This window comes from Salmo trutta, unplaced genomic scaffold (assembly GCF_901001165.1).
Source record: "Salmo trutta unplaced genomic scaffold, fSalTru1.1, whole genome shotgun sequence".
In the NCBI taxonomy this organism is placed as follows: domain Eukaryota; kingdom Metazoa; phylum Chordata; class Actinopteri; order Salmoniformes; family Salmonidae; genus Salmo; species Salmo trutta.
In genome coordinates, this window is record NW_021822930.1 from 5,075 (window position 1) to 77,163 (window position 72,089).

The 72,089-nt window shown below is 43.8% G+C and overlaps 2 long non-coding RNA genes and 2 gene segments (V, D, J or C); all 4 read left to right on the top strand.

Annotated features, from left to right (window-relative positions):
• The first annotated feature begins 3,148 nt into the window (after positions 1 to 3,148).
• Positions 3,149 to 3,959, top strand: LOC115187310 (T cell receptor alpha variable 21-like). The segment is given in 2 exon segments: positions 3,149 to 3,456; positions 3,646 to 3,959. Coding segments are annotated over 2 exon segments (363 nt in total).
• An 11,012-nt stretch (positions 3,960 to 14,971) lies between these two features.
• LOC115187308 (uncharacterized) lies at positions 14,972 to 15,321 on the top strand. The gene is made up of 2 exons (XR_003876018.1): positions 14,972 to 15,169; positions 15,271 to 15,321. It is a non-coding gene; the product is annotated as an uncharacterized LOC115187308 (long non-coding RNA).
• A 15,500-nt stretch (positions 15,322 to 30,821) lies between these two features.
• Positions 30,822 to 31,147, top strand: LOC115187309 (uncharacterized). The gene is made up of 2 exons (XR_003876019.1): positions 30,822 to 30,996; positions 31,098 to 31,147. It is a non-coding gene; the product is annotated as an uncharacterized LOC115187309 (long non-coding RNA).
• A 7,111-nt stretch (positions 31,148 to 38,258) lies between these two features.
• Positions 38,259 to 39,198, top strand: LOC115187307 (T cell receptor beta variable 7-2-like; the record flags this gene model as incomplete). The annotated part of the segment is given in 2 exon segments: positions 38,259 to 38,699; positions 38,888 to 39,198. Coding segments are annotated over 2 exon segments (360 nt in total), but the record flags the coding sequence as incomplete, so codon positions are not given.
• Between the last annotated feature and the right edge of the window lie 32,891 nt (positions 39,199 to 72,089).

The window sequence follows — 72,089 nt, forward strand, 5'->3', positions numbered from 1 at the left end:
TTCACCAGAGACCTGAATCCCTGTACAAGAACCAGGGAGAGTTGGCTAAGATGGAGTGTTCACATAGTATATCAGGGTATAATGTCATCCTCTGGTACAAGCAATCCAACTACAGAGAATTGGTGCTATTAGGATACCTGTATGGGAAAACTGGATATCCTGAGGCTGGATTTGATATAGAAGGAGATGGTAATGCAGGTGGTACCAGCACCTTAACCATCAATCAACTAACTCCAAATAGCAGTGCTGTGTATTACTGTGCTGCTAGTTTACACAGTGCATCAGATCTCCCTCTCTGCTCTACAAAAACCTCCTCCCTGGTGTACTGTAGACTAATCACACCTGTATTAACATCACACTGTATCTGACTCTGATTCAATGCCAAAACACTCACCAGCTGGTCTAACAGAAAGGGGAGGTTCCCTCTGATATACAGGAGACCATGATACAGTATGGTATGATATCATGTCTTTCCTGTAGATGGAGTTACAGCTCAACAAATCCATGTGGACTCACCAGACACAGTACCACAGTAAACTATGGTGTGTAGTAAGGATTCTGAGAGTTGAAGATCCATGTCCTTTTGAATGTTCATCTTGACTCAGTGTTGAACTAAGAATCTTTCACTGTTGGATATACTCCTGCGCCCGGCACACCACAGGAGTCTCTAAAGCATGACGGGACAAGGACATCCCTTCCAGCCAAACCCTCCCCTAACTCGGACAACGCTGAGCCAATTGTGCGTCGCCTCATGGGTCTCCCGGTGGCGTCCGGCACGGGTCTCGAAGCAGCATCTGTAGCAACACAGTTTGCACTACGATGCAGTGTCTTAGACCGCTGCACCACTCAGGAGGCTCCATCCACAAAGTTCTAAATGCTTATCAATTGCCTTGCACAATGTATCAAAATACTAAAATACTACACAGGACTCTTAAAGAATTTCATTTAAATGTTAAATGTATTTTTTGATCACAGAAACATTGATAAAATATGGATAAATAAATAATGAAATGTTAATTATATAAAGCAGCCCATGTAATCATCTGTCAGAGAGTAGCCACATTGGCCCGTGCCCCAAGTAGTACATTTGTCCAGATAACTCACACCGGAATCTGCCCGAGTTCAATCCCCGCATCCTCGCCATAAGTAATACTGCTGAAGGCGGCCCAGACTCGGGCCACATGATGTCGGCCGAGTCTGACTCTCAGCTGGAATCGGCCCAGATCAACTGGCATAGCTGGGATATCTACCATGATGGGGTATACATAAGCATGGATTTCATCAACAAGAAGTAGAACATTACGGATAATAAACTTGATATCTCTAATATTTTTTAGCTTTGGAATCGTGACATTACATACTTTCGAGGAAAATAGAAAAGTTTCTCGACTCATATCCTGACTTTGAGAAGGGATTGCGTGATGGTTAGTTTAGCAACCGCGTGACGCAACATGACAACATGAACTTGATTGGTTGATAGTCTGCTAGGTGGGGCATTTTGAACACCAATGGGATTCCTATCTCCTTTCTCTAATGTCTTTGGCAACGCTGTTTCAGCTGTTATGCTTGTTATAGATAATGATTTAAATTGCATAGATCATAAAAATCATTGTGCTGCCATATTTCAAGACCTTTCCAAGGCATTCAACACCATTGAACATTCCTTACTCATTCAAAAACTATCTGAAATGAGTCTGGACAATAAGTCTTGCAAATGTTTAAGAGCTTTCTGACAGACAGGACACAATGTGTGCGTTCTGATGGTGTTTAGTCTAGTTTCCTCGATAGTAGGTGTACCACAGGGGTCAGTATTGGGACCAGTTCTCTTTACTCTTCATATAAATAATATTGGCCTTTGTATTAAATCCCTTCATATTAATCTGTATGCCGATGGTATGGTTATGTATGCCATAGCACCGATTGTTGATTAGGGCTAGGTGTCCCGCTAGCGGGACAAAGCCGACAACATCCGGTGAAATTGGAGGGTGCCCAATTCAAATAAATATTCATAATATTAAACATTCATGGACATACAAGTGTCTTATATAATTTAAAAGCTTAACTTACTGTTAATCTAACTGCGTTGTCAGATTCCAAAAAGGCTTTATTGCAAAAGCATACCATGCGATTGTCTGAGGATGGCACCCTACATCCTACATCAACATATTTTTTAACCAGCACAGGCGTCACAAAATCACAAATAGCGATAAAATAAATCACTTACCTTTGAAGATATTCCTCTGTTTGCAATCCCAAGGGTCTCAGCTACAACATGAATGGTCGTTTTGTTCAATAAAATCCTTCTTTATATCCCAAAAAGTCAGTTTAGTTGGTGCCATTGATTTCAGTAATCCACTCGTTCAACAGGCAGACAAAGGGGTCCAAAAAGCAACCGCTAAATTACGTCGAAACAAGTCAAACGATGTTTCTATTTAATCCTCAGGTACTCTAAAATGTAAATAAACTATAATATTTCACACGGAAAGAAGTATGTTCAATAGGAAATGCAAATTCATAAGCGTTCGCCATCTGCCTCGCACGCCGAAAGACTGATTTGCTACAGGTGGTAACCTAAGAAAAACTCCAAATACTTGTTCGTTTTTCAAAAAAGAATCCTGAAACCTTGAAAAAGACTATTGACATATAGTGGAAGCCATTGGAATTGCAATCTGGGTGACGGACATGCGTAGAAACAATAGGTTTACATAATAAGAGCATGGGAGCTCAAAGGAATAATTTCTGGTCGGATTTTCTTCAGATTTTCGCCTGCCATATCAATTCTGTTATAGTCTCAGACATCATTTTAACAGTTTTATGAACTTCAAAGTGTTTTCTATTCAAGGTTACCAATTATATGCAAATCCTGGCTTCTGGGCCTGAGAAACAGGCAGATTACTTTGGGCACGTCAGTCAGGCATAAATTCAGGAAACTAGACCCTAGCCCAGAGAGGTTTTAAGTTTTTGCACAGAACAAAACGTATAACATCTCCAAAGCCTGTGTTAACTTCAGACCTTATATCCCAAAACCCCATTATTTTCCCCTTCATTTCTCCCATAGCAATGGTCAATGAACCAGAGGTAGAAAATGCTGACTCATTGCCGTGTTTTAGGACTACAAGCTGGCGAGCTCTATAGGATAGAATATAATATGTAAAGAGCTGATGGTCTCATCATGGACTGTAGGGGGACCTCTAACTTTAATAATGTGAATGTCTCTACAGTCTGAACTACTAATTAGCATGATGTATTCAGATCATCAGTCCCTCCCACTTCACTGACATGTTGAATATGGTGGAACCTGCCGTGGTCTACTGATTGTCATCTATTCATCTATGTGACACTCCTCTTGTTTTATATACATTGATACCAGACTCTTTCCAGCACTCTCACATATAACGTGATCAAACATGTTCACATTTCTCTTCACTGTTACTGTCTCACTGCTCTGTGCTGCAGGTACAGTTTCATTATGTTTAATTTATTTAACCAGGAAAGTTAAGAACAAAATTCTTATTTACAATGACGGTCTTCTCTAGTTATATATACTGATGTTTCCAAGCATATGTTCACTTCAACTGAGTCTTGATGTATTCAGGTCTAACTGTACCTAACTCTATTGATTTCTTTCTCACTGTTTTCTTACAGGTCTTGTTGAGGGGAGTGAAGTCACTCAGATACCCACCATACTGTGGGGACTGAAAGACAGCGATGCTCCAATGAACTGCAGTCACACTAAGGATGTAACCTACTTCCAGATGTACTGGTACAGACAGCTTCCAGGAGAGGGAATGAAGCAGGTAGTTTACACTACTTCCAGTTCCAAACCTGAGTATTCAGGGGATTTCAGTGAAGACAAATTCTCAGCCAAGAAGACTGTAGTTGAGAGTGGATCTTTCACAGTGAAGAAGTTGGAGACAGGAGACAGCGGCATGTACTTCTGTGCTGTGAGTGAACACTGATACAGACAACAAGTACAGCTGCACAAAAACCCCGTATTTCAACAGGATGTAATATAATATGTAAAGAGATGGTCTCATCACATACTGTAGGGGGACCTCTAACTCTAGTTATTCTAATGTCTCCAGTTATTTCCCCTCTAGACTGCCCCCCCCCCTCTCTTTATACTCTCTCCTCTCTCTCTCTCTGTCTCTCTACCCACCCCACCCCCCTCTCTTTATACTCTCTCCTCTCTCTCCTGTCTCTCTCTACCCCACCCCCCCCTCTTTATTCTCTCTCCTCTCTCTCCTGTCTCTCTCTACCCCACCCCCCCCCCTCTCTCTCTCTCTCCCCCTCTCCTCCTCTCTCCCTCCCTCTCTCTCTCTCTCTTCTCCCTCTCTCCTCTCTCTCTCCTCTCTCTCCCTCTCTCTCTCTCTCTCTCTCTGTCCAGTAGAGAGTCAGTCATCATGACTTTCATCACGTTCACACACTCACTGTTCAGGATAACAGCTAATAATAACATGTCTGTAGAATGTATGTAAATCCTGAAAACATTAGCAACTAACAGACATGTCTAAATAATGATTCTTTCTGTTTTAAATATTGTTTTCTTCACAGGACATTCTCTCGGCAGTAAAGTCCACCAGGTTCCCTCTACACTATTGGGAAGTCCCAATGTTACAGTGATACTGGTATGCAGCCATACTACTAGTTAATACAATACTATATTATAGTGTCAGTAGATGATACTAGTCTGAAACTGATTGGATATGTGTATTATAAAAGTCAGACAGTTGAAGGTTCATTAAAAAGAGCATTTTGAAATCCTTGGAAATGGATCGAAAGAAGCATCTCCTCAGCTTCTGTTCTGACCTAAAGTCAGTGCAGTGTATTACTGTTCTGTACCTGAAGTCAGTGCAGTGTATTACTGTTCTGTCCTGAAGTCAGGCAGTGTATTACTGTTCTGACCTGAAGTCAGTGCAGTGTATTGTCCTGAAGTCAGTGCAGTGTATTACTGTTCTGACCTGAAGTCAGTGCAGTGTATTACTGTTCTGACCTGAAGTCAACACAGTGATGTAGATACCCTTCTCTCTTCTACAAAACCCCCTTCTGATCCTTTACTCCATAACTGCAGTGTACATCAACACCCAGCACACCTGCTATCCACCACTGTAGATGTCTGAGCACATGGAGGAAGTTGATATCAAACCTCTATACCAAATAATCTGGTTGATTTTGTTGTCTTGAAGAAACAGTTCCGGTATTTCTTCAAATTACATCCTATTTCTAGTGTGATGACTGGGATCTGCTTGAATATCAACACAAGTTCTGACGTCAAAGTGATGTCATTTCCTTCCCCTCCGGCAGCTCAGTTCAGCTCCCCTTCTCTATTGACTTATTCTCCTCTCCCCCCTATGGGCTCTGGTCTAAAGTAGTGCACTAGAAAGGGAATAGGGTGCCATTTGGGACGCTGACATACATTTGACACTCCCACTAGATGACATCACATCTCTGACTATCTGAAAACCCTTTCTCCTTGTCCATGTGACTCTTCTCTCCAGAACCATCAACATGATCAAGCTTCTCATACATGTAGCAACTCTACCACTATGGGTGACAGGTACTAAATCCCTCATGAAAGATAGATTTACTGCTAAAATATATTGCTGTCAATATGCTGAGTAATACTGTATATTTCATATTGTCTGTTTTCATCCACAGGGCTGTTACAAACAAACAAAGTTCACCAGACTCCTACTGCAATACTAAAAGGACCTGAAGATAAAGTTAATCTCACCTGCAGACACACTGATCCAAATTACGACATGATACTGTGGTACCAACAATCAGCCCAAAACACTGCTCTGAAACTCATTGGGTATGTGTGGAACACCAGTCCAATGGTGGAAGATTCCTTTAAAGGGCGTTTTAATGTCAGTGGAGATGCTGCAGCTAACAAAATGGCGTATCTACATTTTCCAAAACTGACAGAAGCTGAAGACAGTGCAGTGTATTTCTGTGCTGCTTGGAAAGCACAGTGTTTCGCTATACCCTCTCTGCTCTACAAAAACCCTCTCTGATCCTCTCATATAATACTGACTACAGCTCTATACATCTGCACCTGTCTTCAACCACTTCAACAACACTTTGCTATGAACCATTTGATATCAAACAGATGGTAATGATACTGTTATAAGTGGCTAGTTTAGATGGTTTAGGTGCACTTCATCAGTTCTCCACCAGGAGGGAGTGTTTCTCAACACACATTTAGAAGATGCTGTACAGTGGCACTTTATGGCCCTGGTCATTTGGGATTCAGATGTTTCTAAATGTGTGTGGGACAGTATGGGTGCCTGGGCCAGGGAATGTGGTATGGGAGGGCCCTTGGGGGCCTTGGGCCAGGAAATGTGGTACGGCAGAGCCTCTGGGGGTCTGGGCCAGGAAATGTGGTACGGCAGAGCCTCTGGGGGTCTGGGACAGGGAATGCGGTACGGGGAGAGCCCTTGGGGGCCTGGTGACCCTCTGTCTCCATATGTGTAGACCATGTATCTGATGCTGTGTGGACAAAAAGAGTACGGAGTGTCATACTTTTTCTGTCCAGACATCATCAAATACAAGGGCTACATACTGTATTGAGTGACTGATTATGGGTGAATGAGTGTGTGTGTGTGTATATGTATATGTGTGTATGTGAAGAGTGTCAGTATCAGTGTGTCTGGCTGAGTGGTAGAGACCTGAGGATGGCTGAGAGGTGGAGACCTGAGAATGGCTGAGTGGTGGAGACCTGAGGATGGCTGAGTGGTGGAGACCTGAGGATGGCTGAGTGGTAGAGACCTGAGGATGGCTGAGTGGTGGAGACCTGAGGATGGCTGAGTGGTAGAGACCTGAGGATGGCTGAGTGGTGGAGACCTGAGGATGGCTGAGTGGTAGAGACCTGAGGATGGCTGAGTGGTAGAGACCTGAGGATGGCTGAGTGGTAGAGACCTGGGGATGGCTGAGTGGTGGAGACTTGGGGATGGCTGAGTGGTAGAGACTTGGGGATGGCTGAGTGGTGGAGACTTGGGGATGGCTGAGTGGTAGAGACTTGGGGATGGCTGAGTGGTAGAGACATGAGGATGGCTGATTGGTGAAGACCTGAGGACGGCTGATTGGTAGACACATGAGGATGGCTGATTGGTAAAGACCTGAGGACGGCTGATTGGTAGACACATGAGGACGGCTGATTGGTAGAGACCTGAGGATGGCTGATTGGTAGAGACCTGAGGATGGCTGAGTGGTGGAGACCTGAGGATGGCTGGGAGTTGGGACAAATGAGGTATCAGAGGCATGTTGAGTGGGACTAGGGGCTCCGCAGTAAACTAAAACAATGATAACTATCCTAAACAACAATATACAAGGCATATTGACATTTGAGAGAGACATAATGCGAGGCATAAAGCAATCACAGCTGTTGATTGGGAGAGCTAGCTAAGACAACAACGGGTAAGACAACAACAGCTAATCAGCTAAGACAACAACAACAGGTAAAATGGCGATGAATGGGCAGAGAGGGTCAGTTAACTACACAGAGGGCCTGAGTTCGGGGCTGGGGCCGACAGATAAACAAAAAATTAAACAAAACGGAGTACCGAGACTAATGAACAGTCCAGCAGGCATCAGCTATGTAGCCAAGTGATCATAGGGTCCAGTGAACAGCAATAGATGAAACAGGGAAGCCGCTGGGTAGTCGTTACTACCTAGCAAGCGGGAAACACAGCGTTTAAAGTTAGCAGGCCGGGGCTAGTAGAAGCGCCTTCTCCGACGTCCGGCAAAGGTAGCACATTTTTTTTGCTAGCCAGGAGATGCGCCTGGCTCACGGCTAACTGGTGCTAGGTTCGGGACAAGGGCGATAGCCACTATAGCCACTCGGCAGCAGCTAGCTAGCTGCGATGATCCGATGCAAAGGTCCAGAGCTTACGGCAGGAATCCAGTGATGTAGTGACTTCTAGCCATTTTGGGGAAGAGTCCAGGAGGCATCAGATGTGGAGACTAGTGATCATAGGGTCCACTGAGAGGGCCGGGAGGTTGGCCACTCTTTATCACTTTATCACAGTACTACGTCATACCAGACGAATGTCTGACTGCTTGACTGCGAATAACTAAGATACACATTAAAACATGTAATGACCCATGGCATTGTTAAGACCTCACTCAGAGATCCACAAAAATAATATAACATTCAAAATGGGTGAATATTTCCTTTAACCATCAATCAACTAACTCCAGATAACAGTGCATCAGATCTCCCTCTCTGCTCTACTAAACCCTGCTTCCTGTCCCACATAGACTCCTCCTGCAGGGTTCATCTCAGGTCTCTGATTTTTTAGATGTTCTCATAAGGAGGCAGCATCCCTCTATAAGATCACTGAGATGAGTTCATGAGAAGCCATCTCTAATTCATGTGGAGTGGTTTGTCTGTCTCATTCTTTCTGTCTCCTTAACAGTGAGTCAACATGATCAGAATTCTTATCTCCATCACCATGGGTTACACAGCCTGGGCTGCAGGTATTCAGATCATTGATTTCATCAACTGCTACTTTCCTCAGTTGATTGGTTTTATGTTTCAGGTGAATATGTTTCTTTATATGTTGTTTCACCTCTTTCTGTCTCTCTCTCCAGGTTCTTCTCTCAGTAGCCAGGTTCACCAGAGACCTGCATCCCTGTACAAGAACCAGGGAGAGTCGGCTAAGATGGAGTGTTCACATAGTATATCAGGCTACAATCGTATCCTCTGGTACAAGCAATCCAACTACAGAGAATTAGTGTTTTTAGGATACATGCTATTGAAAGCTGGATATCCTGAGGCTGGATTTGATATAGAAGGAGATGCTAATGCAGGTGGTACCAGCACCTTAACCATCAATCAACTAACTCCAAATAGCAGTGCTGTGTATTACTGTGCTGCTAGTTTACACAGTGCATCAGATCTCCCTCTCTGCTCTACAAAAACCTCCTCCCTGGTGTACTGTAGACTAATCACACCTGTATTAACATCACACTGTATCTGACTCTGATTCAATGCCAAGACACTCACCAGCTGGTCTAACAGAAAGGGGAGGATACCTCTGATATACAGGAGACCATGATACAGTATGGTATGATATCATGTCTTTCCTGTAGGTGGAGTTACAGCTCAACAAATCCATGTGGACTCACCAGACACAGTACCACAGTAAACTATGGTGTGTAGTAAGGAGTCTGAGAGTTGAAGATCCATGTCCTTTTGAATGTTCATCTTGACTCAGTGTTGAACTAAGAATCTTTCACTGTTGGATATTATTCACCTCTGAACATGAATCTCTTCATTATTCTTGATCACAGATTAGATACCGTCTAAAATAATCTATAATTCCATATATTTCCTGAATGACTACAGTAGATATAACAAACAGGTCTCTCTCTCCTCTTCTGTAACAGGTGAACTCCTCTGTTCCAGCGTTCTTCAGTCTCCATCTTCAGTATTTCAGAGTTCTGGAGAAACTGCTGTCCTGTCCTGTTCTCACACTCTCCCCAGCTACAACACCATACTGTGGTATCAGCAGGTGGAACACACTCTCACCAGCTACAACACCATACTGTGGTATCAGCAGGTGGAACACACTCTCCCCAGCTACAACACCATACTGTGGTATCAGCAGGTGGAACACACTCTCCCCAGCTACAACACCATACTGTGGTATCAGCAGGTGGAACACACTCTCCCCAGCTACAACACCATACTGTGGAATCAGCAGGTGGAACACACTCTCCCCAGCTACAACACCATATTGCGGTATCAGCAGGTGGAACACACTCTCCCCAGCTACAACAACATACTGTGGTATCAGCAGGTGAAGCTGCACTGACATATCTACCATGATGGGGTAAACCTAGAGACTGAAGCTGCTCTGATATATCTACCATGATGGGGTAAACCTAGAGACTGAAGCTGCTCTGATATATCTACCATGATGGGGTAAACCTAGAGACTGAAGCTGCTCTGATATATCTACCATGATGGGGTAAACCTAGAGACTGAAGCTGCTCTGATATATCTACCATGATGGGGTAAACCTAGAGACTGAAGCTGCTCTGATATATCTACCATGATGGGGTATACCTAGAGACTGAAGCTGCTCTGATATATCTACCATGATGGGGTATACCTAGAGACTGAAGCTGCTCTGATATATCTACCATGATGGGGTATACCTAGAGACTGAAGCTGCTCTGAAATCCCAGCTAGCAACGATGAATCTCCACAAGTACATCGGGCCGTATCCGTCTACCGGAATTCAGCCTTACTTTGCCGGAATCTTACCAGAATCCCCACAGAAGCGACCCGATGCAAATGTAAATAAATGTATACAAAATTACCCGATTTCTTCATTTTAAATATGACTTTTACACATTTGACACATAGAAATTATACACATCCACATAAAAACATTTTGTGTTGGAGTAAACACCATTCACCTGTTGACCGTGTCAGCGTGCATGCATTTGGCCTGCCACAGGAGTCACAACAGCATGATGGGACAAGGACATTCCTGCCGGCTAAACCCTCCCCTAACTCAGATGACGCTGAGCCAATTGTGCGTTGCCTCATGGGTTTCCCGGTGGCGTCCGGCACGGGTCTCGAACCAGCATCTGTACCAACTCAGTCTTAGGACTCTTAAAGAATTTAATTTAAATGTTACATTTATTTTTTGATCACAGAAACAATGAGAAAATATGGATAAATAAATAATGAAATGTAATTATATAAAGCAGCCCGTGTAATCATCTGCCAGAGAGTAGCCACAATCAGCCCGAGCCACAAGTAATACATTTGGGCCAGATTACTAACACCGGAATCGGCCCAAGTTCAATCCCCGCATCCTCACCATAAGTAATACTGCTGAAGGCGGCCCAGACTCCGGCCACATGACGTCGGCCAAGTCTGACTCTCAGCTGGAATCGGCCCAGATCCACTGTGCAAGCTGGGATATCTACGATGATGGGGTATACATAAGCATGGATTTCATCAACAAGAAGTACAACATTACAGAGAATAAACTTGATATCTCTATTATTGTGTAGCAATGGAATCGTGACATTACATACTTTCGAGGAAAATAGGAACGTTTCTCATCTCATATTCTGACTTTGAGAAGGGATTTCGTGACAATGAGTTCAGCAACCGCATGACGCAGCATAACAACATGAACGCGATTGGTTGATAGTTTGCTGGGTGGGGCGTTTTGAACACCAATCGGATTCCAATCTCCTTTCTCTAATGTCTTTGGCAATGCTGTTTCAGCTGTTGTGCTTGTTTTAGATGATGTTTTAAACTGCATAGATCATAAAAATCATTGTGCTGTCATATTTCTAGACCTTTCCAAGGCATTCAACACCATTGAACATTCCCTACTCATTCAAAAACTGTCTGAAATGGGCCAGGACAATAAGTCTTGCAAATGGTTTAAGAGCTTTCTGACAGACAGGACACAATGTGTGTGTTCTGATGGTGTTGAGTCTAGTTTCCTCAATATTAGGTGTACCACAGGGCTCAGTATTGGGACCAGTTCTCTTTACTATTCATATAAATATTATTGGTCTTTGTATTAAATCCCTTCATATTAATCTGTATGCAGATGGTATGGTTATGTATACCATAGCACCGATTGTTAAAGCTACAGTGCCTTCAGAAAGTATTCATACCCATTGACTTCGTCCACATTTTGTTGTTTAAGAACCTGAATTCAGATGGACAAAATATATATATTTGTTCACCCATCTACACATTAGCCCTTAAAGACAAAGAGAAAACATGTTTTTAGAAATGTTTGCAGATGCATTGAAAATGAAATACAGAAAAATCTAATTTACATAAGTATCAACATCCCTGAATCAATACTTTTGTCACGTCCTGACCGTGGTAAGTTGTTATTTTCTATGGTAGAGTTTAGTAGGTCAGGGTGTGACAGGGGGTGTTTATCTATGTTTTGTATTTCTATGTTCAGGTTCTAGTTTTGTATTTCTATGTTGGTTTTGTTTGATATGATCTCCAATTAGAGGCAGCTGGTCATCATTGTCTCTAATTGGAGGTCATATTTAAGCTGATGTTTGTTCCACCTGTTTTTGTGGGTGATTATATTTTGTGAGTAGTGTTTGTTTCTCGTCTGCGTCACGGTTTGTTGTATTGTCCTTCAGTTTATTTTGTATTGCATTAAGTTTCACAGTCTAAATAAATATGTGGAACTATAGGATAGAATATAATATGTAAAGAGCTGATGATCTCATCATGGACTGTAGGGGGACCTCTAACTTTAATAATGTGAATGTCTCTACAGTCTGAACCACTAATTAGCATGATGTACTCAGATCATCAGTCCCTCCCACTTCACTGACATGTTGAATATGGTGGAACCTGCCGTGGTCTACTGATTGTCATCTATTCATCTATGTGACACTCCTCTTGTTTTATATACATTGATACCAGACTCTTTCCAGCACTCTCACATATAACGTGATCAAACATGTTCACATTTCTCTTCACTGTTACTGTCTCACTGCTCTGTGCTGCAGGTACAGTTTCATAATGTTTCATTTATTTAACCAGGAAAGTTAAGAACAAAATTCTTATTTACGATGACGGTCTTCTCTAGTTTTAGATATTGATGTTTCCAAGCATATGTTCACTTCACCTGAGTCTTGATGTATTCAGGTCTAACTGTACCTAACTCTATTGATTTCATTCTCACTGTATCCTTACAGGTCTTGTTGAGGGGAGTGAAGTCACTCAGATACCCACCATACTCTGGGGACTGAAAGACAGTGATGCTCTGATGAACTGCAGTCATACTAAGGGATCTGGCTACAACCAGATGTACTGGTACAGACAGCTTCCAGGAGAGGGAATGAAGCAGGTAGTTTACACAAGTAGTTATAGCAGACCAGACTATGGAGACTTCAGTGAAGACAAATATCCAGTTGTTAAGGTTGTAGCTGAGAGTGGATCTTTCACAGTGAAGAAGTTGGAGACAGGAGACAGCGGCATGTACTTCTGTGCTGTGAGTCAACACAGTGATACAGACAACAAGTACAGCTGTACAAAAACCCCAGTATTTCAACAGGATGTAATATTATATGTAAAGAGATGGTCTCATCACATACTGTAGGGGGACCTCTAACTCTAGTTCTTCTAATGTCTGATGGTTTCATTGTCATGATCATGTAATCAGTCATGTTCACAGTGAGGTCCTATGAGCAAGCTTTACAGTACAGGCTTCCTGACACTCCCTCTAACACTGTCACTATCCACCACCCTGAAGGAAACATGATACTACTACAGCCAATCTCCTTTCACCTCAGAGCTTCATCCAGGAGACACTCATGTCACATCCTCATCATCATAGTCTTCCTCAGCATATTCACCATCTTCATCATCATCGTCTTCCTCAGCATATTCATCATCCTCTTCATCATCGTCTTCCTCAGCATCTTCATCATCCTCATCATCATGTTCAGAGTTCTGATTCACCTGTCAGCTCTACCACTCTGGGTAACAGGTATTAAATCACTTATGATGAGAAGCCTAACGATTCTACAAATGTCATCAAACTGAATAAAATATCCTTTCTCTCACTCCTTCTCCTCTTTTCTCACCTTATCTTATATATTATTCTCTCCTCTCTCCCTCTCTTCTCTCCCTCTCTCTCTCTCTCATCTCTCCTCTCTCCTCTCTCCTCTCTCCTCTCTCCTCCCTCTCTCCTCTCTCTCCTCTCTCCTCTCTCTCCTCTCCTCTCCTCCTCCCTCTCTCTCTCCCTCTCTCCTCTCTCTCTCCCTCTCTCCTCTCTCCTCTCCCCTCTCTCCCTCTCTCCTCTCCTTCACCCTCTCTCCCTCTCTCCTCTCCTTCACCCTCTCTCCCTCTCTCCTCTCTCTTCCCTCTCTCCTCTTTCCCTTCTCTCCTCTCTCTCCTCTCTCTCCTCTCTCTCTGTCCACAGGGCAGTTGTTTAGTAGCATGGTTCACCAGAGGCCTGTGGCACTAACAGAAGGACCTGGAGGAAACATTCAACTCACCTGCAGCCATACTATCCCTAACTACTACATGATACTATGGTACAAACAGTCAGCAGGAGACACTGCTATGAAACTCATTGGTTATGCAAATTACAAGTTAATAACCATGGAGAAATCGTTTGAAAAGCACTTCAATGTGAGTGGAGACGGTGGGAAAGAGGCTTATCTTCATCTAGTGAGTCTGAGAGGACCTGAACACAGTGCAGTTTATTACTGTGCAGCCAGCCAACACAGTGATGTAGAGTTCCTCCTGTTCTCTACTAAAACCCTGTCTGATGGTAATATTAGACCACGGCTCAGAACACCTGCATCTGAGGTTTGACTTTGACTCAGTGCCAATGAATAAACACAGATGGATGATGGCATAAGCAAGGTGATATCTGTCCTAGTGCAGTATACCAGTATTTACAGTTTAGAGTCATCACTCATTAACATATATTATGCAATGTTACAATGTGATATTCCATTTCTCCCCCCTGGATAGATGTGATTCACATGACTAATCTCTCTATCTCTCTCCCCTCTTGCAGGTGTTCTGAGCCGTGGTCTAATATTACCATCAGACAGGGTTTTAGTAGAGAACAGGAGGAACTCTACATCACACATGACTACTCTCTCTATCTCCCCTCTATCCTTCTCTCCCTCCCTCACTGTTCTGACCTGAAGTCAGTGCAGTGTATTATTACAGCCAATTTCTAGTGTGAAGACTTCAGAATCTAAAGCTCAGATCAAATCTAAAGACTAAAAAATACAGACCCTTTCAAAAATGTAGATACCGATATGTTCCACAATACACCTTTAAGTTGAACAGGAGACCTGTAGGTGAACAAGGGATCTGCTTGAATATCAACACAAGTTCTGACGTCAATGTGATGTCATTTCCTTCCCCTCCGGCAGCTCAGTTCAGCTCCCCTTCTCTATTGACTTATTCTCCTCTCCCCCATATGGGCTCTGGTCTAAAGTAGTGCACTAGAAAGGGAATAGGGTGCCATTTGGGATGCTGACATACATTTGACACTCCCACTAGATGACATCACATCTCTGACTATCTGAAAACCCTTTCTCCTTGTCCATGTGACTCTTCTCTCCAGAACCATCAACATGATCAAGCTTCTCATACATGTAGCAACTCTACCACTATGGGTGACAGGTACTAAATCCCTCATGAAAGATAGATTTACTACTGAAATATATTGTTGTCAATATGCTGAGTAATACTGTATATTTCATATTGTCTGTTTTCATCCACAGGGCTGTCACAAACAGACAAAGTTCACCAGACTCCTACTGCAATACTAAAAAGACCTGAAGATAAAGTTCAACTCACCTGCAGCCACACTGATACAAGATACGACATGATACTGTGGTACCAACAGTCAGCCCAAAACACTGCTCTGAAACTCATTGGGTATGTGAGATTCACCAGTCCAACGGTGGAAGATTCCTTTAAAGGGCGTTTTAATGTCAGTGGAGATGCTGCAGCTAATAAAATGGCGTATCTACATTTTCCCAAACTGACAGAAGCTGAAGACAGTGCAGTGTATTTCTGTGCTGCTAGTGAAGCACAGTGTTTCGCTATACCCTCTCTCCTCTACAAAAACCCTCTCTGATCCTCTCATATAATACTGACTACAGCTCTATACACCTGCACCTGTCTTCAACCACTTCAACAACACTTTGCTATGAACCATTTGATATCAAACAGATGGTAATGATACTGTTATAAGTGTCTAGTTTAGATGGTTAGGTGCACTTCCTCAGTTCTCCAGCAGGAGGGAGTGTTTCTCAACACACATTTAGAAGATGCTGTATCGTGGCATTCTATGGGGCCTGGTCAAAATTTGTGCCCTATATAGGGAATAGGGTGTCATTTGGGATTCAGATGTTTCTAAATGTGTGTGGGACAGTATGGCTGCCTGGACCAGGGAATGTGGTATGGAAGGGCCCTTTTGAGGTCTGGGCCAGGGAATGTGGTATGGGAGGGCCTCTGGGTGTCTGGACCTACAGCCCTTGCTGTCTCTGCCTGGCTGGTTTCCCCTCTTTCCACTGGGATTCTCTGCCTCTACCCCTTTTACGGGGCTGAGTCACTGGCTTACTGGTGTTCTTCCATGCCGTCCCTGGGAGGGGTGCGTCACTTGAGTGGGTTGAGTCACTGACGTGGTCTTCCTGTCTGGGTTGGCGCCCCCCCTTGGACTGTGCCATGGCGGAGATCTTTGTGAGCTATACTCGGCCTTGTCCCGGGATGGTATGTTGGTGGTTGGAGATATCCCTCCAGTGGTGTGGAGGCTGTGCTTTGGCAAAGTGGGTGGGGTTATATCCTACCTGTTTGGCCCAGTCCGGGGGTTTCATCGGATGGGGCCACAGTGTCTCCTGACGCCTCCTGTCTCAGCCTCCAGTATTTATGATGCAGTAGTTTATGTGTCGGGGGCTAGGGTCAGTCTGTCACATCTGTTGTATTTCTCTTATCTTTTCCGGTGTCCTGTGTGAATTTAAATATGCTCTCTCTAATTCTCTCTTTCTCTCTTTCTTTCTTTCTTTCTTTCTTTCTCTCTCTCGGAGGACCTGAGCCCTAGGACCATGCCTCAGGACTACCTGGCTTGATTACTCCTTGCTGTCCCCAGTTCACCTGGCCGTGCTGCTGCTCCAGTTCCAACTGTTCTGTCTGCAGCTATGGAACCCTGACCTATTCACCGGACGTGTCACCTGTCCCAAACCTACTGTTTTCAACTCTCTAGAGACAGCAGGAGCGGTAGAGATACTCTCAAAGATCGGCTATGAAAAGCCAACTGACACTTACTCTTGTGTTACTGACTTGTTGCACCCTCGACAACTACTATGATTATTATTTTTGACCATGCTGGTCATTTATGAACATTTGAACATCTAGGCCATGTGCTGTTATAATCTCCACCCGGCACAGGCAGAAGAGGACTGGCTACCCCTCATAGCCTGGTTCCTCTCTAGGTTTCTTCCTAGGTTTTGGCCTTTCTAGGGAGTTTTTCCTAGCCACCGTGCTTCTACACCTGCATTGCTTGCTGTTTGGGGTTTTAGGCTGGGTTTCTGTACAGCACTTTGAGATATCAGCTGATGTAAGAAGGGCAATATAGATACGTTTCATTTGATTTGGTACGGGAGGGCCCTTTTGAGGTCTGGGCCAGGGAATGTGGTATGGGAGGGCCCTAGGGGGTCTGGGCCAGGGAATGTGGTACGGGAGAGCCTCTGGGGGCCTGGGCCAGGGAATGCGGTACGGGAGAGCCCTTGGGGGCCTGGGCCTGGTGACCCTCTGTCTCCATATGTGTAGACCATGTATCTGATGCTGTCTGGACAAAAAGAATATGGCGTGTCATACTTTTTCTGTCCAGACATCATCTGATACAAGGGCTACATACTGTATTGAGTGACTGAGCATGGGTGAATGAGTGTGTGTATATGTATATGTGTGTATGTGAAGAGTGTCAGTATCAGTGCGTGTGGCTGAGTGGTAGAGACCTGAGGACGGCTGAGTGGTTGAGACCTGAGGACGGCTGAGTGGTAGAGACCTGAGGATGGCTGAGTGGTAGAGACATGAGGACGGCTGAGTGGTACAGACCTGTGGACGGCTGAGTGGTAGAGACCTGAGGACGGCTGAGTGGTAGAGACCTGGGGATGGCTGAGTGGTAGAGACCTGAGGACGGCTGAGTGGTAGAGACCTGAGGACGGCTGAGTGGTGGAGACTTGAGGATGGCTGAGTGGTAGAGACTTGAGGATTGCTGGGAGGTGGGACAAAGTAGGTATCAGAGGCATGTTGAGTGGGACTAGGGGCTCCGCAGTAAACTAAAACAATGATAACTATCCTAAACAACAATATACAAGGCATATTGACATTTAAAAGAGACATAATGCGAGGCATAAAGCAATAAAAGGTGTTGATTGGGAGAGCTAGCTAAGATAACAAAGGGTAAGACAACAACAGCTAATCAGCTAAGACAACAACAACAGGTAAAATGGCGATGAATGGGCAGAGAGGGTCTGTTAACTTCACACTGGCCCTGAGTTCGGGGCTGGGGCCGACAGATAAACAGAAAATAAACAAAACTGAGTACCGGTATTTAATGAACAGTCCAGCAGGCATCAGCTATGTAGCCAAGTGATCATAGGGTCCAGTGAACAGCAATAGATGAAACAGGGAAGCCGCTGGGTAGTCATTACTACCTAGCAAGCGGGAGACACAGCGTTTAAAGTTAGCAGGCCGGGGCTAGTAGAAGCGCCAGCTCCGACGTCAGGCAAAGGTCGGATGGGGGCACAGCGGACGGAGTTACGTCGGCAGACCAGTCATGGTGGAACGGCAGGGCTTCGTGTCGACAAAGGGTCCAGGCCAGTTAGCGAAAGAAGTATTGTGGTTGTAGTAATTTTGTTTGCTAGCCAGGAGATGCGCTTGGCTCACGGCTAACTGGTGCAAGTTTCGGGACAAGGGCGATAGCCACTATAGCCACTCGGTAGCAGCTAGCTAGCAGCGATGATCCGATGCAAAGGTCCAGAGCTTACGGCAGGAATCCGGTGATGTAGTGGCTTCTAGTCGTGTTAGTGAAGAGTCCGGGAGGCATCAGCTGTGTAGACGAGTGATCATAGGGTCCACTGAGAGGGCCGGGAGGTTGGCCACTCTTTATCTCTTTATCACAGTACTACGTCATACCAGACGAATGTCTGACTGCTTGACTGCAAATAACTCAGATACACATTAAAACATGAAATGACCCATGGCTTTAATAAGACCTCACTCAGAGATCCACAAAAATAATATAACATGACTGTCCTGATCAGGTCAGGTTACAGGAGACCACAATCCTACAGGGTATCTTTCAACCCCCAACAGAGGAGGAGAGATCTAGGGGTCTGAAGATGTGGGGGTTTTATGACCCCTCATGCCCATGATAGTCTTAGACCACAGAGAAATTCATTTGTCCTCACTATGGAGAACTGGCCTCAGAACATTAAACATGCAATAAATTGGACTTTGGAACAATGGTTTCCGTCAGCCACAATGGTGGTCATAACGATAGATGGAATATGAAAATGTATGTCATTTTTGTTTTATTATTAAAGGTCAACAGAGGACGTTATTATGAAAACATTGTACCTTTAAGAGTTTTCCAAGTATATGCCTGATGTTTATACATTGTACGTTGTGTGGAAAATATCCAAATCAAAGAGAATGTTTTGGTAAAGATGACATGTGAAGTTAGTGTCTAAAATTGGATTGGAGTAAAATCTAGGCCTTGTCCCTTAACTTGGTACGCCCAGAGAATTGCCCTAAAGGCGGCGACGCCCACTTCTGACCCGAGGGTATAAGACAGGAGACTGAAGAATTAAGATATTAGATTAACTGACCCCAGGCTGCAGCCACGGTCTAAATGGTCAACGAACCCCAAAATAAAACACAAGGTTGAAGACAAAGGAATCATTTTCTACACAAGCTATGGATGAGTAGCTGTGTCTACGCGGGTGAATTCAAGCCGAACCACCTAGCCTCCAATCTTCATCGAATCGTGGTATCTACGCTGTTTCATTTCTAAGCTGTGAGCTCTGAGCTACAGAGCTGTCTGTCCTCAGACGACACTATCAGAGAAAGGGGGAGAAGTCAGACCATTAAGCCAAGAAGGACACTGACATCGTGAGGACAACCAGAGAGTTGCGCCGGAGAAGTGCATCATTGAGAAGCCTAAGCGACCCACGCGGAGCTTCCCACCTGAGACCTCCAACACGTATTTACATCATTATATTCTGACCCATAAGAGCGGCAGTTCGGGGGAAGGCTAGGTTTTAAATAAGCATAGCTGACAAATGAACGCAAATGTATATTTCTCTCGTGTACTTTCTTTGTTTCTCTCTCTTTTAAATCCCCATTTTGGGTAATGCGCCATAGTGTGTTGGCCCGTTATACTAAGTCCTAATCAATAGCCTAGACTGTGTTTTGTGTATGTGTATTTTTATCATCATTTTAGCTTGCTAGTAAATAAATAATCAACTAAGATTGGTGTGGTAAACTCGTTGGTGGAGCCCGGGTTCGTGCAGATTCCCGGATTATGCGACGTTTAGAAATGAGACATTAGAGGAAATTGATTAATTAGCGACTGTTGTAAAATCGATATTCTGATATTCTATGAGTTAATTTGGGAAATAGAAACTCAGTAAAACTAATTTTCCCATGGTGCCCCAGGTTAATGAGTTAATAATTGCTTGATTCATTGCTTGATTCATTTAATCACGCAATTATAAACTGTTAATCATTTGATGAGCAACAGTCGTCACATTAACTAATACAACTTCACGACAACATTAACACATGAAATGACCCATGGCATTGATAAGACCTCACTCAGAGATAAACAAAAATAATAAACATTCAAAATTGGTGAATATTTCCTTTAAACATCAATCAACTAACTCCAGATAGCAGTGCATCAGATATCCCTCTCTGCTCTACTAAACCCTGCTTCCTGTCCCACATAGACTCCTCCTGCAGGGTTCATCTCAGGTCTCTGATGTTTAAGATGTTCTCATAAGGAGGCTCTATAAGATCACTGAGATGAGTTGATGAGAAGCCACCTCTAATTCATGTGGAGTGGTTTGTCTGTCTCATTCTTTCTGTCTCCTTAACAGTGAGTCAACATGATCAGAATTCTTATCTCCATCACCATGGGTTACACAGCCTGGGCTGCAGGTATTCAGATCATTGATTTCATCAACTACTAATATCCTCAATTGATAGTTTTTTTATCTTTCAGGTCAATATGTTTCTTTATATGTTGTTTCACCTTTTTCTTTCTCTCTCTCTCTCTCTCTCTCTCTCTCTCTCTCTCTCTCTCTCTCTCTCTCTCTCTCTCGCTCTCTGTCTCGTTCTCCAGGTTCTTCTCTCAGTAACCAGGTTCACCAGAGTCCTGCATCCCTGTACAAGAACCAGGGAAAGTCGGCTAAGACGGAGTGTTCACATAGTATATCAAGCTATAATCGTATCCTCTGGTACAAGCAATCCAACTACAGAGAATTAGTGTTTTTAGGATACATGCTATTGAAAGCTGGATATCCTGAGGCTGGATTTGATATAGAAGGAGATGCTAATGCAGGTGGTACCAGCACCTTAACCATCAATCAACTAACTCCAAATAGCAGTGCTGTGTATTACTGTGCTGCTAGTTTACACAGTGCATCAGATCTCCCTCTCTGCTCTACAAAAACCTCCTCCCTGGTGTACTGTAGACTAATCACACCTGTATTAACATCACACTGTATCTGACTCTGATTCAATGCCAAAACACTCACCAGCTGGTCTAACAGAAAGGAGACGTTCCCTCTGATATACAGGAGACCATGATACAGTATGGTATGATATCATGTCTTTCCTGTAGGTGGAGTTACAGCTCAACAAATCCATGTGGACTCACCAGACACAGTACCACAGTAAACGATGGTATGTAGTAAGGAGTCTGAGAGTTGAAGATCCATGTCCTTTGAATGTTCATCTTGACTCAGTGTTGAACTATGAATCTTTAACTGTTGGATATTTTTCACCTCTGAACGTGAATCTCTTCATTATTCTTGAACACAGATTAGATACCATCTAAAATAATCTATAATTCCATATATTTCCTCAATGACTACAGTGGTTATAACAAACAGGTCTCTCTCTCCTCTTCTGTAACAGGTGAACTCCTCTGTTCCAGCGTTCTTCAGTCTCCATCTTCAGTATTTCAGAGTTCTGGAGAAACTGCTGTCCTGTCCTGTTTACACACTCTCCCCAGCTACAACACCATACTGTGGTATCAGCAGGTGGAACACACTCTCCCCAGCTACAACACCATACTGTGGTATCAGCAGGTGGAACACACTCTCCCCAGCTACAACACCATACTGTGGTATCAGCAGGTGGAACACACTCTCCCCAGCTACAACACCATACTGTGGTATCAGCAGGTGGAACACACTCTCCCCAGCTACAACACCATACTGTGGTATCAGCAGGTGAAGCTGCTCTAATATCCCAGCTGGCATTGAAGAATCGGCAAAAGTATATTACGCCGTATCCGTCTACCGGATTTAAGCCGACATGGCCGGCATCTTTCCAGAATCCCCCCAGAAGCGACCAAATGCAAATTTAAATGATTGTATTCAAATTTACCCAATTTAGTAATTAAAATATTACTTTTATAATTTTATACATATCCACAATAAAACATTTTGTGTCGGAGGAAACAACATACACCTGGTGAACGTGTGTGCGCCCGGCCCGCTACAAGAGTCGCTACAGCGTGATGGTACAAGGACATCCCTGCCATCCAAACCCTCCCCTAACTCGGACAACGCTGAGCCAATTGTGCGTCTCCTCATGGGTCTCCTGGTCGTGGCCGTCAAGGGTCTCAAATCAGCATCTGTAGCAACACAGTTTGCACTACGATGCAGTGTCTTAGACCGCTGTACCACTCAGGAGACTCCATCCACAAAGTTCTTAATGCTTATCAATTGCATTACACAAAGTATCAAAATACTAAAATACTACACAGGACATATCCTGTTAGGGCTAGGGGGCAGTATTTACACGGCCGGATAAAAATTGTACCCGATTTAATCTGGTTACTACTCCTGCCCAGTTACTAGAATATGCATATAATTATTGGCTTTGGATAGAAAACACCCTAAAGTTTCTAAAACTGTTTGAACAATAATATGCATATTCTAGCTTCTGAGTTGGTGTAATAGGCAGTTAAAAATGGCCACATATTTTTTCAAAAATTCTCAATACTGCCCCCTATACCCAAACAGGTTAACGAGAGTCTTGTCTTTAAAATGCTGTAAAATAGTCATATGTTTGAGAAATTGAAGTAATAGCATTTCTAAGGTATTTGAATAACGCGCCACAGGATTCCACTGGCTGTTACGTAGGTGGGACGATTTCGTCCCGCCGGCCCTAGAGAGGTTAAAGAAATTTATTTTTAAATGTTAAATGTATTTTTTGATTACAGAAACAATGAGAAAATATGGATAAATAAATAATGAAATGTTAATTATATAAAGCAGACCGTGTAATCATCTGCCAGAGAGTAGCCACATTGGCCCGTGCCCCAAGTAATACATTTGGGCCAGATAACTCACACCGGAATCCGCCAGAGACCCAAGTAATACATTTGGGCCAGATAACCTCTCTTGGGTAGTGGGCAGTATTTTGACATCCGGATGAAAAGCGTTTTTTATATCGCAATTTCTGACTTTCGTGTCGCACCTGCCTGGTTGAAATATGTTTTTCATGTGTTTGTATGCAGGGAGCCTCCTCAGATATCCTCAGATTGCTGTCCTGAGCTGTCCTCAGATAATCGCATGGTTTGCTTTCGCCGTACAGCCTTTTTGAAATCTGACACCACGGCTGGATTAACAAGAAGTTAAGTTATATTTGGATGTATTACACTTGTGTTTTTATGAAAGTTTAATATTTATAATACTGTAGTTAGAATTTCGCACTCTGCAAATTCAACGGATGCTGGCCAGGAGGGACGCTACCATCCCACCTGCCCATAAGAAGATAACTCACACCGGAGTCGGCACGAGCTCAATCCCCACATCCTAGCCATAAGTAATACTGCCGAAGGCGGCCCAGACTTGGGCCACATGACATCGGCCGAGTCTTACTCTCAGCTGGAATCGGCCCAGATCCACTGTGTTAGCTGGGATATCTACCATGATGGGGTATACATAAGCATGAACGTCAACAAGCAGTACAACATTACAGATAATAAACTTGATATCTCTAATATTGTATAGCTTTGGAATCGAGACATTACATACTTTCGAGGAAAATAGGAAAGTTTCTCATCTCATATTCTGACTTTGAGAAGGGTTTGCGTGATGTTTAGTTTAGCAACCGCGTGACGCAGCATAACAACATGAACGCGATTGGTCGATAGTCTGCTGGGTGGGGCGTTTGGTACACCAATGGGATTCCTACCTCCTTTCTCTAATATCTTTGGCAACGCTGTTTCAGCTGTTATGCTTGTTTTAGATGATGATTTAAAATGCATAGTTCATAAAAATCATTGTGCTGCCATATTTCTAGACCTTTCCAAGGCATTCAACACCATTGAACATTCCCTACTCATTCAAAAATGATTTGAAATGGGCCTGGACAATAAGTCTTGCAAATGGTTTAACCTGTTAGGGTATAGGGGGCAGTATTGAGAATTTTTAAAAAAATATGTGCCCATTTTTAACTGCCTATTACACCAACTCAGAAGATAGAATATGCATATTATTGTTCAGGTTTGGATAGAAAACACCCTAAAGTTTCAAAAACTGTTTGAATGGTGTCTGTGAGTATAACAGAACTCATTTGGAAGGCAAAACCCTGAGACAGATTCTGACAGGAAGTGGATACCTGATGTGTTGAATTGACTTTAAGCCTATACCATTGAAAAACAAAGGGAAGGAGGAATATTTTGGCACTTCCTATTGCTTCCACAAGATGTCCCCAGCCTTTACAAAGTGTTTGGAGTGTTCTACAGTGAGATCTGACTGAAGAAGAGCGTTGGAACGGCGATGGCCCATTAGACACCTGGCGTGCGATTTGATGGTGGGTACTCTCATTCCGAAACGTTTTAAAAGTGAACCCAATGGTCCGCCTTGAATTTTATTCATGTTCTGGTTAAAAAAGGCCCTAATGATTTATGCGATACAACGTTTGACATGTTTGAACGAACGAAAATATATTTTTTCCGTTCTTGAAGTGAAGTGAAGTCCGGCTGGCTTAGATCATGTGCTACAACACGGAGGTTTTTGGACATAAATGATGAGCTTTTTTGAACAAAACTACATTCGTTATGGACCTGGGATTCTTTGGAAGTGACATCTGATGAAGAGAATCAAAGGTAATGGATTATTTACATAGTATTTTCGATTTTAGATCTCTCCAACATGGCGGTTAGTCTGTATCGCAATGCGTATTTTTCTGGCGCAGTGCTCAGATTATTGCAAAGTGTGATTTCCCAGTAAGGTTAATTTTAAATCTGGCAAGTCCATTGCGTTCAAGAGATGTAAATCTATAATTCTTTGAATGACAATATAATATTTTACCAATGTTTTCTAATATTAATTAATTATTTTGTTGTCATGACTTGACTGCCGGTATTGGAGGGAAACGATTTCCTGAACATCAACGCCATAGTAAAACACTGTTTTTAGATATAAATATGAACTTGATAGAACTAAAAATGCATGCATTGTCTAACATAATGTCCTAGGAGTGTCATCTGATGGAGATTGTAAAAGGTTAGTGCAGAATTTTAGCTGATTTTATGGTTTTGGTGACGCCTGTCTTTGAATCGACAATACACTACACACAGCTATTGTCAATGTACTCTCCTAACATAACCTAACTTTATGCTTTCCCCGTAAAACCTTTTTGAAATCGGTAAACGTGGTTAGATTAAGAAGATGTTTATCTTTCAAAGGCTGTAAGTTAGTTGTATGTTTGAGAAATTTGAATTTTGACATTTATTTGGTTTCAAATTTGCCGCTCTTGAAATGCACCTGCTGTTGATAGGGTGCGCCACGGGTGGCACGCTAACGTCCCACATAGCCCCAAGAAGTTAAGAGCTTTCTGACAGACAAGACACAATGTGTGCGTTCTGATGGTGTTGAGTCTAGTTATTAGGTGTACCGCAGGGTTCAGTATTGGGACCAGTTCTCTTTACTATTCATATTAATAATATTGGTATTTGTATTAAATCCCTTCATATTAATCTGTATGCAGATGGTATGGTTATGTATGCCATACCACCGAACGTTAAAGCTACAGTGCCTTCAGAAAGTATTTATACCCCTTAACTTCTTCCACATTTTGTTGTGTGAGAACCTGAATTCAAAATGGACTACATAAATATATTTGTTCACCCATCTATACACATTACCCCTTAATGACAAAGTGAAAACATGTTTTATAAGTATTTAATTTACATAAGTATCCACACCTGTGAATCAATACTATGTAGAAGCACCTTTTGCAGCAGTTACAGCTGTGAATCTTTCTAGGTACGTCTCTAAGAGCTTTCCACACCTGGAATGTGCAATTTTTGCCCATTATTATTATTTTCAAAATTCTTCAAGCTCTGTCAAATTGGTTGTTAATCATTGCTATCAAAATAAAGAGAGTCACACACTCCATATATAAGCTCCCAATAATTTATTGGGGATTTACCAACGTTTCGGCATCACTTTGCATCGTCATGTTAATCAATGCTAGACAACCATTTTCAGGTCTTGCTATAGATTTTCATGCAGATTTATGTCAAAACTGTAGCTTTGCTTCTCAGGAACATTCTCTGTATTCTTGGTAAGCAAAGCGACTCCAGTGTAGATTTGGACTTGTGTTTTCAGTTATTGTACTGCTGAAAGGTATGTTTCAGCTCCCAGTGTTTGGTGAAAAGGAGACTGAACCACATTTTTCTCTAAGATTTTGCGACTGCTTAGCTCCACACTGTATTTTTATCCTAAGAAACTCACCAGTCCTTAAATATTACAAGCATTCGAATAACATGATGCAGCCACCACTATGCTTGAAAATATGGATAGTTGTACTCAGTAATGTGTTTTATTGGATTTGCCCCAAACATAACACAGTTGTCGCTATTGTGCTCTAATGTGACTAGAATGACGTTGTATGCACCATCCAACTTTCCGAGAAATAGACATGTATAATATCGGTAGAAAACTTACATTCTTGTTAATCTAACTGCAGTGTCCAATTAACAGTAGCAATTACAGTGAAAAAATACCATGCTATTGTTTGAGGAGAGTCCACAACAACAAAACACTTTTATCACGGCAACTGGTTTGATACATTCTCCTCTGAAGGTAAATTATGTACTTACATTCAGTAATCTTGCTCTGATTGGTCATCCTGAGGGTCCCAGAGATAAAATGTAGCATAGTTTTTTGTTTGATAAAAACCAGTATTAAGTTCTACAGTTTGACCCCACTGCTGTCTCTGGATCCACACCCACCCCGTCCGGCCATCTTGATGTGTGAATGTTAGTGTATAAGCTAATGATCCATCATGTATGACATTTCTGGGAGTGTGTAAACTTTAACTTGTTATTACCATATCATTTTTCTATGTTCTCTATAGTTATGTACTTGAAAATGTATCAATTGACCAAAATGGCACAGTTGGGCAAACCCCTGACAGACTTGATACAGAATATTGTGCAGAAATGTAATTCTTCAATGGATCAGTCTGAAACGTTACAAACCCACTACTGCCATCTGGTGGCAAACATCTATATTACACCTAGACTCCTATCTGAAGATATGGCCATTCTCTTGCATTTCAAAGATGAAACATTTTTTGGGAGGGGAAAACGCATGTTTTTTTTGTATTATCTTTTACCAGATATAATGTGTTATATTCTCCTACATTAATTTCACATTTCCACAAACTTAAAAGTGTTTCCTTTGAAATGGTACCAATAATATGCATATCCTTGCTTCAGGTCCTGAGCTACAGGCAGTTAGATTCAGGTATGTCATTTTAGGAGAACATTTAAAAAAAGGGTCCGATCCTTAATTTATTTCACAGAACAAAACGTATAAGATCTCCAAAGCCTGTTTTAACTTCAGACCTTTTATCCCAAAACCCCATTATTTCCCCCTTCATTTCTCCCATAGCAACGGTCAACGAACCAGAGGTAGAAAATGCTGACTCATTGCCGTGTTTTAGGACTAGAAGCTGGCGAGCTCTATAGGATAGAATATAATATGTAAAGAGCTGATGGTCTCATCATGGACTGTAGGGGGACCTCTAACTTTAATAATGTGAATGTCTCTACAGTCTGAACCACTAATTAGCATGATGTATTCAGATCATCAGTCCCTCCCACTTCACTGACATGTTGAATATGGTGGAACCTGCCGTGGTCTACTGATTGGCATCTATTCATCTATGTGACACTCCTCTTGTTTTATATACATTGATACCAGACTCTTTCCAGCACTCTCAAATATAACGTGATCAAACATGTTCACATTTCTCTTCACTGTTACTGTCTCACTGCTCTGTGCTGCAGGTACAGTTTCATAATGTTTCATTTATTTAACCAGGAAAGTTCGTAACAAAATTCCTATTTACAATGACGGTCTTCTCTAGTTATAGATATTGATGTTTCCAAGCATATGTTCACTTCACACGAGTCTTGATGTATTCAGGTCTAACTGTACCTAACTCTATTGATTTCATTCTCACTGTATCCTTACAGGTCTTGTTGAGGGGAGTGAAGTCACTCAGATACCCACCATACTCTGGGGACTGAAAGACAGTGTTGCTCAGATGAACTGCAGTCACACTAAGGGATCTACCTACAACCAGATGTACTGGTACAGACAGCTTCCAGGAGAGGGAATGAAGCAGGTAGCCTTCACTACTTCCAGTTCCAAACCTGAGTATTCAGGGGATTTCAGTGAAGACAAATTCTCAGCCAAGAAGACTGTAGTTGAGAGTGGATCTTTCACAGTGAAGAAGTTGGAGGCAGGAGACAGTGGCATGTACTTCTGTGCTGTGAGTCAACACAGTGATACAGACAACAAGTACAGCTGTACAAAAACCCCAGTATTTCAACAGGATGTAATATAATATGTAAAGACATGGTCTCATCACATACTGTAGGGGGACCTCTAACTCTAGTTCTTCTAATGTCTGATGGTTTCATTGTCATGATCATGTAATCAGTCATGTTCACAGTGAGGTCCTATGAGCAAGCTTTACAGTACAGGCTTCCTGACACTCCCTCTAACACTGTCACTATCCACCACCCTGAAGGAAACATGATACTACTACAGCCAATCTCCTTTCACCTCAGAGCTTCATCCAGGAGACACTCATATCACATCCTCATCATCATCGTCTTCCTCAGCATTTTCATCATCCTCATCATCATCGTCTTCCTCAGCATATTCATCATCCTCATCATCATCGTCTTCCTCAGCATATTCATCATCCTCATCATCATGTTCAGAGTTCTGATTCACCTGGCAGCTCTACCACTCTGGGTGACAGGCATTAAATCACTTACGATGAGAAGCCTAACGATTCTACGAATGTCATCAAACTGAATAAAATATCATTTCTCTCACTCCTTCTCTCTCACCTTCTCTCGCTTTTCGTTCTCTCTATCTCACCTTATCTCCTCTCTCTCCATCTCTCCTCTCTTTCTCAGTCACCTTCTCTCCCTCTCTCTCCCTCTCTCCTCTCTCCTCTCTCCATCTCTCCTCTCTCTCTCCTCTCTCCTCTCTCCTCTCTCCCTCTCTCCTCTCTCCTCTCTCTCCTCTCTCCCTCTCTCCTCTCTCTCCGTCTCTCCTCTCTCCTCTCTCCTCTCTCCCTCTCTCTTCTCTCCTCTCTCCCTCTCTCCTCTCTCCTCTCTCTCCTCTGTCTCCTCTCTCCTCTCTCTCCTCTCTCCTCTCTCTCCTCTCTCCTCTCTCTCTGTCCACAGGGCAGTTGTTTAGTAGCATGGTTCATCAGAGGCCTGTGGCACTAACAGAAGGACCTGGAGGAATCGTTCAACTCACCTGCAGCCATACTATCCCTAACTACTACATGATACTATGGTACAAACAGTCAGCAGGAGTCACTGCTATGAAACTCATTGGTTATGCAAATTACAAGTCAATAACCATGGAGAAATCGTTTGAAAAGCACTTCAATGTGAGTGGAGACGGTGGGAAAGAGGCTTATCTTCATCTACTGAGTCTGAGAGGACCTGAACACAGTGCAGTTTATTACTGTGCAGCCAGCCAACACAGTGATGTAGACTTCCTCCTGTTCTCTACTAAAACCCTGTCTGATGGTAATATTAGACCACGGCTCAGAACACCTGCATCTGACGTTTGACTTTTACTCAGTGCCAATGAATAAACACAAATGGATGATGGCATAAGCAAGGTGATATCTGTCCTAGTACAGTATACCAGTATTTACAGTTTAGAGTCATCACTCATTAACATACATTATGCAATGTTACAATGTCATATTCCATTACTCCCCCCTGGATAGATGTGATTCACATGACTACTCTCTCTGTCTCTCCTCTTTCTCTCTCTCCCTCTCTCTCACTCCCTCTCTCTCGCTCTCTCTCTCTACCTCTCTCCCTTCTCTCTCTCTACCTCTCTCCCCTCTCTCTCTCCTTTACTGTTCTGACCTGAAGTCAGTGCAGTGTATTACTGTTCTGTCCTGAAGTCAGTGCAGAGTATTACTGTTCTGTCCTGAAGTCAGTGCAGTGTATTACTGTTCTGACCTGAAGTCAGTGCAGTGTATTACTGTTCTGACCTGAAGTCAGTGCAGAGTATTACTGTTCTGTCCTGAAGTCAGTGCAGTGTAATACTGTTCTGTCCTGAAGTCAGTGCAGTGTATTACTGTTCTGTCCTGATGTCAGTGCAGTGTATTACTGTTCTGACCTGAAGTCAGTGCAGAGTATTACTGTTCTGAAGTATTTTTTCAATTTACAGCCTATTTCTAGTGTGATGACTTCACAATCTATAACACAGATCAAATCTAAAGACTAAAAAATACAAACCCTTTCAACAATGTAGATACCGGTTTGATCCACAATACACCTTTAAGTAGAACAGGAGACCTGTAGGTGAACAAGGGATCTGCTTGAATATCAACACAAGTTCTGACGTCAAAGTGATGTAATTTCCTTCCCCTCCGGCAGCTCAGTTCAGCTCCCCTTCTCTATTGACTTATTCTCCTCTCCCCCCTATGGGCTCTGATCTAAAGTAGTGCACTAGAAAGGGAATAGGGTGCCATTTGGGATGCTGACATACATTTGACACTCCCACTAGATGACATCACATCTCTGACTATCTGAAAACCCTTTCTCCTTGTCCATGTGACTCTTCTCTCCAGAACCATCAACATGATCAAGCTTCTCATACATGTAGCAACTCTACCACTATGGGTGACAGGTACTAAATCCCTCATGAAAGATAGATTTACTACTGAAATATATTGCTGTCAATATGCTGAGTAATTCTGTATATTTCATATTGACTGTTTTCATCCACAGGGCTGTTACAAACAAACAAAGTTCACCAGACTCCTACTGCAATACTAAAAGGACCTGAAGATAAAGTTCAACTCACCTGCAGCCACACTGTTTCAAATTACAACATGATACTGTGGTACCAACAGTCAGCCCAAAACACTGCTCTGAAACTCATTGGGTATGTGAGGAACACCAGTCCAACGGTGGAAGATTCCTTTAAAGGGCGTTTTAATGTCAGTGGAGATGCTGCAGCTAATAAAATGGCGTATCTACATTTTCCCAAACTGACAGAAGCTGAAGACAGTGCAGTGTATTTCTGTGCTGCTAGTAAAGCACAGTGTTTCACTATACCCTCTCTGCTCTACAAAAACCTTCTCTGAACCTCTCATATAATACTGACTACAGCTCTATACACCTGCACCTGTCTTCAACCACTTCAACAACACTTTGCTATGAACCATTTGATATCAAACAGATGGTAATGATACTGTTATAAGTGGCTAGTTTAAATGGTTTAGGTGCACTTCCTCAGTTCTCCATCAGGAGGGAGTTTTTCTCAACACACATTGGTCAAAAGTAAGGTGTCATTTGGGATTCAGATGCTTTTGGGATGGAAACGTGTGTTGGCCAGGGCCGGTGGTACCGGAGGTCCCTAGGGGGCCTGGGCCAGGGAATGTGGTATGGGAGGTCCCTAGGGGGCCTTGGGCCAGGGAATGTGGTATGGGAGGGCCCTTGGGGGCCTGGGCCTGGTGACCCTCTGTCTCCATATGTGTAGACCATGTATCTGATGCTGTCTGTACAAAAAGAGTATGGAGTGTCATTCTTTTTCTGTCCAGACATCATCAGATATAAGGGCTACATACTGTATTGAGTGACTGAGCATGGTTGAATGTGTGTATGTGTATATGTATACAGTGGGGAGAACAAGTATTTGATAAACTGCCGATTTTGCAAGTTTTCCTACTTACAAAGCATGTAGAGGTCTGTAATTTTTATCATAGGTACACTTCAACTGTGAGAGATGGAATCTAAAACAAAAATCCAGAAAATCACACTGTATGATTTTTAAGTAATTAATTTGCATTTTATTGCATGACATAAGTATTTGATCACCTACCAACCAGTAAGAATTCCTGCTTTCACAGACCTGTTAGTTTTCTTTAAGAAGCCCTCCTGTTCTCCACTCATTACCTGTATTAACTGCACCTGTTTGAACTCCTTACCTGTATAAAAGACATCTGTCCACACACTCAATCAAACAGACTCTAACCTCTCTTTCAATGGCCAAGACCAGAGAGCTGTGTAAGGACATCAGGGATAAAATTGTAGACCTGCACAAGGCTGGGATGGGCTACAGGACAATAGGCAAGCAGCTTGGTGAGAAGGTAACAACTGTTGGCGCAATTATTAGAAAATGGAAGAAGTTCAAGATGATGGTCAATCACCCTCGGTCTGGGGCTCCATGCAAGATCTCACCTCGTGGGGCATCAATGATCATGAGGAAGGTGAGGGATCAGCCCAGAACTACACGGCAGGACCTGGTCAATGACCTGAAGAGAGCTGGGACCACAGTCTCAAAGAAAACCATTAGTAACACACTACGCCGTCATGGAATAAAATCCTGCAGCGCACGCAAGGTCCCCCTGCTCAAGCCAGCGCATGTCCAGGCCCGTCTGAAGTTTGCCAATGACCATCTGGATGATCCAGAGGAGGAATGGGAGAAGGTCATGTGGTCTGATGAGACAAAAATAGAGCTTTTTGGTCTAAACTCCACTCGCCGTGTTTGGAGGAAGAAGAAGGAAGCGTACAACCCAAAGAACACCATCCCAACCGTGAAGCATGGAGATGGAAACATCATTCTTTGGGGATGGTTTTCTGCAAAGGGGACAGGACGACTGCACCGTATTGAGGGGAGGATGGATGGGGCCATGTATCGCGAGATCTTGGCCAACAACCTCCTTCCCTCAGTAAGAGCATTGAAGATGGGTTGTGGCTGGGTCTTTCAGCATGACAACGAAGACAACAATGGGTAAGACAACAACAGCTAATTAGCTAAGACAACAACAACAGGTAAAATGGTGATGAATGGGCATAGAGGGTCAGTTAACTACACACAGGGCCTGAGTTCGGGGCTGGGGCCGACAGATAAACAAAATAAACAAAATGGAGTACCGTGACTAATGAACAGTCCAGCAAGCATCAGCTGTGTAGCCAAGGGATCATAGGGTCCAGTGAACAGCAATAGATGAAACAGGGAAGCCTCTGGGTAGTCGTTACTAACTAGCAAGCGGGAGACACAGCGTTTAAAGTTAGCAGGCCGGGGCTAGTAGAAGCGCCTTCTCCGACGTCCGGCAAAGGTCGGTTAGGGGCACAGCGGATGGGGATACTTCGGCAGACCAGTCGTGGTGGAACGGCGGGAATTCTTTTCGACAAAGGGTCCAGGCCAGTTGGTGAAAGAGGTATTGTGGTTGTAGTAATTTTGTTTGCTAGCCGGGAGATGCGCCTGGCTCACGGCTAACTGGTGCTAGGTTCGGGACAAGGGCGATAGCCACTATAGCCACTCGGTAGCAGCTAGCTAGCAGCGATGATCCGCTGCAAAGGTCCAGAGCTTACGGCAGGAATCCGGTGAAGTAGTGGCTTCTAGTCGTGTTAGTGAAGAGTCCGGGAGGCATCAGCTGTGTAGCCGAGTGATCATAGGGTCCACTGAGAGGGCCGGGAGGTTGGCCAATCTTTATCACTTTATCACAGTACTACGTCATACCAGACGAATGTCTGACTGCTTGACTGCAAATAACTAAGATACACATTAAAACATGAAATGACCCATGGCATTAGTAAGACCTCACTCAGAGATCCACAAAAATAATATAACATTCAAAATGGGTGAATATTTCCTTTAACCATCAATCAACTAACTCCAGATAGCAGTGCATCAGATCTCCCTCTCTGCTCTACTAAACCCTGCTTCCTGTCCCACATAGACTCCTCCTGCAGGGTTCATCTCAGGTCTCTGATGGTTTAGATGTTCTCATAAGGAGGCAGCATCCCTCTATAAGATCACTGAGATGAGTTGATGAGAAGCCACCTCTAATTCATGTGGAGTGGTTTGTCTGTCTCATTCTTTCTGTCTCCTTAACAGTGAGTCAACATGATCAGAATTCTTATCTCCATCACCATGGGTTACACAGCCTGGGCTGCAGGTATTCAGATCATTGATTTCATCAACTACTAATATCCTCATTTGATAGTTTATGTTTCAGGTGAAAATGTAGATTTTTTTCTGTCTCTCTCTCTGTCTCTCTCTCTGTCTGTCTATATTTGTCTCTCTCTCTGTGTCTCTCTGTCTCTCTCTCTCTGTCTCTATCTCTCTCTCTCTGTGTCAATCTCTCTTTCTCTCTGTCTCTTTCTCCAGGTTCTTCTCTCAGTAACCAGGTTCACCAGAGTCCTGCAGCCCTTTACAAGAACCAGGGACAGTTGGCTAAGATGGAGTGTTTACATAGTATATCAGGGTATAATGTCATCCTCTGGTACAAGCAATCCAACTACAGAGAATTTGTGTTTTTAGGATACATGCTATTGAAAGCTGGATATCCTGAGGCTGGATTTGATATAGAAGGAGATGCTAATGCAGGTGGTACCAGCACCTTAACCATCAATCAACTAACTCCAAATAGCAGTGCTGTGTATTACTGTGCTGCTAGTTTACACAGTGCATCAGATCTCCCTCTCTGCTCTACAAAAACCTCCTCCCTGGTGTACTGTAGACTAATCACACCTGTATTAACATCACACTGTATCTGACTCTGATTCAATGCCAAAACACTCACCAGCTGGTCTAACAGAAAGGGGAGGTTCACTCTGATATACAGGAGACCATGATACAGTATGGTATGATATCATGTCTTTCCTGTAGGTGGAGTTACAACTCAACAAATCCATGTGGACTCACCAGACACAGTACCACAGTAAACTATGGTGTGTAGTAAGGAGTCTGAGAGTTGAAGATCCATGTCCTTTTGAATGTTCATCATGACTCAGTGTTGAACTAAGAATCTTTCGCTGTTGGATATTTTTCACCTTTGAACGTGAATCTCTTGATTGTTCTTGAACACAGATTAGATACCGTCTAAAATCATCTATAAATCCACATATTTCCTGAATGACTACAGTAGTTATAACAAACTTGTCTCTCTCTCCTCTTCTGTAACAGGTGAACTCCTCTGTTCCAGCGTTCTTCAGTCTCCATCTTCAGTATTTCAGAGTTCTGGAGAAACTGCTGTCCTGTCCTGTTCACACACTCTCCCCAGCTACAACACCATACTGTGGTATCAGCAGGTGGAACACACTCTCCCCAGCTACAACACCATACTGTGGTATCAGCAGGTGGAACACACTCTCCCCAGCTACAACACCATACTGTGGTATCAGCAGGTGGAACACACTCTCCCCAGCTACAACACCATACTGTGGTATCAGCAGGTGGAACACACTCTCCCCAGCTACAACACCATACTGTGGTAGCAGCAGGTGGAACACACTCTCCCCAGCTACAACACCATACTGTGGTATCAGCAGGTGGAACACACTCTCCCCTCCTACCTAACTAATACCTAGAGAGTTAAGCTGCTCTGATATCCCAGCAAGCAATGAGGAATCAGCTCAAATACATTGGCCGTATCTTTCTACCGGAATTCAGCCAAGTTTGCCCACATCTTACCAGAATTCCCACTCAGATGCGTCCTGATGCCAATTGAAATCAATGTATAGAGAATTTCCCGATTAAGTCATCCACATTATACCCATCCACAAAAAAAACAACGGTGCTTGAGGAAACACCATACACCTGGTGACCGTGTCAGGGTTCATGTGCCTGGCCCACCACAGGTGTCGCTGTAGCGCGATGGGACAAGGACATCCCTGCTGGTCAAACCCTCCCCTAACACAGACGACACAGGGCCAATTGTGCGTTGCCTCATTGGTCTCCCGGTCGCGGCTGTCAAGGGTCTCGAAGCAGCATCTGTAGCAACGCAGTTTGCACTACGATTCAGTGTCTTAGACCGCTGCTCCACTCAGGAGACTCCATCCACAAAGTTCTTAATGCTTATCAATTGCATTGCACAAAGTATCAAAATACTAAAATACCACACAGGACTCTTAAAGAATTTCATTTAAATATTAATTGTATTTCTTGATAACAGAAACAGTGAGAAAATATGGAGAAATGTTAATTATATAAAGCAGCCCGTGTAATCATCTGTCAGAGAGTAACCACATTGGCCCGAGCCCCAAGTAATACATTTGGGCCAGATAACTCACACCGGAATCGACCTGAGTTCAATCCCCGCATCCTCACCATAAGTAATACTACAGAAGGCGGCCCAGAATCGGGCCACATGACGTCGGCCGAGTCTGACTCTTGGCTGGAATCGGCCCAGATCCACTGGGATAGCTGGGATATCTACCATGATGGGGTATACATAAGCATGGATTTCATCAACAAGAAGTACAACATTACAGATAATAAACTTGATATCTCTAATATTGTGTAGCTTTGGAATCGTGACATTACAAACTTTCGAGGAAAATAGGAAAGTTTCTTGACTCATATCCTGACTTTGAGAAGGGATTGCGTGATGGTTAGTTTAGCAACCGCGTGACGCAGCATGACAACATGAACGCGATTGGCCGATAGTCTGCTGGGTGGGGCGTTTTGAACACCAATGGTGTTCCTACCTCCTTTCTCTAATATCTTATGCAACGCTCTTTCAGCTGTTCTGCTTGTTTTAGATTATGTTTTAAATTGCATAGATCATAAAAATCATTGTGCTGTCATATTTCTTGACATTTCTAAGGCATTCAACACCATTGAACATTCCCTACTCATTCACAAACTATCTGAAATGGGCCTGGACAATAAGTCTTGCAAATGGTTTAAGAGCTTTCTGACAGATAGGACACAATGTGTGCGTTCTGATGGTGTTGAGTCTAGTTTCCTCGATAGTAGGTGTACCACAGGGGTCAGTATTGGGACCAGTTCTCTTTACTATTCAAATTAATAATATTGGTCTTTGTATTAAATCCCTTCATAATAATCTGTATGCAGATGATATGGTCATGTATGCCATAGACAGCCGACAACATCCGGTGAAATTGGAGGGCACGCAATTCAAATAAATATTAATAATAATAAACATTCATGAACATACAAGTGTCTTATATCATTTAAAAGCTTAACTTCTTGTTAATCTAACTGCGTTGTCAGATTCCACAAAGGCTTTACGGTGAAAGCATACCATGCGATTGTCTGAGGATGGCGCCCCACATCAACATATTTTTTTAACAAGCACAGGCGTCACAAAATCACAAATAGCGATAAAATAAATCACTTACCTTTGAAGATATTCCTCTGTTTGCAATCCCAAGGGTCCCAGCTACAACATGAATGGTCGTTTTGTTCAATAAAATCCTTCTTTATATCCCAAAAATTCAGTTTAGTTGGTGCCATTGATTTCAGTAATCCACTCGTTCAACAGGCAGACAAAGGAATCCAAAAAGCAACCGCTAAACTTTGTCCAAACAAGTCAAACGATGTTTCTATTTAATCCTCAGGTACACTAAAATTTAAATAAACTATAATATTTCACACGGAAAGAAGTATGTTCAATAGGAAATGCAAATTCATAAGCGTTCGCCATCTGCCTCTCACGCTGAAAGACTGATTTGCTTCAGGTGGTAACTTAACAAAAACTCCAAATACTTTTTTGTTTTTCAAAAGAGAAGCCTGAAACCTTGAAAAATACTATTGACATATAGTGGAAGCCATTGGAATTGCAATCTGGGTGACGGACATGCATAGAAACAATAGGTTTACATAATAAGAGCCTGGGAGCTAAATTTTTTTATTTCTGGTCGGATTTTCTTCAAATTTTCGCCTGCCATATCAATTCTGTTATAGTCTCAAACATCATTTTAACAGTTTTAGAAACTTCAAAGTGTTTTCTATTCAAGGTTACCAATTATACGCATATCCTGGCTTCTGGGCCTGAGAAACAGGCAGATTACTTTGGGCACGTCAGTCAAGCAGGAAATCAGGAAACTAGACCCTAGCCCAGAGAGGTTTTAAGTTATTGCACAGAACAAAACATATAACATCTCCAAAGCCTGTGTTAACTTCAGACCTTAAATCCCAAAACCCCATTATTTTCCCCCTTCATTTCTCCCATAGCAATGGTCAACGAACCAGAGGTAGAAAATGCTGACTCATTTAAGTGTTTTAGGACTACAAGCTGGCGAGCTCTATAGGATAGAATATAATATGTAAAGAGCTGATGGTCTCATCATGGACTGTAGGGGGACCTCTACCTTTAATAATGTGAATGTCTCTACAGTCTGAACCACTAATTAGCATGATGTATTCAGATCATCAGTCCCTCCCACTTCACTGACATGTTGAATATGGTGGAACCTGCCGTGGTCTACTGATTGTCATCTATTCATCTATGTGACACTCCTCTTGTTTTATATACATTGATACCAGACTCTTTCCAGCACTCTCACATATAACGTGATCAAACATGTTCACATTTCTCTTCACTGTTACTGTCTCACTGCTCTGTGCTGCAGGTACAGTTTCATAATGTTTCATTTATTTAACCAGGAAAGCTAAGAACAAAATTCTTATTTACAATGAAAGAATAACTAGTTGTAAATATTGATGTTTCCAAGCATATGTTCACTTCACCTGAGTCTTAATGTATTCAGGTCTAACTGTACCTAACTCTATTGATTTAATGCTCACTGTTTTCTTACAGGTCTTGTTGAGGGGAGTGAAGTCACTCAGATACCCACCATACTCTGGGGACTGAAAGACAGTGATGCTCTGATGAACTGCAGTCACACTAAGGGATCTGGCTACTTCCAGATGTACTGGTACAGACAGCTTCCAGGAGAGAGAATGAAGCAGGTAGCCTTCACTGTTCCCAATTCCAAACCTGAGTATTCAGGGGATTTCAGTAAAGACAAATTCTCAGCCAAGAAGACTGTAGCTGAGAGTGGATCTTTCACAGTGAAGAAGTTGGAGACAGGAGACAGCGGCATGTACTTCTGTGCTGTGAGTCAACACAGTGATACAGACAACAAGTACAGCTGTACAAAACCCCCAGTATTTCAACAGGATGTAATATAATATGTAAAGAGATGGTCTCATCACATACTGTAGGGGGACCTCTAACTCTAGTTCTTCTAATATCTGATGGTTTCATTGTCTTCATCATGTAATCAGTCATGTTCACAGTGAGGTCCTATGAGCAAGCTTTACAGTACAGGCTTCCTGACACTCCCTCTAACACTGTCACTATCCACCACCCTGAAGGAAACATGATATTACTACAGCCAATCTCCTTTCACCTCAGAGCTTCATCCAGGAGACACTCATATCACATCCTCATCATCATCGTCTTCCTCAGCATATTCATCATCTTCATCATCATCGTCTTCCTCAGCATATTTATCATCTTCATCATCATGTTCAGAGTTCTGATTCACCTGGCAGCTCTACCACTCTGGGTGACAGGTATTAAATCACGATGAGAAGCCTAACGATTCTACGAATGTCATCAAACTGAAAAAAATATCCTTTCTATCGCTCCTTCTTTCTCACCTTCTCTCTCTTTCTTTCTCTCTCTTTCTCACCTTATCTCTCCTCTCTCTATCTTTCACCTTCTCTCTCCTCTCTCTCCCTCTCTCACTTTCCCTCTCTCACTCTCCCTCTCTCCTCTCTCTCTCCTCTCTCCTCTCTCTCTCCTCTCTCCTCTCTCTCTCTGTCCATAGGGCAGTTGTTTAGAAGCATGGTTCATCAGAGGCCTGTGGCACTAACAAAAGGACCTGGAGGAAATGTTCAACTCACCTGCAGCCATACTATCCCTAACTACTACATGATACTATGGTACAGTCAGCAGGAGACACTGCTATGAAACTCATTGGTTATGCAAATTACAAGTAAATAACCATGGAGAAATCGTTTGAAAAGCACTTCAATGTGAGTGGAGACGGTGAGAAAGAGGCTTATCTTCATCTAGTGAGTCTGAGAGGACCTGAACACAGTGCAGTTTTTTACTGTGCAGCCAGCCAACACAGTGATGTAGAGTTCCTCCTGTTCTCTACTAAAACCCTGTCTGATGGTAATATTAGACCACGGCTCAGAACACCTGCATCTGAGGTTTGACTTTGACTCAGTGCCAATGAATAAACACAGATGGATGATGGCATAAGCAAGGTGATATCTGTCCTAGTACAGTATACCAGTATTTACAGTTTAGAGTCATCACTCATTAAAACCTGTTGTGGATAGGGGGCAGTATTTTCACGACTGGATGAAAAAAACATACCCGATTTAAACTGGTTACTACTCTTGCCCAGAAATGAGAATATGCATATTATTAGTAGATTTGGATAGAAAACACTCAGAAGTCTCTAAAACTGTTTTAGTGGTGTCTGTGAGTATAACAGAACTCATATGGCAGGAAAAAACCTGAGAAGATTCCAAGCAGGAAGTGGCCTATCTGTAAATTTGTAGTTCTTCTTTTGGTTCTCTATCGAAACTACAGTATCTGAGCTGTTACGAAGCACTTTCTAAGGCTTACATAGGCTCTCTAAAGCCTTCAGAAAGCGGATTGAGAAATCTCCTGTCTCTGGGCAGAGTATGCTAGCACAGTTTGTCAGTGGTCTGCCTAGTGACAAAGAGATTGGAGATGCGCGGTCTCGCGACGATGATGTTTTTTCTTTTCTCTCTTTGAATGAATACACTATTGTCCGGTTGGAATATTTTCGGTATTTTACGAGAAAAATACCATAAAAAGTGATTTTAAACAGCGTTTGACTTGCTTCTAAAGGAACATTTAGATTTTTTTTGTCTCGAAATGCGCTTGCGCGTTACCCTTTGGATAGTGACCTGAACGCACGAACAAAACATATTTGGACAATAACTATGGATTATTTGGAACATTTAGCATTTGAGGTTTTTGTACTTCGCGCCACGCTCTACCACTGGATATTGGCGAGGCGATCCGCTAGCGGAACGTCTGTCCTCAACAGCTTTTAACATTTTGCAATGTTACAATGTGGTATTCCATTTCTCCCCCCTGGATAGATGTGATTCACATGACTACTCTCTCTGTCTCTCTCTCGCCTCTCTCTCTCCCTTACTGTTCTGTCCTGAAGTCAGTGCAGTGTATTACTGTTCTGACCTGAAGTCAGTGCAGTGTATTACTGTTCTGACCGGAAGTCAGTGCAGTGTATTACTGTTCTGACCTGAAGTCAGTGCAGTGTATTACTGTTCTGACCTGAAGTCAGTGCAGTGTATTACTGTTCTGCCCTGAAGTCAGTGCAGTGTATTACTGTTCTGACCTGAAGTCAACACAGTGATGTAGATACCCTTCTCTCTTCTACAAACCCCCTTCTGATCCTTTACTCCATAACTGCAGTGTTCATCAACACCCAGCACACCTGCTATCCACCACTGTAGATGTCTGTGCACATGGAGGAAGTTGATATCAAACCTTTCTGTCCAGACATCATCAGATATTAGGGATACATACGGTATTGAGTGACTGATCATGGTTGAATGTGTGTGTGTATGTGTATATGTATACAGTGGGGAGAGCAAGCATTTGATACACTGCCGATTTTGCAGGTTTTCCTACTTATCCTGTCTGGGGTATGTGGGACGATTTCGTCCCACCTACGTAACAGCTACTGATATTCCAGTGGCGCGATTTTTGAATCGTTAGAAATACTATTACTTCAATTTCTCAAACATATGACTATTTTACAGCTATTTAAAGACAAGAATCTCGTTAATCTAACCCCACTGTCCGATTTCAAAAAGGCTTTACAACGAAAGCAAAACATTAGATTATGTCAGCAGAGTGCCCAGCCAGAAAAAATCAGACAGCCATTTTTCAAGCTAGAATATCATGTCACATAAACCCAAACCACAGCTAAATGCAGCACTAACCTTTGATGATCTTCATCAGATGACACACCTAGGACATTGTGTTATACAATACATGCATGTCTGTTCAATCAAGTTCATATTTATATCAAAAAACAGCTTTTTGCATTAGCATGTGACGTTCAGAAAACGCATAACCCCCGGCAAACTTCCGTTGAATTTACTAACAGTTTGCTAAATTACTCACGATAAACGTTCACAAAAAGCATAACAATTATTTTAAGAATTATAGATACATTACTCCTCTATGCACTCGATATGTCCGATTTTAAAATAGCTTTTCGGATGAAGCACATTTTGCAATAATCTAAGTACATAGCCCGGCATTACAGGGCTAGCTATTTAGATACCCACCCAGGTCAGCATCCACCAAAATCACATTTCCTATAAGAAAAATGTTCTTACCTTGCTTGTTCTTCATCAGAATACACTGCCAGGACTTCTACTTCAATAACAAATGTTGGTTTGGTCCCAAATAATCCATCGTTATATCCAAACAGCGACGTTTTGTTCGTGAGTTCTAGAATGCTTCTTCCCGGTTTCGCGCATGGCGCATTGGCGTGTCAAAAATGTCTAAATATTCCATTACCGTACTTCGAAGCATGTCAACCGCTGTTTAAAACCAATTTTTATGCCATTTATGTCGTAGAGAAGTGATAATATTCCGACCGGGAGTATGCATTGAGCCTAAACAGCCGAATAAAATTTCTCCTCAGAAGCGACTCATGCACGCGCATCATTCAAAGGTCCTCGGAGCATCCACTTACAAAAGGCGATAATATGTTTCAACCTGAGGCTCCCTCGTAAACCTTCAGTTATTTCGCGGGCTCTGAGAGCCTATTGGAGCCCTGGGAATTGTCACGTTACAGCTAAGATCCTTACTTTTCAATAAAAAGATGCAAGACGCACGACTCCTTGTCAGACAGGGTACTTCCTGCTTGAAACCTTGTCAGGTTTTTGCCTGCCATAGGAGTTCTGTTATACTCACAGACACCATTCAAACAGTTTTAGAAAATTCAGAGTGTTTTCTATCCAAACCTGAACAATAATATGCATATTCTAGCTTCTGAGTTGGTGTAGGAGGCAGTTAAAAATGGGAACATATTTTTCCAAAATTCTCAATACTGCCCCCTAGCCCAGACAGGTTATAAAGCATGTAGAGGTCTGTAATTATTATCATAGGTACACTTCAACTGTGAGAGATGGAATCTAAAACAAAAATCCAGAAAATTACATTGTATGATTTTTAAGTAATTAATTTGCATTTTATTGCATGACATAAGTATTTGATCACCTACCAACCAGTAAGAATTCCGGCTCTCAAAGACCTGTTCGTTTTTCTTTAAGAAGCCCTCCTGTTCTCCACTCATTACCTGTATTAACTGCACCTGTTTGAACTCCTTACCTGTATAAAATACATCTGTCCACACACTCAATCAAACAGACTCTAACCTCTCTTTCAATGGCCAAGACCAGAGAGCTGTGTAAGGACATCAGGGATAAAATTGTAGACCTGCACAAGGCTGGGATGGGCTACAGGACAATAGGCAAGCAGCTTGGTGAGAAGGCAACAACTGTTGGCGCAATTATTAGAAAATGGAAGAAGTTCAAGATGACGGTCAATCACCCTCGGTCTGGGGCTCCATGCAAGATATCACCTCGTGGGGCATCAATGATCATGAGGAAGGTGAGGGATCAGCCCAGAACTACACGGCAGGACCTGGTCAATGACCTGAAGAGAGCTGGGACCACAGTCTCATAGAAAACCATTAGTAACACATTACGCCGTCATGGATTAAAATCCTGCAGCGCACGCAAGGTCCCCCTGCTCAAGCCAGCGCATGTCCAGGCCCGTCTGAAGTTTGCCAATGACCATCTGGATGATCCAGAGGAGGAATGGGAGAAGGTCATGTGGTCTGATGAGACAAAAATAGAGCTTTTTGGTCTAACTCCACTCGCCATGTTTGGAGGAAGAAGAAGGAAGCATACAACCCCAAGAACACCATCCCATGAAGCATGGAGGTGGAAACATCATTCTTTGGGGATGCTTTTCTGCAAAGGGGACAGGACGACTGCACCGTATTGAGGGGAGGATGGATGGGGCCATGTATCGCGAGATCTTGGCCAACAACCTCCTTCCCTTAGTAAGAGCGTTGAAGATGGGTCGTGGCTGGGTCTTTCAGCATGACAACGAAGACAACAACGGGTAAGACAACAACAGCTAATCAGCTAAGACAACACAACAGGTAAAATGGCGATGAATGGGCAGAGAGGGTCAGTTAACTACACACAGGGCCTGAGTTCGGGGCTGGGGCCGACAGATAAACAAAAAATAAACAAAACGGAGTACCGTGACTAACGAACAGTCCAGCAGGCATCAGCTATGTAGCCAAGTTATCATAGGGTCCAGTGAACAGCAATAGATGAAACAGGGAAGCCTCTGGGTAGTCGTTACTACCTAGCAAGCGGGAGACACAGCGTTTAAAGTTAGCAGGCTGGGGCTAGTAGAAGCGCCTGTTGGGGGCACAGCGGATGGAGTTACGTCGGCAGACCAGTCGTGGTGGAAAGGATGGGCTTCGTGTCGACAAAGGGTCCAGGCCAGTTGGCGAAAGAGGTATTGTGGTTGTAGTAATTTTGTTTGCTATCCGGGAGATGCGCCTGGCTCACGGCTAACTGGTGCTAGGTTCGGGACAAGGGCGATAGCCACTATAGCCACTCGGTAGCAGCTAGCTAGCTGCGATGATCCGATGCAAAGGTCCAGAGCTTACGGCAGGAATCCGGTGATGTAGTGGCTTCTAGTCGTGTTAGTGAAGAGTCCGGGAGGCATCAGCTGTGTAGCCGAGTGATCATAGGGTCCACTGAGAGGGCCGGGAGGTTGACCACTCTTTATCACTTTATCACAGTACTACGTCATACCAGACGAATGTCTGACTGCTTGACTGCAAATAACTCAGATACACATTAACACCTGAAATTACCCATGGCATTGATAAGACCTCACTCAGAGATCCACAAAAATAATATAACATTCATAATGGGTGAATATTTCCTTTAACCATCAATCAACTAACTCCAGATAGCAGTGCATCAGATCTCCCTCTCTGCTCTACTAAACCCTGCTTCCTGTCCCACATAGACTCCTCCTGCTGGGTTCATCTCAGGTCTCTGATGGTTTAGATGTTCTCATAAGGAGGCAGCATCCTTCTATAGATGAGTTGATGAGAAGCCATCTCTAATTCATGTGGAGTGGTTTGTCTGTCTCATTCTTTCTGTCTTCTTAACAGTGAGTCAACATGATCAGAATTCTTATCTCCATCACCATGGGTTACACAGCCTGGGCTGCAGGTATTCAGATCATTGATTTCATCAACTACTAATATCCTCATTTGATAGTTTTTTATGTTTCAGATAAAAATGTTTCTTTATTTGTTGTTTCACCTCTTTGTCTCTGTCTGTCTCTCTCTCTGTCTCTCTCTGTCTGTCTCTCTTTCTTTCTCTCTGTCTTTCTCTCTCTGTCTCGATCTCTTCAGGTTCTTCTCTCAGTAGCCAGGTTTACCAGAGTCCTGCATCCCTGTACAAGAACCAGGGAAAGTTGGCTAAAATGGAGTGTTCACATAGTATATCAAGCTATGATCGCATCCTTTGGTACAAGAAATCCAACTACAGAGAATTTGTGTTTTTAGGATACATGATTGGGAAAACTGGATTTCCTGAGGCTGGATTTGATATAGAAGGAGATGCTAATGCAGGTGGTACCAGCACCTTAACCATCAATCAACTAACTCCAAATAGCAGTGCGGTGTATTACTGTGCTGCTAGTTTACACAGTGCATCAGATCTCCCTCTCTGCTCTACAAAAACCTCCTCCCTGGTGAACTGTAGACTAATCACACCTGTATTAACATCACACTGTATCTGACTCTGATTCAATGCCAAAACACTCGCCAGCTGGTCTAACAGAAAGGGGAGGTTCCCTCTGATATACAGGAGACCATGATACAGTATGGTATGATATCATGTATTTCCTGTAGGTGGAGTTACAACTCAACAAATCCATGTGGACTCACCAGACACAGTACCACAGTAAACTATGGTGTGTAGTAAGGAGTCTGAGAGTTGAAGATCCATGTCCTTTTGAATGATCATCTTGACTCAGTGTTGAACTAAGAATCTTTCACTGTTGGATATTTTTCACCTCTGAACGTGAATCTCTTGATAATTCTTGAACACAGATTAGATACCGTCTAAAATAATCTCTAATTCCATATATTTCCTGAATGACTACAGTAGTTATAACAAACAGGTCTCTCTCTCCTCTTCTGTAACAGGTGAACTCCTCTGTTCCAGCGTTCTTCAGTCTCCATCTTCAGTATTTCAGAGTTCCTGAGAAACTGCTGTCCTGTCCTGTTTACACACTCTCCCCAGCTACAACACCATACTGTGGTATCAGCAGGTGGAACACACTCTCCCCAGCTACAACACCATACTGTGGTATCAGCAGGTGGAACACACTCTCCCCAGCTACAACACCTTGTTATGATCTAGTCTCACCACTGATAACAATCAGTCCTAAAAAGTCTTCATCTTAATTGAGTTTACTGCATTTGGGCATGAATCCTTGAAAGAAATATGAGTATCCAGAAGTACTGATAGCACTTGTATAGCCTAAGAAAGTAGCAGAAATGTGCAGAAAGTAGTTTTGAGTGCACTTTATTGAAGGGACATAACAGTCTTGAACGTTTTTGGCAACATAGTGAAACATTCTTATATACTGTACAATGACAAATTCAACTACAAAATACTAGTCTTTTCCCATTTTTTTAACCATTGCCACCCACCCACAAGGTGTATAAATAACAACAATAAATAAGATTATAATAAGATAATAGATACAAAACAAAAAACATGAAGAACATAAATCAATCAACTCAAATTGCACATGTAGGACAGTATGCAAGTACTTGTGCATGCAGTTGTATTTCTCACATGTGCAGCACATAGTATTTGTTTTACATTTCTTCTTTGGGGGGGCTGAATTGGCATCTCCTCCTCTTGCCTGCCCCAGCTGCAGCCTCAGGTGGATCAGGACAAGATTCAGCCCCCTGAACTGCTTTCACAAGCGCTGCAGAGGCTACTGTGCAGGGGAGGCAATCCCTTCTATGAATGTGTGGGGTTACTAGTGCCTTTCCCAGCTGCTCCAGGAACACCCTCCTCTTGTTCCGCTTATCAGGCATCCAGGTAGGGTTGATCTTGTTCCATATCACGAATGTATTGTATGAGGACACATCCATGATGTTATGGAAGATGACCAGGTCCCAGTGGGCGGTCATTCTCCTGCAGCTGTAAGTTCCAATCACCTTGTCCAGGTTGTCCACACCTCCTTTGTTGTGGATGTAGTCCAGGGTGATGGCTGGCTTCCTGTCCTCACGATCACTGATCTCAGCCATTTTGTGCAATGTGCTCAGGAGGACCACATTCTTGTTCCATTAAATGTCCCAGACCTGCTGGAACCCTGACCTATTCACCGGACGTGCTACCTGTCCCAGACCTGCTGTTTCAACTCTCTAGAGACAGCAGGAGCAGTAGAGATACTCTCAAAGATCGGCTATGAAAAAGCCAACTGACACTTACTCTTGTGTTACTGACTTGTTGCACCCTCGACAACTACTATGATTATTATTATTTGACAATGCTGGTCATTTATGAACATTTGAACATCTAGCCCATGTGCTGTTATAATCTCCACCCGGCACAGCCAGAAGAGGACTGGCCACCCCTCATAGCCTGGTTCCTCTCTAGGTTTCTTCCTAGGTTTTGGCCTTTCTAGCATTGCTTGCTGTTTGGGGTTTTAGGCTGGGTTTCTGTAGAGCACTTTGAGATATCAGCTGATGTAAGAAGGGCTATATAATTTGATTTGATTTGATTTGATTTGATTCCTCTTTGGGAGGTAAGAAACTAGAGTGGTGGTGGGGGTGAAGGCAAACTTTGATGAGAAGGCTTCTCTCCCCCTTGTTGCGAGGAGTGCAGGGGGGAGCTCAGGGCTTGTTCTTTCTAACTGTGCGAACCATGGTGATCTTCCTCTTCAGGAGCTACTGGCTGAGTTCAATCACTAGCACACATAATCTCTATTTCTCATTGTGTTTGTGTGTGTGTGTGTGTGTGTGTGTGGTTTTTGTGGTGTGTAAATTATTTTATAACTGCCGGGTCAAAAATGACCCTAAGACAATCTTTGTACCTTGGTGGTGTACAGCTTATGAACAAAGGCAATGTTTCACTTTCTAATGTTGGGGTCACTAGGATAAGTCATCAAATTTCAAGTTTAAAAAATATAATTTAGGGGGTTTTCTCTGCTGTTAAACATAGTGGCGGGTCATTGTTGACCCTGAAGACAACACAAGGGTTATATTCACTGTTGTTTCCCAAACTATAAAATGTATTAATATTAATTAGAAATGGTTAAAAACATCTCCCATTCAACTATTTATACCTCTGCTCCAAATATCCCACATGCATCCCTTACAGCCGCTGTAGCCGGGCGGGCACCACTCACTTTCACCTGTTGAGTAAAACATTTCAAAAATCCATTCAGACACCATATTGCCATCCACATCCTGACAATAATCATTAAATTGAAAGTTATCAATTGTGATGATTTCCACAGTTCTATCGATAATTGCTGATCAGCTGTTTTTAGAATCTATTAGATTTAGGTAACAATCCATCAGATTAGTCTACAGGTAATAAAACAAACACTGGCTGTTGTTGACAAGCATATTGTCAAGGCTGTCGAAAGGAGCTGTCACGTCCTGACCAGTATAGGGGTTATTTGTTATTGTAGTTTGGTCAGGACGTGGCAGGGGGTATTTGATTTATATGGTACGGGGTGTGTGTGTACGGGGTGTGTGTGTATGTAGAGGGGTGTTGGATTTATGTATTCCGGGGGTTTTTGGGCACTGTTCTATGTTAGTGTATTTCTATGTTCTGTCTAGTCTAGTCTATTTCTATGTTTAGTTTATTGGGGTTGGACCTTCAATTGGAAGCAGCTGGTTATCGTTGCTTCTGATTGAAGGTCCTATAATTAGGAGTTTGTTTTCATGGGTTTTTGTGGGAGAATGTGCTGTGTATAGCTTTGTGCCTTACCGGCATGTTAGTCATCATTGTGTTTTTGTATACGTGATTATTTTGGTTCTCCTTCTTTGCCAATTTTAATAAAAGAAGATGAGTGCACATAACCCCGCTGCGTTTTGGTCCGACAATGATTTTTCTTTATCATCTGACGAAGAAGATTGTGACAGGAGTGGACCAAAGTGCAGCGTGTGTTTCGTTCCACATATTTATTTAATCCGTGAAACTATGCAATACATCAAATAACTGAAATTTACAAAACAACAAACTGTAGAGGAGAAACAACAAACCGCAGAGGAGAAACAAACACTACTCACAAATAATCACCACAAAAACAGGTGGGACAAACATCAGCGTAAATATGTCCTCCAATTAGAGACAACGACGACCAGCTGCCTCTAATTGGAGATCATACCAAACAAAACCAACGTGAGGTGCTTCTGGATATTTTTGGATGTCGTAATTTTTTATTTATTTAAGGAAACTTGAAATAATTTGGACACGGGTTGTGCACGACTCATTGGGGTTTATTATTTTTATTTCTTTTGATGTTGTGTTTGAAAATGGTTTAATACACATATGGAACCTTATGTATGTTGCCTTGGTGGAGTCATTGATTGTTTCCATTTAATTTAATGCATGGGATAGTTTACCCTGATTCAATAACAGAAACCTATAATCATTTCATCTGAAGTTAATACCCTATTGTCATAACCTTAGAATTCCTATTGTAAACTTATTGGCGATGTCCTTCTCACCTAACATCCCATGCTGTTGAGATACTCTACATAAGTTAATATTGTGAGAGTCATATTCGAGCCTGGTGAGAGGGTTACAATAGAAAATAAGAACTTACTATGGTCAGGACGTGACACATATATTCAGTTCATATACACTAACGTTCAAAAGTTTAGGGTCACTTAAAAATGTTCTTCTTTTTGAAAGAAAAGCTATTTTTTTGTCCATTAAAATAACATCAAATTGATCCGAAATACAGTGTAGACATTGTTAATGTTGTAAATGACTATTGTAGCTGGAAACGGCTGAGTTTTTATGGAATATCTACACAGGCTTACAGAGGCCCATTATCAGCAACCATCACTCCTATGTTCCAATGGCACGGTGTGCCAACTAATCCAAGTTGATCATTTTAAAAGGCTAATTGATCATTAGAAAACCCTTTTGCAATTATGTTAGCACAGCTGAAAACTGTTGTTCTGATTAAAGAAGCAATAAAACTGGCCTTCTTTAGACTAGTTGAGTATCTGGAGCATCAGCATTTGTGGGTTCGATTACAGACTCAAAATGTCCAGAAACAAAGGACTTTCTTCTGAAACTCGTCAGTCTATTCTTGATATGAGAAATGAAGGCTATTTCATGTGAGAAATTGCCAAGAAACGGAACATCTCGTACAACGCTGTGTACTAATCCCGTCACAGAAAAGAGCAAACTGGCTCTAACAAGAATAGAAAGAGGAGTGGGAGGATGCCCCGGTGCACAACTTAGCAAGAGGACAAGTACATAAGAGTGTCTAGTTTGACACAAGTAATTAACTGGCAGCTTTATTAAATAGTACCCGCAAAACACCAGTCTCATTGTCAACAGTGAAGAGGCGATTCCAGGATGCTGGCCTTCTAGGCAGAGTTCCTCTGTCCAGTGTCTGTGTTCTTTTGCCCATCTTAATATTTTGTTTTTATTGGCCAGTCTGAGATATGGCTTTTTCTTTGCAACTCTGCATGTCCATGCTTCAGGTCCTGACCTACAGGCAGTTAGATTCAGGTATGACATTTCAGGCGAAAATTAAAAAAAATGTCAGATCCTTAAGTTATTGCATAGGACAAAACACGTATAACATCTCCAAAGCCTGTGTTAACTTCAGACCTTAAATCCCAAAACCCCATTATTTTCCCCCTTCATTTCTCCCATAGCAACGGTCAATGAACCAGAGGTAGAAAATGCTGACTAATTTCCGTGTTTTAGGACTACAAGCTGGCGAGCTCTATAGGATAGAATATAATATGTAAAGAGCTGATGGTCTCATCATGGACTGTAGGGGGACCTCTAACTTTAATAATGTGAATGTCTCTACAGTCTGAACCACTAATTAGCATGATGTATTCAGATCATCAGTCCCTCCCACTTCACTGACATGTTGAATATGGTGGAACCTGCCGTGGTCTACTGATTGTCATCTATTCATCTATGTGACACTCCTCTTGTTTTATATACATTGATACCAGACTCTTTCCAGCACTCTCACATATAACGTGATCAAACATGTTCACATTTCTCTTCACTGTTACTGTCTCACTGCACTGTGCTGCAGGTAAAGTTTCATAATGTTTCATTTATTTAACCAGGAAAGTTAAGAACAAAATTCTTATTTAAAATGACAGAATCTCTAGTTGTAAATATTGATGTTTCCAAGCATATGTTCACTTCACCTGAGTCTTGATGTATTCAGGTCTAACTGTACCTAACTCTATTGATTTCATTCTCACTGTATCCTTACAGGTCTTGTTGAGGGGAGTGAAGTCACTCAGATACCCACCATACTCTGGGGACTGAAAGACAGTGTTGTTCTGATGAACTGCAGTCACACTAAGGGAGCTAACTACAACCAGATGTACTGGTACAGACAGCTTCCAGGAGAGGGAATGAAGCAGGTAGTTTACACAAGTAGTTATAACAAACCAGACTATGGAGACTTCAGTGAAGACAAATATCCAATTGTTAAGGCTGTAGCTGAGAGTGGATCTTTCACAGTGAAGAAGTTGGAGACAGGAGACAGCGGCATGTACTTCTGTGCTGTGAGTGAACACAGTGATACAGACAACAAGTACAGCTGTACAAAAACCCCAGTATTTCAACAGGATGTAATATAATATGTAAAGAGATGGTCTCATCACATACTGTAGGGAGACCTCTAACTCTAGTTCTCCTAATGTCTGATGGTTTCATTGTCTTCATCATGTAATCAGTCATGTTCACAGTGAGGTCCTATGAGCAAGCTTTACAGTACAGGCTTCCTGACACTCCCTCTAACACTGTCACTATCCACCACCCTGAAGGAAACATGATACTACTACAGCCAATCTCCTTTCACCTCAGAGCTTCATCCAGGAGACACTCATATCACATCCTCATCCTCGTCTTCCTCAGCATATTCAACATCCTCATCATCATGTTCAGAGTTCTGATTCACCTGGCAGCTCCACCACTCTGGGTGACAGGTATTAAATCACGATGAGAAGCCTAACGATACTACAAATGTCATCAAACTGAATAAAATATCCTTTCTCTCACTCCTTCTCTCTCACCTTCACTCTCTTTCTTTCTCTCTCTTTCTCACCTTATCTCCTCTCTCTCCATCTCTCCTCTCTTTCTCAGTCACCTTCTCTCCCTCTCTCTCCCTCTCTCCTCTCTCCTCTCTCCCTCTCTCCCTCTCTCCCTCTCTCCCTCTCTCCTCTCTCCTCTCTCTCCTCTCTCCCTCTCTCCTCTCTCTCCTCTCTCCTCTCTCTCTGTCCACAGGGCAGTTGTTTAGTAGCATGGTTCATCAGAGGCCTGTGGCACTAACAGAAGGACCTGGAGGAATCGTTCAACTCACCTGCAGCCATACTATCCCTAACTACTACATGATACTATGGTACAAACAGTCAGCAGGAGACACTGCTATGAAACTCATTGGTTATGCATATACCAAGTTAATAACCATGGAGAAATCGTTTGAAAAGCACTTCAATGTGAGTGGAGACGGTGAGAAAGAGGCTTATCTTTATCTAGTGAGTCTGAGAGGACCTGAACACAGTGCAGTTTTTTACTGTGCAGCCAGCCAACACAGTGATGTAGAGTTCCTCCTGTTCTCTACTAAAACCCTGTCTGAAGGTAATATTAGACCACGGCTCAGAACACCTGCATCAGAGGTTTGACTTTGACTCAGTGCCAATGAATAAACACAGATGGATGATGGCATAAGCAAGGTGATATCTGTCCTAGTACAGTATACCAGTATTTACAGTTTAGAGTCATCACTCATTAATATACATTATGCAATGTTACAATGTGGTATTAAATTACTCCCCCCTGGATAGATGTGATTCACATGACTACTCTCTCTATCTCCCCTCTTTCTCTCTCTCCCTCTCTCTCACTCCCTCTCTCTCGCTCTCTCTCTCTACCTCTCTCCCCTCTCTCTCTCCTTTACTGTTCTGTCCTGAAGTCAGTGCAGTGTATTACTGTTCTGTCCTGAAGTCAGTGCAGTGTATTACTGTTCTGTCCTGAAGTCAGTGCAGTGTATTACTGTTCTGTCCTGAAGTCAGTGCAGTGTATTACTGTTCTGTCCTGAAGTCAGTGCAGTGTATTACTGTTCTGACCTGAAGTCAGTGCAGAGTATTACTGTTCTGAAGTATTTCTTCAATTTACAGCCTATTTCTAGTGTGATGACTTCACAATCTATAACACAGATCAAATCTAAAGACTAAAAAATACAAACCCTTTCAACAATGTAGATACCGGTTTGATCCACAATACACCTTTAAGTTGAAAAGGAGACCTGTAGGTGAACAAGGGATCTGCTTGAATATCAACACAAGTTCTGAGGTCAAAGTGATGTCATTTCCTTCCCCTCCGGCAGCTCAGTTCAGCTCCCCTTCTCTATTGACTTATTCTCCTCTCCCCCCTATGGGCTCTGGTCTAAAGTAGTGCACTAGAAAGGGAATAGGGTGCCATTTGGGACGCTGACATACATTTGACACTCCCACTAGATGACATCACATCTCTGACTATCTGAAAACCCTTTCTCCTTGTCCATGTGACTCTTCTCTCCAGAACCATCAACATGATCAAGCTTCTCATACATGTAGCAACTCTACCACTATGGGTGACAGGTACTAAATCCCTCATGAAAGATAGATTTACTACTGAAATATATTGCTGTCAATATGCTGAGTAATACTGTATATTTCATATTGTCTGTTTTTATCCACAGGGCTGTCACCAAAAGACAAAGTTCACCAGACTCCTACTGCAATACTAAAAGGACCTGAAGATAAAGTTCAACTCACCTGCAGCCACACTGATTCAAGTTACAACATGATACTGTGGTACCAACAGTCAGCCCAAAACACTGCTCTGAAACTCATTGGGTATGTGAGATTCACCAGTCCAACGGTGGAAGATTCCTTTAAAGGGCGTTTTAATGTCAGTGGAGATGCTGCAGCTAATAAAATGGCGTATCTACATTTTCCCAAACTGACAGAAGCTGAAGACAGTGCAGTGTATTTCTGTGCTGCTAGTGAAGCACAGTGTTTCACTATACCCTCTCTCCTCTACAAAAACCCTCTCTGATCCTCTCATATAATACTGACTACAGCTCTATACACCTGCACCTGTCTTCAACCACTTCAACAACACTTTGCTATGAACCATTTGATATCAAACAGATGGTAATGATACTGTTATAAGTGGCTAGTTTAGATGGTTTAGGTGCACTTCCTCAGTTCTCCAACAGGAGGCAGTGTTTCTCAACACACATTTAGAAGATGCTGTATAGTGGCACTCTGGGCACTGGTCAAATGTAGTGCCCTATATAGGGAATAGGGTGTCACTTGGGATTGAGAAGCTTTCTAAATGTGTGTGGGCATGGACCAGGGCCGGTGGTATGGGAGGGCCCTAGGGGGCCTGGACCAGGGCCAGTGGTATAGGAGGACCCTAGGGGGCCTGGACCAGGGCTGGTGGTATAGGAGGGCCCTAGGGGGCCTGGACCAGGGCTGGCAGTATGGGAGGGCCCTTGGGGGCCTGGACCAGGGCCGGCGGTATGGGAGGTCCCTAGGGGGCCTGTGCCAGGGCTGGTGGTATAGGAGGGCCCTAGGGGGCCTGGACCAGGGCCGGCGGTATGGGAGGACCCTAGGGAGCCTGGGCCAGGGCCGGTGGTATAGGAGGACCCTAGGGGGCCTGGACCAGGGCTGGTGGTATAGGAGGGCCCTAGGGGGCCTGGACCAGGGCCGGCAGTATGGGAGGGCCCTTGGGGGCCTGGACAAGGGCCGGCGGTATGGGAGGGCCCTAGGGGGCCTGTGCCAGGGCTGGTGGTATGGGAGGACCCTAGGGGGCCTGGCCCGCCCTACCATACCTTCTTGCATGTCCAACTAAAATATTAAAATTTTGATAATTTATTTTACCAACATGCACACCAACAGAAAGACACATCAATCTCAGATAAAGCATCCGATCAAGTGAAACAGCACCCCTCTGTCTCCGTATGTGTAGACCTGATTAGTAGAGACATGAGGATGGCTGAGTGGTAGAGACCTGTGGATGGCTGAGTGGTAGAGACCTGAGGATGACTGACTAGTAGAGACCTGAGGATGGCTGATTGGTAGAGACATGAGCATGGCTGAGTGGTAGAGACCTGGGGATGGCTGAGTGGTAGAGACCTGAGGATGGCTGAGTGGTAGAGACCTGAGGATGGCTGAGTGGTAGAGACCTGAGGATGGCTCTGAGTTGGGACAAATTAGGTATCAGAGGCATGTTGAGTGGGACTAGGGGCTCCGCAGTAAACTAAAACAATGATAAATATCCTACACAACAATATACAAGGCATATTGACATTTGAGAGAGACATAATGCGAGGCATAAAGCAATCACAGGTGTTGATTGGGAGAGCTAGCTAAGAAAACAACCGGTAAGACAACAACAGCTAATCAGCTCAGACAACAACAACAGGTAAAATGGTGATGAACGGGCAGAGAGGGTCAGTTAACTACACACAGGGCCTGAGTTCCAAGGCTGGGGCCGACAGATAAACAAAAAATAAACAAAATGGAGTACCGTGACTAATGAACAGTCCAGCAGGCATCAGCTATGTAGCCAAGTGATCATAGGGTCCAGTGAACAGCAATACATGAAACAGGGAAGCCGCTGGGTAGTCGTTACTACCGAGCAAGCAGGAGACACAGCGTTTAAAGTTAGCAGGCCTGGGCTAGTAGAAGCGCCTGCTCCGACGTCCAGCAAAGGTCGGTTGGGGGCACAGCGGATGGAGTTACGTCGGCAGACCAGTCGTGGTGGAACGGAGGGCTTCGTGTCAACAAAGGGTCCAGGCCAGTTGGCGAAAGAGGTATTGTGGTTGTAGTAACTTTGTTTGCTAGCCGGGAGATGCGCCTGCCTCACGGCTAACTGGTGCTAGGTTCAGGACAAGGGCGATAGCCACTATAGCCACTCGGTAGCAGCTCGCTAGCTGCTATGATCTGATGCAAAGGTCCAGAGCTTACGGCAGGAATCCGGTGATGTAGTGGCTTCTAGTCGTGTTGGGGAAGAGTCCGGGAGGCATCAGCTGTGTAGCCGAGTGATCATAGGGTACACTGAGAGGGCCGGGAGGTTGGCCACTCTTTATCACTTTATCACAGTACTACGTCATACCAGACGAATGTCTGACTGCTTGACTGCAAATAAATCAGATACACATTAAAACATGAAATGACCAATGGCATTTTTTTATTTTTATTTTATTTGACCTTTATTTAACCAGGTAATCAAGTTGAGAACAAGTTCTCATTTACAATTGCGACCTGGCCAAGATAAAGCAAAGGAGTTTGACAACATACAACAACACAGAGTTACACATGGAGTTAAACAAATATACAGTCAATAATACATTAGAAACATAAGTCTATGTACGATGTGAGCAAATGAGGTGAGATAAGGGAGGTAAAGGCAAAAAAGTCCATGGTTGCAAAGTAAATACAATATAGCAAGTAAAACACTGGAATGGTAGATTTGTAGTAGAAGAAAGTGCAAAGTAGAAATAGATATAATGGGGTGCAAAGGAGCAAAATAAAATAAATAAAATAAATACAGTAGGGGAAGAGGTAGTTGTTTGGGCTAAATTATAGATGGGCTATGTACAGGTGCAGTGATCTGTGAGCTGCTCTGACAGCTGGTGCTTAAAGCTAGTGAGGGAGATAAGTGTTTCCAGTTTCAGAGATTTTTGTAGTTCGTTCCAGTCATTGGCAGCAGAGAACTGGAAGGAGAGGCGGCCAAAGGAGGAATTGGCATTGGGGGTGACCAGAGAGATATACCTGCTGGAGCGCGTGCTACAAGTGGGTGCTGCTACGGTGACCAGTGAGCGGAGATAAGGGGGGACTTTACCTAGCAGGGTCTTGTAGATGACCTGGAGCCAGTGGGTTTGGCGACGATTATGAAGCGAAGGCCAGCCAACGAGAGCGTACAGGTCGCAGTGGTGGGTAGTATATGGGGCTTTGGTGACAAAACGGATGGCACTGTGATAGACTGCATCCAGTTTGTTGAGTAGGGTATTGGAGGCTATTTTGTAAATGACATCGCCGAAGTCGAGGATCGGTAGGATGGTCAGTTTTACTAGGGTATATTTGGCAGCATGAGTGAAGGATGCTTTGTTGCGAAATAGAATGCCAATTCTCGATTTAACTTTGGATTGGAGATGTTTGATGTGAGTCTGGAAGGAGAGTTTACATGCTAACCAGACACCTAGGTATTTGTAGTTGTCCACATATTCTAAGTCAGAACCGTCCATAGTAGTGATGCTGGACAGGCGGGCAGGTGAGGCAGCGATCGGTTGAAGAGCATGCATTTAGTTTTACTTGTATTTAGGAGCAGTTGGAGGCCACGGAAGGAGAGTTGCATGGTATTGAAGCTCGTCTGGAGGGTTGTTAACACAGTGTCCAAAGAAGGGCCAGAAGTACGCAGAATGGTGTCGTCTGCGTAGAGGTGGATCAGAGACTCACCAGCAGCAAGAGCGACATCATTGATGTATACAGAGAAAAGATTTGGCCCAAGAATTGAACCCCGTGGCACCACCATAGAGACTGCCAGAGGTCCGGACAACAGGCCCTCCGATTTGACACACTGAACTCTATCAGAGAAGTAGTTGGTGAACCAGGCAATGCAATCATTAGAGAAACCAAGGCTATTGAGTCTGCTGATGAGGATGTGGTGATTGACAGAGTCGAAAGCTTTGGCCAGGTCAATGAAAACGGCAGCACAGTATTGTTTCTTGTCGATGGCGGTTACGATATCGTTTAGGACATTGAGCATGGTTGAGGTGCACCCATGACCAGCTCTGAAACCAGATTGCATAGCGGAGAAGGTGCGGTGGGATTCGAAATGGTCGGTAATCTGATTGTTGACTTGGCTTTCGAAGACCTTAGAAAGGCAGGGTAGGATGGATATAGGTCTATAGCAATTTGGGTCAAGAGTGTCCCCTCCTTTGAAGAGGGGGATGACAGCAGCTGCTTTCCAATCTATGGGAATCTCAAACGACACGAAAGAGAGGTTGAACAGGCTAGTAATAGGGGTTGCAATAATTTCGGCAGATAATTTTAGAAAGAAAGGGTCCAGATTGTCTAGCCCGGCTGATTTGTAGGGGTCCAGATTTTGCCGCTCTTTCAGAACATCAGCTGAATGGATTTGGGAGAAGGAGAAATGGGGAAGGCTTGGGCGTGTAGCTGTGGGGGGTGCAGTGCTGTTGACTGCAGTAGGGGTAGCCAGGTGAAAAGCATGGAAAGCCGAAGAAAAATGCTTATTGAAATTTACAATTATAGTGGGTTTATCGGTGGTGACAGAGTTTCCTATCCTCAGTGCAGTGGGCAGTTGGGAGGAGGTGTTCTTGTTCTCCATGGACTTTACAATGTCCCAGAACTTTTTTGAATTTGTGTTGCAGGAAGCAAATTTCTGCTTGAAAAAGCTGGCCTTAGCTTTTCTAACTGCCTGTGTATATTAATTTCTAACTTCCCTGAAAAGTTGCATATCACGGGGGCTGTTTGATGCTAATGCAGAACGTCATAGGAAGTTTTTGTGTTGGTTAAGGGCAGTCAGGTCTGGAGAGAACCAAGGGCTATATCTGTTCCTGGTTCTAAATTTCTTGAATGGGGCATGCTTATTTAAGATGGTGAGGAAGGCATTGATGAGACCTCACTCAGAGATCCACAAAAATAATATAACATTCAAAATGGGTGACTATTTCCTTTAAACATCAATCAACTACCTCCAGATAGCAGTGCATCAGATCTCCCTCTCTACTCTACTAAACCCTGCTTCCTGTCCCACATAGACTCCTCCTGCAGGGTTCATCTCAGGTCTCTGATGTTTTAGATGTTCTCATAAGGAGGCAGCATCACTCTATAAGATCACTGAGATGAGTTGATGAGAAGCCACCTCTAATTCATGTGGAGTGGTTTGTCTGTCTCATTCTTTCTGTCTCCTTAACAGTGAGTCAACATGATCAGAATTCTTATCTCCATCACCATGGGTTACACAGCCTGGGCTGCAGGTATTCAGATCATTGATTTCATCAACTACTAATATCCTCATTTGATAGAATTTTTTATGTTTCAGGTCAATATGTTTCTTTATACGTTGTTTCAACTCTTTCTGGACTCTCTCTCTCTGTCTCTCTCTCTCTCTGTCTCTCTCTCCAGGTTCTTCTCTCAGTAGCCAGGTTTACCAGAGTCCTGCATCCCTGTACAATAAACAGGGAAAGTCGGCTAAGATGGAGTGTTCACATAGTATATCAAGCTATAATCGTATCCTCTGGTACAAGCAATCCAACTACAGAGAATTGGTGCTATTAGGATACATGGTTGAGAAAACTGGATTTCCTGAGGCTGGATTTGGTATAGAAGGAGATGCTAATGCAGGTGGTACCAGCATCTTAACCATCAATCAACTAACTCCAAATAGCAGCGCTGTGTATTACTGTGCTGCTAGTTTACACAGTGCATCAGATCTCCCTCTCTGCTCTACAAAAACCTCCTCCCTGGTAGACTAATCACACCTGTATTAACATCACACTGTATCTGACTATGATTCAATGCCAAAACACTCACCAGCTGGTCTAATAGAAAGGAGAGGTTCCCTCTGATATACAGGAGACCATGATACAGTATGGTATGATATCATGTCTTTCCTGTAGGTGGAGATACAGCTCAACAAATCCATTAGGACTCACCAGACACAGTACCACAGTAAACTATGGTGTGTAGTAAGGAGTCTGAGAGTTGAAGATCCATGTCCTTTTGAATGCTCATCTTGACTCAGTGTTGAACTAAGAATCTTTCACTGTTGGATATTTTTCACCTCTGAACGTGAATCTCTTGATAATACTTGATCACAGATTAGATACCGTCTAAAATAATCTATAATTCCATATATTTCCTGAATGACTACAGTAGTTATAACAAACAGGTCTCTCTCACCTCTTCTGTAACAGGTGAGCTTCTCTGCTCCAGCGTTCTTCAGTCTCCATCTTCAGTATTTCAGAGTTCTGGAGAAACTGCTGTCCTGTCCTGTTCACACACTCTCCCCAGCTACAACACCATACTGTGGTATCAGCAGGTGGAACACACTCTCCCCAGCTACAACACCATACTGTGGTATCAGCAGGTGGAACACACTCTCCCCAGCTACAACACCATACTGTGGTATCAGCAGGTGGAACACACTCTCCCCAGCTACAACACCATACTGTGGTATCAGCAGGTGGAACACACTCTCCCCAGCTACAACACCATACTGTGGTATCAGCAGGTGGAACACACTCTCCCCAGCTACAACACCATACTGTGGTATCAGCAGGTGGAACACACTCTCCCCAGCTACAACACCATACTGTGGTATCAGCAGGTGGAACACACTCTCCCCAGCTACAACACCATACTGTGGTATCAGCAGGTGGAACACACTCTCCCCAGCTACAACACCATACTGTGGTATCAGCAGGTGGAACACACTCTCCCCAGCTACAACACCATACTGTGGTATCAGCAGGTGAAGCTGCTCTGATATATCTACCATGATGGGGTAAACCTAGAGACTGAAGCTGCTCTGATATATCTTCCATGATGGGGTAAACCTAGAGACTGAAGCTGCTCTGATATATCTTCCATGATGGGGTAAACCTAGAGACTGAAGCTGCTCTGATATATCTTCCATGATGGGTAAACCTAGAGACTGAAGCTGCTCTGATATATCTACCATGATGGGGTAAACCTAGAGACTGAAGCTGCTCTGATATATCTTCCATGATGGGGTAAACCTAGAGACTGAAGCTGCTCTGATATATCTTCCATGATGGGTAAACCTAGAGACTGAAGCTGCTCTGATATATCTACCATGATGGGGTAAACCTAGAGACTGAAGCTGCTCTGATATATCTTCCATGATGGGGTAAACCTAGAGACTGAAGCTGCTCCGATATATCTACCATGATGGGGTAAACCTAGAGACTGAAGCTGCTCTGAAATCCCAGCTGGCAACGATGAATCGCCACAAGTACATCGGGCCGTATCCATCTACCGGAATTCAGCCTTAGTTTGTCGGAATCTTACCAGAATCCCCACAGAAGCGACCCGATGCAAATGTAAATAAATGTGTACAAAATTACCCGATTTATTCATTTTAAATATGACTTTTACACATTTGACACATAGAAATTATACACATCCACAAAAAAACAAACATTTTGTGTCGGAGTAAACACCATACACCTGTTGACCGTGTCAGCGTGCATGCATTTGGCCTGCCACAGGAGTCTCTACAGCGTGATGGGACAAGGACATCCCTGCCGGCCAAACCCTCCTCTAACTCAGACGACGCTGAGCCAATTGTGCGTTGCCTCATGGGTCTCCCGGTGGCGTCCGGCACGGGTCTCGAACCTGCATCTGTAGCAACTCAGTCTTAGGACTCTTAAAGAATTTCATTCAAATGTTAAATTTATTTTTTGATCACAGAAACAATGAGAAAATATGGATAAATAAATAATGAAATGTTAATTATATAAAGCAGCCTGTGTAATCATCTGCCAGAGAGTAGCCACATCGGCCCGAGGCCCAAGTTGTACATTTGGGCCAGATAACTCACACAGGAAACGGCCCGAGTTCAATCCCCACATCCTCGCCATAAGTAGTACTGCTGAAGGCGGCCCAGACTCGGGCCACATGACGTCGTCCGAGTCTGACTCACAGCTGGAATCGGCCCAGATCCACTGTGCTAGCTGGGATATCTACCATGATGGGGTATACATAAGCATGGATTTCGTCAACAAGCAGTACAACATTACAGATAATAAACTTGATATCTCTAATATTGTGTAGCTTTGGAATCGTGACATTACATACTTTCGAGGAAAATAGGAAAGTTTCTCATCTCATATTCTGACTTTGAGAAGGGATTTCGTGACAATGAGTTCAGCAACCGCATGACGCAGCATAACAACATGAACGCGATTGGTCGATAGTCTGCTGGGTGGGGCGTTTTGAACACCAATGGGATTCCAATCTCCTTTCTCTAATGTCTTTGGCAATGCTGTTTCAGCTGTTGTGCTTGTTTTAGATGATGTTTTAAACTGCATAGATCATAAAAATCATTGTGCTGTCATATTTCTAGACCTTTCCAAGGCATTCAACACCATTGAACATTCCCTACTCATTCAAAAACTGTCTGAAATGGGCCTGGACAATAAGTCTTGCAAATGGTTTAAGAGCTTTCTGACAGACAGGACACAATGTGTGTGTTCTGATGGTGTTGAGTCTAGTTTCCTCGATATTAGGTGTACCACAGGGGTCAGTATTGGGACCAGTTCTCTTTACTATTCATATAAATATTATTGGTCTTTGTATTAAATCCCTTCATATTAATCTGTATGCAGATGGTATGGTTATGTATGCCATAGCACCGATTGTTAAAGCTACAGTGCCTTCAGAAAGTATTCATACCCATTGACTTCGTCCACATTTTGTTCTTTAAGAGCCTGAATTCAAAATGGACAAAATATATATATTTGTTCACCCATCTACACACATTAGCCCTTAAAGACAAAGAGAAAACATGTTTTTAGAAATGTTTGCAGATGCATTGATAATGAAATACAGAAAAATCTCATTTACATAAGTATCAGCATCCCTGAATCAATACTTTTGTCACGTCCTGACCATAGTAAGTTGTTATTTTCTATGGTAGAGTAAGTAGGTCAGGGTGTGACAGGGGGTGTTTGTCGATGTTTTGTATTTCTATGTTCAGGTTCTATTTTTTTTTTCTATGTTGGTTTTGTTTGATATGATCTCCAATTAGAGGCAGCTGGTCATCATTGTCTCTAATTGGAGGTCATATTTAAGCTTATGTTTGTTCCACCTGTTTTTGTGGGTGATTATATTTTGTGAGTAGTGTTTGTTTCTCCTCTGTGTCACGGTTTGTTGTTTTGTCCTTCAGTTTATATTGTATTGCATTAAGTTTCACAGTCTAAATAAATATGTGGAACTATAGGATAGAATATAATATGTAAAGAGCTGATGGTCTCATCATGTACTGTAGGGGGACCTCTAACTTTAATAATGTGAATGTCTCAACAGTCTGAACCACTAATTAGCATGATGTATTCAGATCATCAGTCCCTCCCACTTCACTGACATGTTGAATATGGTGGAACCTGCCGTGGTCTACTGATTGTCATCTATTCATCTATGTGACACTCCTCTTGTTTTATATACATTGATACCAGACTCTTTCCAGCACTCTCACATATAACGTGATCAAACATGTTCACATTTCTCTTCACTGTTACTGTCTCACTGCTCTGTGCTGCAGGTACAGTTTCATAATGTTTCATTTATTTAACCAGGAAAGTTAAGAACAAAATTCTTATTTACAATGACGGTCTTCTCTAGTTATAGATATGGATGTTTCCAAGCATATGTTCACTTCACCTGAGTCTTGATGTATTCAGGTCTAACTGTACCTAACTCTATTGATTTCATTCTCACTGTATCCTTACAGGTCTTGTTGAGAGGAGTGAAGTCACTCAGATACCCACCATACTCTGGGGACCGAAAGACAGTGTTGCTCTGATGAACTGCAGTCACACTAAGGGAGCTGGCTACATCCAGATGTACTGGTACAGACAGCTTCCAGGAGAGGGAATGAAGCAGGTAGTTTACACAATTCCTAATTCCAAACCTGAGTATTCAGGGGATTTCAGTAAAGACAAATTCTCAGCCAAGAAGACTGTAGTTGAGAGTGGATCTTTCACAGTGAAGAAGTTGGAGGCAGGAGACAGCGGCATGTACTTCTGTGCTGTGAGTCAACACAGTGATACAGACAACAAGTACAGCTGTACAAAAACCCCAGTATTTCAACAGGATGTAATATAATATGTAAAGAGATGGTCTCATCACATTGTGTAGGGGGACCTCTAACTCTAGTTCTTCTAATGTCTCTAGTTATTTCCCCTCTAGCCTGCCCCCCCTTTCTTTATACTCTCTCCCCTCTCTCCTCTCTCTCTCTCCCCCACCACTCCCCTCTATGTCTCTCTCTCCCCCTCGATGTCTCTGTCTCCCCCACCCACCTTTCTCTCTCTCTCTCTCTCTCTCTCTCTCTCTCTCTTTCCATTTCTCTTCATCCATCCGTCCAGTAGAGAGTCAGTCATCATGACCAGAGCTTTCATCACGTTCACACTCTCACTGTTCAGGATAACAGCTAATAATAACATGTCTGTAGAATGTATGTACATCCTGAAAACACTAGCAACTAAGAGACGTGTCTAAATAATGATTCTTTCTGTTTTAAATATTATTTTATTGTTTTCTTCACAGGACGTTCTCTCTGCAGTAAAGTCCACCAGGTTCCCTCAACACTATTGGAAGTCCCAATGTTACAGTGATACTGGTATGCAGCCATACTACTAGTTAATACAATACTATATTATAGTACCAGCAGTCAATAGATGATACTAGTCTGAAACTGATTGGATATGTGTATTATAAAAGTCAGGCAGTTGAAGGTTCATTTAAAGAGCATTTTGAAATCCTTGGAAATGGATCAAAAGAAGCATCTCCTCAGCTTCTGTTCTGACCTGAAGTCAGTGCAGTGTATTACTGTTCTGACCTGAAGTCAGTGCAGTGTATTACTGTTCTGACCTGAAGTCAGTGCAGTGTATTACTGTTCTGACCTGAAGTCAGTGCAGTGTATTACTGTTCTGACCTGAAGTCAGTGCAGTGTATTACTGTTCTGTCCTGAAGTCAGTGCAGTGTATTACTGTTCTGACCTGAAGTCAACACAGTGATGTAGATACCCTTCTCTTTCTTCTACAAAACCCCCTTCTGTTCCTTTACTCCATAACTGTAGTGTACATCAACAACCAGCACACCTGCTATCCACCACTGTAGATGTCTGAGCACATGGAGGAAGTTGATATCAAACCTCTATACTAAATAATGTGGTTGTTGTTGTCTTGAAGAAACAGTTCAGGTATTTCTTCCATTTACATCCTATATCTAGTGTGAAGTCTGCAGAACCTGTAACACAGATCAAATCTAGAGACAAATACTTTCAATGATGTACATACTGGTATGTTCCACAATACAGCTTTAAGTTGAACAGGAGACCTGTGTCACGAACGGGATGAACAGTTTAAGGAGTGAGTCAAGCGCAGGAGACTGAGATCCTGCGCCGGAAGACGCCGGAAGACGTGGGTGAATAGGGCCTCCGCGGTCTGTAGGGCCGTGGGAAGACCGGGCAACGGAAGCAGACGGCAGGACTTCGAGAACCGATCCACAACAACCAGGATCGTAGTATTACCCTGAGATGGCGGGAGATCCGTAAGGAAATCCACCGAGAGGTGAGACCATGGTCGCTGTGGAATGGGGAGGGGCTGTAATTTCCCTCGAGGCAGGTGCCTAGGAGCCTTGCACTGGGCGCACACCGAACAGGAAGAGACATAGTGTCTTACATCCTCTACCAAGGTGGGCCACCAGTACTTTCCCCTCAGGCCTCGCACTGTCCGTTCCACCCCAGGGTGACCCGAGGAGGGTAGAGTGTGGGCCCATCGGATCAAGCGATCACGAACACCCAGCGGAACGAACTTCCGACCCGCGGGACATTGAGGTGGAGTGGGTTCGAGCCGACCCGCCCGCTCGATGTCCGCATCCACCTCCCACACCACCGGTGCCACCACACAGGAAGCCGGGAGTATGGGAGTGGGATCGATGGTCCGCTCCTCGGTGTCGTAGAGACGTGACAGTGCGTCGGCCTTCCGGTTCCGAGAACCCGGAATGTACGAAAGGGTGAACTGAAACCTCATAAAGAACATGGCCCACCTGGCTTGACGAGGATTAAGTCTCCTCGCTGCCCGGATGTACTCCAGGTTACGGTGGTCGGTCCAGATGAGAAAAGGGTGACGTGCCCCCTCAAGCCAATGTCTCCACACTGTCAAAGCCTTGACCACAGCTAACAACTCCCTGTCCCCCACATCATAGTTGCGCTCCGCCGGGCTCAGCTTCTTAGATAAGAATGCGCAGGGGCGGAGCTTCGGAGGAGCGCCCGAACGCTGCGAAAGCACAGCTCCCACCCCAGCCTCGGACGCATCCACCTCCACTATGAATGGCAAAGAGGGATCCGGATGTGCCAGCACCGGAGCATTGGTAAACAGAACCTTCAGACGACGAAAGGCTCTGTCCGCCTCGGCCGACCACCGCAACTGCACCGGACCCCCCTTCATCAGTGAGGTAATGGGAGCTGCCACCTGGCCAAAGCCTCGGATAAACCTCCGGTAATAATTGGCGAACCCCAAGAACCGCTGCACCTCCTTTACCGTGGTAGGGGTCGGCCAATTACGCACAGCCATAACGCGGTCATCTTCCATCACCACCCCTGTGGTGGAAATGCGATATCCCAGAAAAGAAACGGCTTGTTGGAAGAACTCACATTTCTCAGCCTTGATGTATAGGTCATGCTCCAGCAGCCACCCAAGCACTTTACGCACCAGAGCCACATGCGCGGCGCGAGTGGAGGAGTAGATCAGGATGTCATCGATGTACACCACCACCCCCTGCCCGAGCATGTCCCTGAGAACCTCGTCCACAAAGGATTGGAAGACGGCGGGAGCATTCTTTAACCCATACGGCATGACGGTACTCATAATGGCCAGATGTGGTACTAAATGCAGTCTTCCACTCGTCTCCATCTCGGATACGCACCAGGTTATACGCACTCCTGAAATCTAGTTTGGTGAAAAAGCGCGCCCCATGAAATGACTCCACGGCCGTAGCAATGAGAGGTAGTGGGTAACTGAACCCCACTGTGATAGAATTTAGACCTCTATAATCAATGCACGTTCCTCATGACCCCCTTGCGTTACCATGACCAGTGGCACTGTTACCTCCCTCACTTGGCCAGACCCTAGTGGTCGACTATCTAAAGCGTGCACGGAGAAGGGTTGGTCCAGTTTAACCAGGGGAATCCCTAACTTATCAGCAATACTTCGGTCCATAAAACTCCCAGCTGCGCCTGAATCGACTAGTGCCTTATACTGGGAGTGAGGGGAAAACTCAGAGAAGAAACAGAGACATACATGTGGTCGACAGGGGGCTCTGGGTGTAGCTGGTGCAGACTCACCTGGGAGGTCGATGGGGTGCTTCCGCCTGCCATCTGAATTCCCGGGAGAACCTCTCCAGCACCGGTCCGCAGTGTGTCCTCTACGGCCACAGTGGGTGCAGGAGAGGCTCCTCCCTCCGGTCCTCCCAGCAGCAGTCCCTCCAAGCTCCATGGGCGTTGGAGCAGGAGGGATGGGAGGTGGAATGAATAGGCCCCGATCAGAACGTCCCCGGGCAGCCAGCAGATTGTCCAGCCTGATGGACAAATCAATCAACTGGTCCAGCGTGGTGGTATGGTCCCGGCAAGCCAGCTCCCGGTGGACGTCCTCACGTAGACTACACCTGTAGTGGTCAATCAGGGCCCGCTCATTCCACCCCGATCCGGCGGCTAGAGTCCGGAACTCCAGAGCAAAGTCCTGAGCACTCCTCGTCTCCTGCCTCAGATGAAATAATCGCTCGCCCGCCGCCTTGCCCTCCGGGGGATGATCGAATACCGCCCGGAAGCGGCGAGCGAACTCCGGGTAGTTGTCCTTCGCTGAGTCTGGGCCCTCCCAGACGGCGTTGGCCCATTCCAGGACTCTACCCGTGAGGCATGAGACGAGGACGCTCACCCTCTCTTCATCGGAGGGAGAGGGCCGGACGGTCGCCAGGTACAGGTCCAACTGGAGCAAAAACCCCTTGCACCCAGCGGCCGTCCCATCGAACTCCCTGGGAGCCATGATCCGTATCCCGCTTGTACTGGGTTCGGTTGGATCAGGTAGGGGCGCCGGGTGATGAATCGGTCCTGGTGGGGTTGATGGAGCGACTCGCTCCCAGCTCTCCAATCGGGTCAGCACCTGGTCCATGGCCGTGCCCAGTCGCTGGAGGAGGCGGGCATGTTGGGAGACTTGTTCCTCCATTGAAAATGTTTCTGTCCCTGCTGACTCCATATGAGGTGCGGGATTCTGTCACGAACGGGATGAACAGTTTAAGGAGTGAGTCAAGCGCAGGAGACTGAGATCCGTTGGAACAAACTTAATTTAATAATTCCATGGCAAGATCCATATATGGCTGAGAGCATAACAGTCAAAATGACTAGACGAAGCTCCGCTCAAGAAACAGACGGGGCGCAGCCCGGCAACCCTAATGCCTATACAATAAACGTAACACCACACGTAACAAAGAACAATCCCGCACGAATCCTAGCTAAACACAGACAGACTAAATACCCCCCCCACTAATGACAAACACAAAACAGGTGCAATCACAAAACAGACATAACTAACAGACACTGAAACACAGATCGGTGGCAGCTAGTAGGCCGGCGACGACGACCGCCAAGCGCCGCTCGACCGAGGAGAGGCGCCACCTTCTGTGGATGTTGTGACAACCTGTAGGTGAACAAGGGATCTGCTTGAATATCAACACAAGTTCTGACGTCAAAGTGATGTAATTTCCTTCCCCTCCGGCAGCTCAGTTCAGCTCCCCTTCTCTATTGACTTATTCTCCTCTCCCCTATTGGGCTCTGGTCTAAAGTAGTGCACTAGAAAGGGAATAGGGTGCCATTTGGGATGCTGACATACATTTGACACTCCCACTAGATGACATGACATCTCTGACTATCTGAAAACCCTTTCTCCTTGTCCATGTGACTCTTCTCTCCAGAACCATCAACATGATCAAGCTTCTCATACATGTAGCAACTCTACCACTATGGGTGACAGGTACTAAATCCCTCATGAAAGATAGATTTACTACTGAAATATATTGCTGTCAATATGCTGAGTAATTCTGTATATTTCATATTGACTGTTTTCATCCACAGGGCTGTTACAAACAAACAAAGTTCACCAGACTCCTACTGCAATACTAAAAGGACCTGAAGATAAAGTTCAACTCACCTGCAGCCACACTGTTTCAAATTACAACATGATACTGTGGTACCAACAGTCAGCCCAAAACACTGCTCTGAAACTCATTGGGTATGTGAGGAACACCAGTCCAACGGTGGAAGATTCCTTTAAAGGGCGTTTTAATGTCAGTGGAGATGCTGCAGCTAATAAATGGCGTATCTACATTTTCCCAAACTGACAGAAGCTGAAGACAGTGCAGTGTATTTCTGTGCTGCTAGTAAAGCACAGTGTTTCACTATACCCTCTCTGCTCTACAAAAACCTTCTCTGAACCTCTCATATAATACTGACTACAGCTCTATACACCTGCACCTGTCTTCAACCACTTCAACAACACTTTGCTATGAACCATTTGATATCAAACAGATGGTAATGATACTGTTATAAGTGGCTAGTTTAAATGGTTTAGGTGCACTTCCTCAGTTCTCCATCAGGAGGGAGTTTTTCTCAACACACATTGGTCAAAAGTAAGGTGTCATTTGGGATTCAGATGCTTTTGGGATGGAAACGTGTGTTGGCCAGGGCCGGTGGTACCGGAGGTCCCTAGGGGGCCTGGGCCAGGGAATGTGGTATGGGAGGTCCCTAGGGGGCCTTGGGCCAGGGAATGTGGTATGGGAGGGCCCTTGGGGGCCTGGGCCTGGTGACCCTCTGTCTCCATATGTGTAGACCATGTATCTGATGCTGTCTGTACAAAAAGAGTATGGAGTGTCATTCTTTTTCTGTCCAGACATCATCAGATATAAGGGCTACATACTGTATTGAGTGACTGAGCATGGTTGAATGTGTGTATGTGTATATGTATACAGTGGGGAGAACAAGTATTTGATAAACTGCCGATTTTGCAAGTTTTCCTACTTACAAAGCATGTAGAGGTCTGTAATTTTTATCATAGGTACACTTCAACTGTGAGAGATGGAATCTAAAACAAAAATCCAGAAAATCACACTGTATGATTTTTAAGTAATTAATTTGCATTTTATTGCATGACATAAGTATTTGATCACCTACCAACCAGTAAGAATTCCTGCTTTCACAGACCTGTTAGTTTTTCTTTAAGAAGCCCTCCTGTTCTCCACTCATTACCTGTATTAACTGCACCTGTTTGAACTCCTTACCTGTATAAAAGACATCTGTCCACACACTCAATCAAACAGACTCTAACCTCTCCTTCAATGGCCAAGACCAGAGAGCTGTGTAAGGACATCAGGGATAAAATTGTAGACCTGCACAAGGCTGGGATGGGCTACAGGACAATAGGCAAGCAGCTTGGTGAGAAGGCAACAACTGTTGGCGCAATTATTAGAAAATGGAAGAAGTTCAAGATGACGGTCAATCACCCTCGGTCTGGGGCTCCATGCAAGATATCACCTCGTGGGGCATCAATGATCATGAGGAAGGTGAGGGATCAGCCCAGAACTACACGGCAGGACCTGGTCAATGACCTGAAGAGAGCTGGGACCACAGTCTCATAGAAAACCATTAGTAACACATTACGCCGTCATGGATTAAAATCCTGCAGCGCACGCAAGGTCCCCCTGCTCAAGCCAGCGCATGTCCAGGCCCGTCTGAAGTTTGCCAATGACCATCTGGATGATCCAGAGGAGGAATGGGGAGAAGGTCATGTGGTCTGATGAGACAAAAATAGAGCTTTTTGGTCTAACTCCACTCGCCATGTTTGGAGGAAGAAGAAGGAAGCATACAACCCCAAGAACACCATCCCATGAAGCATGGAGGTGGAAACATCATTCTTTGGGGATGCTTTTCTGCAAAGGGGACAGGACGACTTCACCGTATTGAGGGGAGGATGGATGGGGCCATGTATCGCGAGATCTTGGCCAACAACCTCCTTCCCTAGTAAGAGCGTTGAAGATGGGTCGTGGCTGGGTCTTTCAGCATGACAACGAAGACAACAACGGGTTAAGACAACAACAGCTAATCAGCTAAGACAACACAACAGGTAAAATGGCGATGAATGGGCAGAGAGGGTCAGTTAACTACACACAGGGCCTGAGTTCGGGGCTGGGGCCGACAGATAAACAAAAAATAAACAAAACGGAGTACCGTGACTAACGAACAGTCCAGCAGGCATCAGCTATGTAGCCAAGTTATCATAGGGTCCAGTGAACAGCAATAGATGAAACAGGGAAGCCTCTGGGTAGTCGTTACTACCTAGCAAGCGGGAGACACAGCGTTTAAAGTTAGCAGGCTGGGGCTAGTAGAAGCGCCTGTTGGGGGCACAGCGGATGGAGTTACGTCGGCAGACCAGTCGTGGTGGAAAGGATGGGCTTCGTGTCGACAAAGGGTCCAGGCCAGTTGGCGAAAGAGGTATTGTGGTTGTAGTAATTTTGTTTGCTATCCGGGAGATGCGCCTGGCTCACGGCTAACTGGTGCTAGGTTCGGGACAAGGGCGATAGCCACTATAGCCACTCGGTAGCAGCTAGCTAGCTGCGATGATCCGATGCAAAGGTCCAGAGCTTACGGCAGGAATCCGGTGATGTAGTGGCTTCTAGTCGTGTTAGTGAAGAGTCCGGGAGGCATCAGCTGTGTAGCCGAGTGATCATAGGGTCCACTGAGAGGGCCGGGAGGTTGACCAC